The sequence below is a fragment of the Ranitomeya imitator genome, chromosome 9, assembly GCF_032444005.1.
Source record: "Ranitomeya imitator isolate aRanImi1 chromosome 9, aRanImi1.pri, whole genome shotgun sequence".
NCBI lineage: Eukaryota > Metazoa > Chordata > Amphibia > Anura > Dendrobatidae > Ranitomeya > Ranitomeya imitator.
In genome coordinates this window covers 150,697,178-150,768,455 of record NC_091290.1, presented here as the reverse complement: position 1 = coordinate 150,768,455, position 71,278 = coordinate 150,697,178, and the positions used below count along the sequence as shown (strand labels likewise).

Sequence of the window (71,278 nt, the reverse complement as noted above, 5' to 3'; positions counted from 1 at the left end):
TGTAATCTCCCTCTCCCCAGTGCACAGATCCCGGGGTAAGCTCCCTCTTCCCGATGCAGAGATCCCGGGGTAATCTCCCTCTCCCCAGTGCACAGATCCCGGGGTAATCTCCCTCTTCCTGGTGCACAGATCCCGGGGTAATCTCCCTCTCCCCAGTGAACAGATCCCGGGGTAATCTCCCTCTTCCCGATGCAGAGATCCCGGGGTAATCTCCCTCTCCCCAGTGCACAGATCCCGGGGTAATCTCCCTCTCCCCAGTGCACAGATCCCGGGGTAATCTCCCTCTTCCTGATGCACAGATCCCGGGGTAATCTCCCTCTCCCCAGTGCATAGATCCCGGGGTAATCTCCCTCTTTCCGATGCAGAGATCCCGGGGTAATCTCCCTCTCCCCAGTGCACAGATCCCGAGGTAATCTCCCTCTCCCCAGTGCACAGATCCCGGGGTAATCTCCCTCTTCCCGATGCACAGATCCCGGGGTAATCTCCCTCTCCCCGGTACACAGATCCTGGGGTAATCTCCCTCTCACCGGTGCACAGATCCTGGGGTAATCTCCCTCTCCCCGATGCACAGATCCTGGGGTAATCTCCCTCTCCATGGTGCACAGATCCCGGTGTAATCTCCCTCTCCCCGGTGCACAGATCCTAGGGTAATCTCCCTCTCCCCAGTGCACAGATCCCGGTGTAATCTCCCTCTCCCTGATACACAGATCCCGGGGTAATCTCCCTCTCCCCAGTGCACAGATCCCGGGGTAATCTCCCTCTTCCCAATGCACAGATCCCGGGGTAATCTCCCTCTCCCCAGTGCACAGATCCTGGGGTAATCTCCCTCTCCCCAGTGCACAGATCCCGGGGTAATCTCCCTCTCCACAGTGCACAGATCCCGGGGTAATCTCCCTCTCCCCAGTGCACAGATTCTAGGGTAATCTCCCTCTTCCCGCATCCCGGTGTAATCTCCCTCTCCCCAGATCCCGGTGTAATCTCCCTCTCCCTGGATCTCAGTGTAATCTCCCGGGTGCACAGATCCCGGGGTAATCTCCCTCTTCCCAATGCACAGATCCCGGGGTAATCTCCCTCTCCCCGATGCACAGATCCCAGGGTAATCTCCCTTTTCCCAGTGCACAGATCCCGGTGCAATCTCCCTCTCCCTGATGCACAGATCCCGGGGTAATCTCCCTCTCCCCAGTGCACAGATCCCGGGGTAATCTCCCTCTTCCCAATGCACAGATCCCGGGGTAATCTCCCTCTCCCCAGTGCACAGATCCTGGGGTAATCTCCCTCTCCCCAGTGCACAGATCCCGGGGTAATCTCCCTCTCCACAGTGCACAGATCCCGGGGTAATCTCCCTCTCCCCAGTGCACAGATTCTAGGGTAATCTCCCTCTTCCCGGATCCCGGTGTAATCTCCCTCTCCCTGGATCTCAGTGTAATCTCCCGGGTGCACAGATCCCGGGGTAATCTCCCTCTTCCCAATGCACAGATCCCGGGGTAATCTCCCTCTCCCCGATGCACAGATCCCAGGGTAATCTCCCTTTTCCCAGTGCACAGATCCCGGTGCAATCTCCCTCTCCCTGATGCACAGATCCCGGGGTAATCTCCCTCTCCCCAGTGCACAGATCCCGGGGTAATCTCCCTCTTCCCAATGCACAGATCCCGGGGTAATCTCCCTATCCCCAGTGCACAGATCCTGGGGTAATCTCCCTCTCCCCAGTGCACAGATCCCGGGGTAATCTCCCTCTCCCCAGTGCACAGATTCTAGGGTAATCTCCCTCTTCCCGGATCCCGGTGTAATCTCCCTCTCCCCAGATCCCGGTGTAATCTCCCTCTCCCTGGATCTCAGTGTAATCTCCCGGGTGCACAGATCCCGGGGTAATCTCCCTCTTCCCAATGCACAGATCCCGGGGTAATCTCCCTCTCCCCAGTGCACAGATCCCGAGGTAAGCTCCCTCTCCCCAGTGCACAGATCCTAGGGTAATCTCCCTCTCCCCGGATCCCGGTGTAATCTCCCTCTCCCCGGATCCTGGTGTAATCTCCCTTTACCTGGATCTCGGTGTAATCTCCCGGGTGCACAGATCCCGGGGTAATCTCCCTCTCCCCGATGCACAGATCCCGGGGTAATCTCCCTCTCCCCAGTGCACAGATCCCGGGGTAATCTCCCTCTCCCCAAATCCCGGGGTAATCTCCCTCTTTCTGATGCAGGGATCCCGGGGTAATCTCCCCAGTGCACAGATCCCGGGGTAATCTCCCTCTCCCCAGTGCACAGATCCCGGGGTAATCTCCCTCTCCCAGATCCCGGGGTAATCTCCCTCTCCCTCGGTGGCTCCGCCCTCCCCGGGATTCCCCGCCCCCTCGGTGGCTCCGCCCTCCCCGGGTCCCCGCCCCTCCCGGTGCCCGGGCCTCACCCTGCCTGCAGCGTCTCCTCCAGATGGTGTCGGTGCTGAGGATCTGGCGGAACTTGCGGCACACCAGGGCGAGCGGCGGCAGCTCGGTGCCGGGCAGGCAAGAGAAGATCTCCACCAGGATCTCCGGAGGCAGCTGCAGCAAAGTGCGGGGTCCCCGGGGCGCCGGCTGCACCTCCACCCGCAGCACCTCCGCCGCCTCCCCGTCCTCCGTCTCGCTGCCTCCTTCTCCCGGCTGCTGCCTCTGCCGACATCCCCTGGAGTGTACGACCCCGCAGAAGCGGGCACACACCGCCATCCCGGGAGCACTGACAGCCGGGCCGCCCACTCCAGGCCTGGACACGCCCACACCCAACGTAAACACGCCCACACCCAACGTAAACACGCCCACCGCTTGTCTGGACACGTCTACTGCACACTGAGATACGCCCACTTATGACGGGGCACGCCCACTCTGGCCATAGACTCGCCCACCACACATTTGGACACGCCCATTCCAAGTCAGTGACGCCCTCATCTGCTTGAGACCCCTATTCCAGGACACGCCCACTGTGAGTGCGGCCGCTTCCTCCTCTCCGGTGTCCGTAAGTCACAGCCGGAGCGGCGGCGGCGGAGACCGAAGAGAAGACGGAAAGAAAGCAAAAAATACAGAGTAAAACATTCATCGTGCCCCGTGTGAGGATCGAACTCACGACCTTCAGATTATGAGACTGACGCGCTACCTACTGCGCTAACGAGGCGCTCACTGTGAGACCGTGGACTGTGGGAGTGTGGAGAGGAGGCTGGAGGAAGAGGAGGCTGCGGAGCACTGGAGGAGGAGGTGGCTGCGGAGCACTGGAGGAAGAGGAGGCTGTGGAGGAAGAGGAGGCTGCGGAGCACTGGAGGAAAAGGAGGCTGTGGAGCACTGGAGGAAGAGGAGGCTGTGGAGGAAGAGGAGGCTGCGGAGCACTGGAGGAGGAGGCTGCGGAGCACTGGAGGAAGAGGAGGCTGTGGAGGAAGAGGAGGCTGCGGAGCACTGGAGGAAGAGGAGGCTGCGGAGCACTGGAGGAAAAGGAGGCTGTGGAGCACTGGAGGAGGAGGTGGCTGCGGAGCACTGGAGGAAGAGGAGGCTGTGGAGGAAGAGGAGGCTGCGGAGCACTGGAGGAAAAGGAGGCTGTGGAGCACTGGAGGAAGAGGAGGCTGTGGAGCACTGGAGGAAGAGGAGGCTGTGGAGGAAGAGGAGGCTGCGGAGCACTGGAGGAAAAGGAGGCTGTGGAGCACTGGAGGAAGAGGAGGCTGTGGAGGAAGAGGAGGCTGCGGAGCACTGGAGGAGGAGGCTGCGGAGCACTGGAGGAAGAGGAGGCTGTGGAGGAAGAGGAGGCTGCGGAGCACTGGAGGAAGAGGAGGCTGCGGAGCACTGGAGGAAAAGGAGGCTGTGGAGCACTGGAGGAGGAGGTGGCTGCGGAGCACTGGAGGAGGAGGCTGCGGAGCACTGGAGGAAGAGGAGGCTGCGGAGCACTGGAGGAAGAGGAGGCTGCGGAGGAAGAGGAGGCTGCGGAGCACTGGAGGAGGAGGTGGCTGTGGAGGAAGAGGAGGCTGCGGAGCACTGGAGGAAAAGGAAGCAGCGGAGCACTGGAGGAAGAGGAGGCTGTGGAGGAAGAGGAGGCTGCGGAGCACTGGAGGAGGAGGTGGCTGCGGAGCACTGGAGGAAGAGGAGGCTGCGGAGCACTGGAGGAAGAGGAGGCTGCGGAGGAAGAGGAGGCTGCGGAGCACTGGAGGAGGAGGTGGCTGTGGAGGAAGAGGAGGCTGCGGAGCACTGGAGGAAAAGGAGGCAGCGGAGCACTGGAGGAAGAGGAGGCTGTGGAGGAAGAGGAGGCTGCGGAGCACTGGAGGAGGAGGTGGCTGCGGAGCACTGGAGGAGGAGGCTGCGGAGCACTGGAGGAAGAGGAGGCTGCGGAGCACTGGAGGAAAAGGAGGCTGTGGAGCACTGGAGGAGGAGGTGGCTGCGGAGCACTGGAGGAGGAGGCTGCGGAGCACTGGAGGAAGAGGAGGCTGCGGAGCACTGGAGGAAAAGGAGGCAGCGGAGCACTGGAGGAAGAGGAAGCTGTGGAGGAAGAGGAGGCTGCGGAGCACTGGAGGAAAAGGAGGCAGCGGAGCACTGGAGGAAGAGGAGGCTGTGGAGGAAGAGGAGGCTGCGGAGCACTGGAGGAGGAGGTGGCTGCGGAGCACTGGAGGAAGAGGAGGCTGCGGAGCACTGGAGGAAGAGGAGGAGGCTGCGGAGCACTGGAGGAAGAGGAGGAGACTGCGGAGCACTGGAGGAAGAGGAGGCTGTGGAGGAAGAGGAGGCTGCGGAGCACTGGAGGAGGAGGTGGCTGCGGAGCACTGGAGGAAGAGGAGGCTGCGGAGCACTGGAGGAAGAGGAGGCTGTGGAGGAAGAGGAGGCTGCGGAGCACTGGAGGAGGAGGCTGCGGAGCACTGGAGGAAGAGGAGGCTGTGGAGGAAGAGGAGGCTGCGGAGCACTGGAGGAGGAGGCTGCGGAGCACTGGAGGAAGAGGAGGCTGCGGAGCACTGGAGGAAAAGGAGGCAGCGGAGCACTGGAGGAAGAGGAGGCTGTGGAGGAAGAGGAGGCTGCGGAGCACTGGAGGAGGAGGTGGCTGCGGAGCACTGGAGGAAGAGGAGGCTGCGGAGCACTGGAGGAAGAGGAGGCTGCGGAGCACTGGAGGAGGAGGAGGCTGTGGAGGAAGAGGAGGCTGCGGAGCACTGGAGGAAAAGGAGGCTGTGGAGCACTGGAGGAAGAGGAGGCTGTGGAGGAAGAGGAGGCTGCGGAGCACTGGAGGAAAAGGAGGCTGTGGAGCACTGGAGGAAGAGGAGGCTGTGGAGGAAGAGGAGGCTGCGGAGCACTGGAGGAGGAGGCTGCGGAGCACTGGAGGAAGAGGAGGCTGTGGAGGAAGAGGAGGCTGCGGAGCACTGGAGGAAGAGGAGGCTGCGGAGCACTGGAGGAAAAGGAGGCTGTGGAGCACTGGAGGAGGAGGTGGCTGCGGAGCACTGGAGGAGGAGGCTGCGGAGCACTGGAGGAAGAGGAGGCTGCGGAGCACTGGAGGAAGAGGAGGCTGCGGAGGAAGAGGAGGCTGCGGAGCACTGGAGGAGGAGGTGGCTGTGGAGGAAGAGGAGGCTGCGGAGCACTGGAGGAAAAGGAAGCAGCGGAGCACTGGAGGAAGAGGAGGCTGTGGAGGAAGAGGAGGCTGCGGAGCACTGGAGGAGGAGGTGGCTGCGGAGCACTGGAGGAAGAGGAGGCTGCGGAGCACTGGAGGAAGAGGAGGCTGCGGAGGAAGAGGAGGCTGCGGAGCACTGGAGGAGGAGGTGGCTGTGGAGGAAGAGGAGGCTGCGGAGCACTGGAGGAAAAGGAGGCAGCGGAGCACTGGAGGAAGAGGAGGCTGTGGAGGAAGAGGAGGCTGCGGAGCACTGGAGGAGGAGGTGGCTGCGGAGCACTGGAGGAGGAGGCTGCGGAGCACTGGAGGAAGAGGAGGCTGCGGAGCACTGGAGGAAAAGGAGGCTGTGGAGCACTGGAGGAGGAGGTGGCTGCGGAGCACTGGAGGAGGAGGCTGCGGAGCACTGGAGGAAGAGGAGGCTGCGGAGCACTGGAGGAAAAGGAGGCAGCGGAGCACTGGAGGAAGAGGAGGCTGTGGAGGAAGAGGAGGCTGCGGAGCACTGGAGGAAAAGGAGGCAGCGGAGCACTGGAGGAAGAGGAGGCTGTGGAGGAAGAGGAGGCTGCGGAGCACTGGAGGAGGAGGTGGCTGCGGAGCACTGGAGGAAGAGGAGGCTGCGGAGCACTGGAGGAAGAGGAGGAGGCTGCGGAGCACTGGAGGAAGAGGAGGAGACTGCGGAGCACTGGAGGAAGAGGAGGCTGTGGAGGAAGAGGAGGCTGCGGAGCACTGGAGGAGGAGGTGGCTGCGGAGCACTGGAGGAAGAGGAGGCTGCGGAGCACTGGAGGAAGAGGAGGCTGTGGAGGAAGAGGAGGCTGCGGAGCACTGGAGGAGGAGGCTGCGGAGCACTGGAGGAAGAGGAGGCTGTGGAGGAAGAGGAGGCTGCGGAGCACTGGAGGAGGAGGCTGCGGAGCACTGGAGGAAGAGGAGGCTGCGGAGCACTGGAGGAAAAGGAGGCAGCGGAGCACTGGAGGAAGAGGAGGCTGTGGAGGAAGAGGAGGCTGCGGAGCACTGGAGGAGGAGGTGGCTGCGGAGCACTGGAGGAAGAGGAGGCTGCGGAGCACTGGAGGAAGAGGAGGCTGCGGAGCACTGGAGGAGGAGGAGGCTGCGGAGCACTGGAGGAAGAGGAGGCTGCGGAGCACTGGAGGAAGAGGAGGCTGCGGAGCACTGGAGGAGGAGAAGGCTGCGGAGCACTGGAGGAAGAGGAGGCTGCGGAGCACTGGAGGAGGAGAAGGCTGCGGAGCACTGGAGGAAGAGAAGGCTGCGGAGCACTGGAGGAAGAGGAGGCTGTGGAGGAAGAGGAGGCTGCGGAGCACTGGAGGAGGAGGTGGCTGCGTTTTTTTTTCCCTTTTCTGTTTTCTCTATGAGGGGGCTGCATTATACTCTATGAAAAGGCTACATTATACTGTATGAGGGGGGCTGCATTATACTCCACGAGGGGGCTGCATTATACTCTATGAAAAGGCTGCATTATACATTATGAGGGGGCTGCATTATACTCTATGAAGGGGATGCATTATACATTATGAGGGGGCTGCATTATACTCTATGAAAAGGCTGAATTAAATTGTATGAGGGGGCTGCGTTATACTCTATTAAAATTCTGCATTACACTGTATGAGGGGGCTGCATTTTACTCTGAGGGGGGCTGATTTATACATTATGAGGGGGCTGCATTATACTCTATGAAAAGGCTGCATTATACTCTATGAAGGGGATGCATTATACATTATACTCTATGAAAAGGCTGCATTATATTATATGAGGGGGGCTGCATTATACTCTATGAAACTGCTGCATTATACTGTATGAGGAGGGCTGCATTATACATTATGAGGGGGCTGCATTTTACTCTGAGCGGGGCTGATTTATACATTATGACGGGGCTGCATTATACTCTATGAAAAGGCTGCATTATACTCTATGAAGGGGATGCATTATACTCTATGAAAAGGCTGCATTATACTGTATGAGGGGGGCTGCATTATACATTATCAGGGGACTGCATTTTACTCTGTGGGAGGCTGATTTATACATTATGACGGGGCTGCATTATACTCTATGAAAAGGCTGCATTATACTCTATGAAGGAGATTCATTATACATTATGAGGGGGCTGCATTATACTCTATGAAAAGGCTGCATTATACTGTATGAGGGGGGCTGCATTATACATTATGAGGGGGCTGCATTATACTCTGAAAAGGCTGCATTATACTGTATGAGGGGGCAGCATTTTACTCTGAGGGGGGCTGCATTATACATTATGAGGGGGCTGCATTATACTCTATGAAAAGGCTGCATTATATTGTATGAGGGGGCTGCATTATACATTATGAGGGGGCTGCATTATACTCTATGAAAAGGCTGCATTATATTGTATGAGGGGGCTGCATTATACATTATGGGGGGGCTGCATTTTACTCTGAGGGGGGCTGATTTATACATTATGACGGGGCTGCATTATACTCTATGAAAAGGCTGCATTATACTGTATGAGGGGGCTGCATTATACATTATGAGGGGGCTGTATTATACTCTATGAAAAGGCTGCATTATACATTATGAAGGGGCTGCATTATACTCTATGAAAAGGCTACATTATAATCTGAGGGGGTCTGCATTATACTCTGAGGGGGGCTGCATTATATTCTTAAGGGGGATGCCTTATACTCTATTGAGGACTATGGGGAGTGCATTATACTATCTGGAGGACTATGGGGAGTGCATTATACTATCTGGAGGACTATGGGTAATGCATTATACTATCTGGAGGACTATGGGGAGTGCATTATACTATCTGGAGGACTATAGGGGAATGCATTATACTATCTGGAGGACTATGGGGAGTGCATTATACTATCTGGAGGACTATAGGGGAATGCATTATACTATCTGGAGGACTATGGGGTGTATTATACTAAACAAGAAAAATGCTGCCTTATTCATTGAGTGTTTATATTGTTTATTCTGGAACAGAAATCCTTGTTTTCAGCAGCACATCGCCCGATGTACGCTGCCGATGTGCAGCTGATAACCCGATACTGTATGGAGACATATTGATCTATTAGTGATCATTCTGTCCCCATCATTGTTCCTCGGCCAGTGTAAAGAGGTCGAAAACAAGCGTGGAATGACTTCACTATTGTTGATCACTCTCGTTTATTGGCCTGAACTCAGCGCGTGTAAATACAAGCTAAATGTCTGTGATGGAGTAATATGTGAGCATTTCGGGCCCCACTGTAAACTTTTGCCCAGGGCCCCACTTTGCCTAATACCGGCCCTGGGTGAGCGCGCACGATCCTCCGGTCTCCGCCATGATTGCTGCTGTCATGTGTCGTGTTCTGGTCTCGTGTTCGCCGTTGTCTTGTGTTATGTAACATGTCGTCACGTTGTGTCACTGCCGCGTCCCATTCTCTCCCGCTGTGTCATGGTGGATTGTCACATTGTGTCACGTTCTCCTGTGTTGTGTGAGGACATGTGGCAGAGTGTTACCACATGTTACATTGTATTGTGCTGCAGTGTCGTTACTTTGTGTCACTTTGGAGTTCTCTTTTTAGTTCTTGATTCTGGGAACAATTCACCATTTTCTTGGAATTGTTTTCGGAGGGTCCGGCCTCTGGGAGGGGTCGCTCTGTGTTGTGATGTCCTGATTAAGGATTCAGGAAGGACGGTGCTGATTGGCTGCAGCTCTCCGCCTCATGGGGGCGATCACACAGAGAGCGTCCGGCCTCCATCTTGTGTGTGGCAGCTGTCACCCCACCGAATACTGTCTGTCAGTGAGGTGTCAGATGTCTCTTATCCACCAGTATCCTCATCTGTACATGTATAATATGTATGGCGGCCATAATTACACTCAGCGCTGATATAAGAGCAGGCGGCGCGGTCACAGAACGATACGTGGTGGGATGTGAGAGCCCGCAAGAGGCTGTCATGTGTATCTAAGCCTATAAATTGTGATACTGACTGCTGAGCCGTGTATCTAATCCTATCCTGTGTGATACTGTCTGCTGAGCTGTGTATCTAATCCTCTCCTGTGTGATACTGACTGCTGAGCTGTATCTAATCCTCTCCTGTGTGATACTGACTGCTGAGCTGTATCTAATCCTATCCTGTGTGATACTGTCTGCTGAGCTGTGTATCTAATCCTCTCCGGTGTGATACTGACTGCTGAGCTGTGTATCTAATCCTCTCCTGTGTGATACTGACTGCTGAGCTGTGTATCTAATCCTCTCCTGTGTGATACTGACTGCTCAGCTGTGTATCTAATCCTCTCCGGTGTGATACTGACTGCTGAGCTGTGTATCTAATCCTCTCCTGTGTGATACTGACTGCTGAGCTGTGTATCTAATCCTCTCCTGTGTGATACTGACTGCTGAGCTGTGTATCTAATCCTCTCCGGTGTGATACTGACTGCTGAGCTGTGTATCTAATCCTCTCCGGTGTGATACTGACTGCTGAGCCATGTATCTAATCCTATCCTGTGTGATACTGTCTGCTGAGCCGTGTATCTAATCCTATCCTGTGTGATACTGACTGCTGAGCTGTGTATCTAATCCTCTCCGGTGTGATACTGTCTGCTGAGCCGTGTATCTAATCCTATCCTGTGTGATACTGCTGAGCTGTGTATCTAATCCTCTCCGGTGTGATACTGACTGCTGAGCTGTGTATCTAATCCTATCCTGTGTGATACTGTCTGCTGAGCCGTGTATCTAATCCCATCATGTGTGATACTGTCTGCTGAGCCATGTATCTAATCCTTTCCTGTGTGATACTGACTGCTGAGCTGTGTATCTAATCCTATCCTGTGTGATACCGACTGCTGAGCCGTGTATCTAATCCTATCCTGTGTGATACTGACTGCTGAGCCGTGTATCTAATCCTATCCTGTGTGATACTGTCTGCTGAGCCGTGTATCTAATCCTCTCCTGTGTGATACTGACTGCTGAGCTGTGTATCTAATCCTCTCCTGTGTAATACTGTCTGCTGAGCCGTGTATCTAATCCTATCCTGTGTGATACTGTCTGCTGAGCCGTGTATCTAATCCTCTCCTGTGTGATACTGACTGCTGAGCCGTGTATCTAATCCTATCCTGTGTGATACTGTCTGCTGAGCCGTGTATCTAATCCTCTCCTGTGTGATACTGACTGCTGAGCCGTGTATCTAATCCTCTCCTGTGTGATACTGACTGCTGAGCCGTGTATCTAATCCTCTCCTGTGTGATACTGACTGCTGAGCTGTGTATCTAATCCTATCCTGTGTGATACTGACTGCTGAGCCGTGTACCTAATCCTATCCTGTGTGATACTGACTGCTGAGCTGTGTATCTAATCCTCTCCTGTGTGATACTGACTGCTGAGCTGTGTATCTAATCCTATCCTGTGTGATACTGACTGCTGAGCCGTGTATCTAATCCTCTCCTGTGTGATACTGACTGCTGAGCTGTGTATCTAATCCTCTCCTGTGTGATACTGACTGCTGAGCTGTGTATCTAATCCTATCCTGTGTGATACTGACTGCTGAGCTGTGTATCTAATCCTCTCCTGTGTGATACTGTCTGCTGAGTTGTGTATCTAATCCTATCCTGTGTGATACTGTCTGCTGAGCTGTGTATCTAATCCTATCCTGTGTGATACTGACTGCTGAGAAGTGTATCTAATCCTCTCCTGTGTGATACTGACTGCTGAGTTGTGTATCTAATCCTATCCTGTGTGATACTGACTGCTGAGCCGTGTATCTAATCCTATCCTGTGTGATACTGACTGCTGAGCCGTGTATCTAATCCTATCCTGTGTGATACTGACTGCTGAGCCGTGTATCTAATCCTCTCCTGTGTGATACTGACTGCTGAGCCGTGTATCTAATCCTCTCCTGTGTGATACTGTCTGCTGAGTTGTGTATCTAATCCTATCCTGTGTGATACTGACTGCTGAGCTGTGTATCTAATCCTCTCCTGTGTGATACTGTCTCCTGATCCGTGTATCTAATCCTATCATATGTGATACTGTCTGCTGAGCCATGTATCTAATCCTTTCCTGTGTGATACTGACTGCTGAGCCGTGTATCTAATCCTATCCTGTGTGATACTGTCTGCTGAGCCGTGTATCTAATCCTATCCTGTGTGATACTGACTGCTGAGCCGTGTATCTAATCCTATCCTGTGTGATACTGACTGCTGAGCCGTGTATCTAATCCTATCCTGTGTGATACTGACTGCTGAGCTGTATCTAATCCTCTCCTGTGTGATACTGACTGCTGAGCTGTGTATCTAATTCTATCCTGTGTGATACTGACTGCTGAGCCGTGTATCTAATCCTATCCTGTGTGATACTGACTGCTGAGCTGTGTATCTAATCCTCTCCTGTGTGATACTGACTGCTGAGCCGTGTATCTAATCCTATCCTGTGTGATACTGACTGCTGAGCCGTGTATCTAATCCTATCCTGTGTGATACTGTCTGCTGAGCCGTGTATTTAATCCTCTCCTGTGTGATACTGTCTGCTGAGCCGTGTATCTAATCCTATCCTGTGTGATACTGACTGCTGAGCCGTGTATCTAATCCTATCCTGTGTGATACTGACTGCTGAGCCGTGTATCTAATCCTATCCTGTGTGATACTGACTGCTGAGCTGTATCTAATCCTCTCCTGTGTGATACTGACTGCTGAGCTGTGTATCTAATTCTATCCTGTGTGATACTGACTGCTGAGCCGTGTATCTAATCCTATCCTGTGTGATACTGACTGCTGAGCTGTGTATCTAATCCTCTCCTGTGTGATACTGACTGCTGAGCCGTGTATCTAATCCTATCCTGTGTGATACTGACTGCTGAGCCGTGTATCTAATCCTCTCCTGTGTGATACTGACTGCTGAGCCGTGTATCTAATCCTATCCTGTGTGATACTGTCTGCTGAGCCGTGTATTTAATCCTCTCCTGTGTGATACTGTCTGCTGAGCTGTGTATCTAATCCTCTCCTGTGTGATACTGACTGCTGAGCCGTGTATCTAATCCTCTCCTGTGTGATACTGTCTGCTGATCCGTGTATCTAATCCTATCCTGTGTGATACTGTCTGCTGAGCCGTGTATCTAATCCTATCCTGTGTGATACTGTCTGCTGAGCCGTGTATCTAATCCTCTCCTGTGATACTGTCTGCTGAGCCGTGTATCTAATCCTCTCCTGTGTGATGTCTCTGTAACTGTGTATCTAATCCTATCCTGTGTGATACTGACTGCTGAGCTGTGTATCTAATCCTATCCTGTGTGATACTGACTGCTGAGCCGTGTATCTAATCCTCTCCTGTGTGATACTGTCTGCTGAGCAGTGTATCTAATCCTATACTGTGTGATACTGACTGCTGAGCCGTGTATCTAATCCTCTCCTGTGTGATACTGACTGCTGAGCAGTGTATCTAATCCTATCCTGTGTGATACTGACTGCTGAGCAGTGTATCTAATCATATCCTGTGTGATACTGATTTCTGAGCAGTGTATCTAATCCTATACTGTGTGATACTGACTGCTGAGCCGTGTATCTAATCCTCTCCTGTGTGATACTGACTGCTGAGCAGTGTATCTAATCCTATCCTGTGTGATACTGACTGCTGAGCAGTGTATCTAATCATATCCTGTGTGATACTGATTTCTGAGCCGTGTATCTAATCCTCTCCTGTGTGATACTGTCTGCTGAGCAGTGTATCTAATCCTCTCCTGTGTGATACTCTCTGCTGACCCGTGTATCTAATCCTATCCTGTGTGATACTGATTTCTGAGCAGTGTATCTAATCCTATACTGTGTGATACTGACTGCTGAGCCGTGTATCTAATCCTCTCCTGTGTGATACTGACTGCTGAGCTGTGTATCTAATCCTATCCTGTGTGATACTGACTGCTGAGCAGTGTATCTAATCCTATCCTGTGTGATACTGATTTCTGAGCCGTGTATCTAATCCTCTCCTGTGTGATACTGTCTGCTGAGCCGTGTATCTAATCCTCTCCTGTGTGATACTGTCTGCTGAGCTGTGTATCTAATCTTATCCTGTGTGATACTGTCTGCTGAGCTGTGTATCTAATCCTCTCCTGTGTGATACTGTCTGCTGAGCCGTGTATCTAATCCTCTCCTGTGTGATACTGTCTGCTGAGCCGTGTATCTAATCCTCTCCTGTGTGATACTGTCTGCTGAGCTGTGTATCTAATCCTCTCCTGTGTGATACTGACTGCTGAGCCGTGTATCTAATCCTATACTGTGTGATACTGTCTGCTGAGCCGTGTATCTAATCCTACCCTGTGTGATACTGTCTGCTGAGCCGTGTATCTAATCCTCTCCTGTGTGATACTGACTGCTGAGCTGTGTATCTAATCCTCTCCTGTGTGATACCGTCTGCTGAGCCGTGTATCTAATCCTATCCTGTGTGATACTGACTGCTGAGCTGTGTATCTAATCCTATCCTGTGTGATACTGACTGCTGAGCTGTGTATCTAATCCTATCCTGTGTGATACTGACTGCTGAGCTGTGTATCTAATCCTATCCTGTGTGATACTGACTGCTGAGCTGTGTATCTAATCCTATCCTGTGTGATACTGTCTGCTGAGCTGTGTATCTAATCCTATCCTGTGTGATACTGACTGCTGAGCCATGTATCTAATCCTATCCTGTGTGATACTGTCTGCTGAGCCGTATATCTAATCCTCTCCTGTGTGATACTGACTGCTGAGCTGTATCTAATCCTCTCCTGTGTGATACTGTCTGCTGAGCTGTGTATCTAATCCTCTCCTGTGTGATACTGACTGCTGAGCCATGTATCTAATCCTCTCCTGTGTGATACTGACTGCTGAGCTGTGTATCTAATCCTATCCTGTGTGATACTGTCTGCTGAGCTGTGTATCTAATCTTATCCTGTGTGATACTGTCTGCTGAGCTGTGTATCTAATCTTATCCTGTGTGATACTGACTGCTGAGCTGTATCTAATCCTCTCCTGTGTGATACTGACTGCTGAGCTGTGTATCTAATCCTATCCTGTGTGATACTGACTGCTGAGCTGTATCTAATCCTATCCTGTGTGATACTGACTGCTGAGCTGTGTATCTAATCCTCTCCTGTGTGATACTGTCTGCTGAGCCGTGTATCTAATCCTATCCTGTGTGATACTGTCTGCTGAGCTGTGTATCTAATCCTATCCTGTGTGATACTGTCTGCTGAGCTGTGTATCTAATCCTATCCTGTGTGATACTGTCTGCTGAGCTGTGTATCTAATCTTATCCTGTGTGATACTGTCTGCTGAGCTGTATCTAATCCTCTCCTGTGTGATACTGACTGCTGAGCTGTGTATCTAATCCTATCCTGTGTGATACTGTCTGCTGAGCTGTGTATCTAATCTTATCCTGTGTGATACTGTCTGCTGAGCTGTATCTAATCCTCTCCTGTGTGATACTGTCTGCTGAGCTGTGTATCTAATCCTATCCTGTGTGATACTGTCTGCTGAGCTGTGTATCTAATCTTATCCTGTGTGATACTGACTGCTGAGCTGTATCTAATCCTCTCCTGTGTGATACTGACTGCTGAGCTGTGTATCTAATCCTATACTGTGTGATACTGTCTGCTGAGCTGTGTATCTAATCTTATCCTGTGTGATACTGACTGCTGAGCTGTATCTAATCCTCTCCTGTGTGATACTGACGGCTGAGCTGTGTATCTAATCTTATCCTGTGTGATGTCTCTGTAACTGTGTATCTCACCTTTCTAGGGACATTCCTCCGTTTTGTGCGCACTGCGCATGTGCCGGGTCTAGTCTGCAGAGCTGACCCTCTAGCGCTGTGTGCGCATGCTCTGGCCGCTCATTCTCTTTGCTGATCTCCCACAATGCCATGGAGTTATTCCAGGAATGACACGTGACTCCCTGCCTCACTCAACATGGCGGCAGGAGACTGTCGGTGACGTCAGCTGTGACGTCAGCGGCCAGTGTTTTGTTTTGCTGCTCGGGGCAGTCGCTGCAGACAGTGCAGGGAGGAGGCAGCGGCCAGGAGCAGCAGAGACCCGGGGTGTAGCGCTCTCCACACACAGACCGGCGGCCATGCCTTCAGAGAAGAGCTTCAAGCAGAGGAGGACACTGGGTAAGAGTGCTGACATGGTTAATAATGGCGATCCGGCAGCTGAAGGGTTAACGCTCCCCCTGCAGAGGTTTGTGCGGCAGATGGTGTGACGTCACTATGCAGGGGCCTCAGCATAGGGCCACAAGCCGTGGGGGCCGCATATGGCCCCAGCCCGAGAGCTGCGGACAAGATGGCTTCCGGCAGCGAAGGAGTTAAAGGCCCGCATTTCCGGCGCCGGGATACAAAGTGTCCCGTTACCGTCAGACACCGGACTAATGACACCCGTGGAGGGGGGATCAGACACCCCGGGGCCCCCCAGTACAGTAATCCCCGGGGGAGGGGGGATCAGACACCCCGGGGCCCCCCAGTACAGTAATCCCCGGGGGAGGGGGGATCAGACACCTCAGGGCCCCCAGTACAGTAATCCCCGGGGGAGGGGGGATCAGACACCTCAGGGCCCCCAGTACAGTAACACCCGGGGGAGGGGGGATCAGACACCCCGGGGCCCCCCAGTACAGTAACATCCGGGGGAGGGGGGATCAGACACCTCAGGGCTCCCAGTACAGTAATCCCCGGGGGAGGGGGGATCAGACACCTCAGGGCCCCCAGTACAGTAACACCCGGGGGAGGGGGGATCAGACACCCCGGGGCCCCCCAGTACAGTAACATCCGGGGGAGGGGGGATCAGACACCTCAGGGCTCCCAGTACAGTAATCCCCGGGGGAGGGGGGATCAGACACCTCAGGGCCCCCAGTACAGTAATCCCCGGGGGAGGGGGGATCAGACACCTCAGGGCCCCCAGTACAGTAATCCCCGGGGGAGGGGGGATCAGACACCTCAGGGCCCCCAGTACAGTAACACCCGGGGGAGGGGGGATCAGACACCCCGGGGCCCCCCAGTACAGTAACATCCGGGGGAGGGGGGATCAGACACCTCAGGGCTCCCAGTACAGTAATCCCCGGGGGAGGGGGGATCAGACACCTCAGGGCCCCCAGTACAGTAACACCCGGGGGAGGGGCGATCAGACACCCGGGGCCCCCCAGTACAGTAATCCCCGGGGGAGGGGCGATCAGACACCCGGGGCCCCCAGTACAGTAATCCCCGGGGGAGGGGGGATCAGACACCTCAGGGCCCCCAGTACAGTAATCCCCGGGGGAGGGGCGATCAGACACCCCGGGGCCCCCAGTACAGTAATCCCCGGGGGAGGGGCGATCAGACACCCCGGGGCCCCCAGTACAGTAATCCCCGGGGGAGGGGGGATCAGACACCTCAGGGCCCCCAGTACAGTAATCCCCGGGGGAGGGGCGATCAGACACCCCGGGGCCCCCAGTACAGTAATCCCCGGGGGAGGGGGGATCAGACACCTCAGGGCCCCCAGTACAGTAATCCCCGGGGGAGGGGCGATCAGACACCTCAGGGCCCCCAGTACAGTAATCCCCGGGGGAGGGGGGATCAGACACCTCAGGGCCCCCAGTACAGTAATCCCCGGGGGAGGGGGGATCAGACACCTCAGGGCCCCCAGTACAGTAATCCCCGGGGGAGGGGGGATCAGACACCTCAGGGCCCCCAGTACAGTAATCCCCGGGGGAGGGGGGATCAGACACCTCAGGGCCCCCAGTACAGTAATCCCCGGGGGAGGGGGGATCAGACACCTCAGGGCCCCCAGTACAGTAATCCCCGGGGGAGGGGGGATCAGACACCTCAGGGCCCCCAGTACAGTAACCCCGGGGGGAGGGGGGATCAGACACCTCGGGGCCCCCAGTACAGTAACCCCCGGGGGAGGGGTGATCAGACACCCCGGGGCCCCCAGTACAGTAACCCCCGGGGGAGGGGGGATCAGACACCTCGGGGCCCCCAGTACAGTAACCCCCGGGGGAGGGGGGATCAGACACCCCGGGGCCCCCAGTACAGTAACCCCCCGGGGGAGGGGGGATCAGACACCCCAGGCTCCCAGTACAGTAACCCCCGGGGGGAGGGGGGATCAGACACCTCAGGGCCCCCAGTACAGTAACCCCCGGGGGAGGGGCGATCAGACACCCCGGGGCCCCCAGTACAGTAACCCCCGGGGGAGGGGCGATCAGACACCCCGGGGCCCCCAGTACAGTAACCCCCGGGGGAGGGGGGATCAGACACCCGGGGCTCCCAGTACAGTAACCCCCGGGGGAGGGGCGATCAGACACCCCGGGGCCCCCAGTACAGTAACCCCCGGGGGAGGGGCGATCAGACACCTCAGGGCTCCCAGTACAGTAACCCCCGGGGAAAGGGGGGATCAGACACCTCGGGGCCCCCAGTACAGTAACCCCCGGGGAAGGGGGGATCAGACACCCGGGGCTCCCAGTACAGTAATCCCCCGGGGGAGGAGGGATCAGACACCTCAGGGCCCCCAGTACAGTAACCCCCGGGGGAGGGGGGATCAGACACCTCAGGGCCCCCAGTACAGTAACCCCCGGGGGAGGGGGGATCAGACACCCGGGGCCCCCAGTACAGTAACCCCCCGGGGGAGGAGGGATCAGACACCCCGGGCCCCCAGTACAGTAACCCCCGGGGGAGGGGGGATCAGACACCCCAGGCCCCCAGTACAGTAATCCCCGGGGGAGGGGGGATCAGACACCTCAGGGCCCCCAGTACAGTAATCCCCGGGGGAGGGGCGATCAGACACCCCGGGGCCCCCAGTACAGTAATCCCCGGGGGAGGGGCGATCAGACACCCCGGGGCCCCCAGTACAGTAATCCCCGGGGGAGGGGGGATCAGACACCTCAGGGCCCCCAGTACAGTAATCCCCGGGGGAGGGGCGATCAGACACCCCGGGGCCCCCAGTACAGTAATCCCCGGGGGAGGGGGGATCAGACACCTCAGGGCCCCCAGTACAGTAATCCCCGGGGGAGGGGCGATCAGACACCTCAGGGCCCCCAGTACAGTAATCCCCGGGGGAGGGGGGATCAGACACCTCAGGGCCCCCAGTACAGTAATCCCCGGGGGAGGGGGGATCAGACACCTCAGGGCCCCCAGTACAGTAATCCCCGGGGGAGGGGGGATCAGACACCCCGGAGCCCCCAGTACAGTAATCCCCGGGGGAGGGGGGATCAGACACCTCAGGGCCCCCAGTACAGTAATCCCCGGGGGAGGGGGGATCAGACACCTCAGGGCCCCCAGTACAGTAATCCCCGGGGGAGGGGGGATCAGACACCTCAGGGCCCCCAGTACAGTAACCCCGGGGGGAGGGGGGATCAGACACCTCGGGGCCCCCAGTACAGTAACCCCCGGGGGAGGGGTGATCAGACACCCCGGGGCCCCCAGTACAGTAACCCCCGGGGGAGGGGGGATCAGACACCTCGGGGCCCCCAGTACAGTAACCCCCGGGGGAGGGGGGATCAGACACCCCGGGGCCCCCAGTACAGTAACCCCCCGGGGGAGGGGGGATCAGACACCCCAGGCTCCCAGTACAGTAACCCCCGGGGGGAGGGGGGATCAGACACCTCAGGGCCCCCAGTACAGTAACCCCCGGGGGAGGGGCGATCAGACACCCCGGGGCCCCCAGTACAGTAACCCCCGGGGGAGGGGCGATCAGACACCCCGGGGCCCCCAGTACAGTAACCCCCGGGGGAGGGGGGATCAGACACCCGGGGCTCCCAGTACAGTAACCCCCGGGGGAGGGGCGATCAGACACCCCGGGGCCCCCAGTACAGTAACCCCCGGGGGAGGGGCGATCAGACACCTCAGGGCTCCCAGTACAGTAACCCCCGGGGAAAGGGGGGATCAGACACCTCGGGGCCCCCAGTACAGTAACCCCCGGGGAAGGGGGGATCAGACACCCGGGGCTCCCAGTACAGTAATCCCCCGGGGGAGGAGGGATCAGACACCTCAGGGCCCCCAGTACAGTAACCCCCGGGGGAGGGGGGATCAGACACCTCAGGGCCCCCAGTACAGTAACCCCCGGGGGAGGGGGGATCAGACACCCGGGGCCCCCAGTACAGTAACCCCCCGGGGGAGGAGGGATCAGACACCCCGGGCCCCCAGTACAGTAACCCCCGGGGGAGGGGGGATCAGACACCCCAGGCCCCCAGTACAGTAATCCCCGGGGGAGGGGGGATCAGACACCTCAGGGCCCCCAGTACAGTAATCCCCGGGGGAGGGGGGATCAGACACCCGGGGCCCCCAGTACAGTAATCCCCGGGGGAGGAGGGATCAGACACCTCAGGGCCCCCAGTACAGTAATCCCCGGGGGAGGGGGGATCAGACACCTCAGGGCCCCCAGTACAGTAATCCCCGGGGGAGGGGGGATCAGACACCCGGGGCTCCCAGTACAGTAATCCCCGGGGGAGGGGGGATCAGACACCTCAGGGCCCCCAGTACAGTAATCCCCGGGGGAGGGGGGATCAGACACCTCAGGGCCCCCAGTACAGTAATCCCCGGGGGGGGATCAGACACCCGGGGCCCCCAGTACAGTAATCCCCCGGGGGAGGAGGGATCAGACACCCCGGGCCCCCAGTACAGTAACCCCCGGGGGAGGGGGGATCAGACACCTCAGGGCCCCCAGTACAGTAATCCCCGGGGGAGGGGGGATCAGACACCTCAGGGCCCCCAGTACAGTAATCCCCGGGGGGGGGGGGGGGGATCAGACACCCGGGGCCCCCAGTACAGTAATCCCCGGGGGAGGGGGGATCAGACACCTCAGGGCCCCCAGTACAGTAATCCCCGGGGGAGGGGGGATCAGACACCCGGGGCCCCCAGTACAGTAATCCCCGGGGGAGGAGGGATTAGACCCCCCGGGGCCCCCAGTACAGTAACACCTGGGGGAGGGGGGATCAGACCCCCTTGAGCCCCAAGTATAGTAACCCCCGGGGGAGGGGCGATCAGACACCCCGGAGCCCCCAGTACAGTAATCCCCGGGGGAGGGGGGATCAGACACCCGGGGCCCCCAGTACAGTAATCCCCGGGGGAGGGGGGATCAGACACCCGGGGCCCCCAGTACAGTAATCCCCGGGGGAGGAGGGATTAGACCCCCCGGGGCCCCCAGTACAGTAACACCTGGGGGAGGGGGGATCAGACCCCCTTGAGCCCCAAGTATAGTAACCCCCGGGGGAGGGGCGATCAGACACCCCGGAGCCCCCAGTACAGTAACCCCCGGGGGAGGGGCGATCAGACACCCCGGAGCCCCCAGTACAGTAACCCCCGGGGGAGGGGCGATCAGACACCCCGGAGCCCCCAGTACAGTAACCCCCGGGGGAGGAGGGATCAGACCCCCCGGGGCCCCCAGTACAGTAACCCCCGGGGGAGGGGGGATCAGACACCCGGGGCCCCCCAGTACAGTAACACCTGGGGGAGGGGGGGGGATCAGACACCTGCAGCCCCCAGTACAGTAACCCCCGGGGGAGGGGGGGGGGGATCAGACACCCCTGGGCCCCCAGTACAGTAACCCCCGGGGGAGGGGGGATCAGACACCCCGGAACCCCCAGTACAGTAACCCCCGGGGGAGGGGGGATCAGACACCCGGGGCCCCCAGTACAGTAACCCCCGGGGGAGGGGGGATCAGACACCCCGGAGCCCCCAGTACAGTAACCCCCTGGGGGAGGGGGGATCGGACACCCCGGAGCCCCCAGTACAGTAACCCCCTGGGGGAGGGGGGATCGGACACCCCGGAACCCCCAGTACAGTAACCCCCGGGGGAGGGGGGATCAGACACCCGGGGCCCCCAGTACAGTAACCCCCTGGGGGAGGGGCGATCAGACACCCCGGAGCCCCCAGTACAGTAACCCCCCGGGGGAGGGGGAATCAGACACCCGGGGCCCCCAGTACAGTAACCCCCGGGAGAGGGGGGGGATCAGACACCCCGGAGCCCCCAGTACAGTAACCCCCCGGGGGAGGGGGGATCAGACACCCGGGGCCCCCAGTACAGTAACCCCCGGGGGAGGGGGGATCAGACACCCCGGAACCCCCAGTACAGTAACCCCCCGGGGGAGGGGGGATCAGACACCCCGGAGCCCCCAGTACAGTAACCCCCGGGGGAGGGGGGATCAGACACCTGGGGCCCCCAGTACAGTAACCCCCCGGTGGAGGGGGGATCAGACACCCCGGAACCCCCAGTACAGTAACCCCCGGGGGAGGGGGGATCAGACACCCGGGGCTCCCAGTACAGTAACCCCCGGGGGAGGGGGGATCAGACACCCCGGAGCCCCCAGTACAGTAACCCCCGGGGGAGGGGGGATCAGACACCCCGGAGCCCCCAGTACAGTAACCGCCCGGGGGAGGGGGGATCAGAGACCCGGGGCCCCCAGTACAGTAACCCCCGGGAGAGGGGGGGGATCAGACACCTGGAGCCCCCAGTACAGTAACCCCCCGGGGGAGGGGGGATCAGACACCCGGGGCCCCCAGTACAGTAACCCCCGGGGGAGGGGGGATCAGACACCCCGGAACCCCCAGTACAGTAACCCCCCGGGGGAGGGGGGATCAGACACCCGGGGCCCCCAGTACAGTAACCCCCGGGGGAAGGGGGATCAGACACCCGGGGCCCCCAGTACAGTAACCCCCGGGGGAGGGGGGGTCAGACACCCCGGAACCCCCAGTACAGTAACCCCCGGGGGAGGGGGGATCAGACACCCGGGGCCCCCAGTACAGTAACCCCCGGGGGAGGGGGGATCAGACACCCCGGAGCCCCCAGTACAGTAACCCCCTGAGGGAGGGGGGATCAGACACCCCGGAGCCCCCAGTACAGTAACCCCCCGGGGGAGGGGGGATCAGACACCCGGGGCCCCCAGTACAGTAACCCCCGGGAGAGGGGGGGGATCAGACACCCCGGAGCCCCCAGTACAGTAACCCCTGGGGGAGGGGGGATCAGACACCCGGGGCCCCCAGTACAGTAACCCCCGGGAGAGGGGGGGGATCAGACACCCGGAGCCCCCAGTACAGTAACCCCCCGGGGGAGGGGGGATCAGACACCTGGGGCCCCCAGTACAGTAACCCCCGGGGGAGGGGGGATCAGACACCCCGGAACCCCCAGTACAGTAACCCCCGGGGGAGGGGGATCAGACACCCGGGGCCCCCAGTACAGTAACCCCCGGGGGAGGGGGGATCAGACACCCCGGAGCCCCCAGTACAGTAACCCCCCGGGGGAGGGGGGATCAGACACCCGGGGCCCCCAGTACAGTAACCCCCGGGGGAGGGGGGATCAGACACCCCGGAACCCCCAGTACAGTAACCCCCCGGGGGAGGGGGGATCAGACACCCCGGAGCCCCCAGTACAGTAACCCCCGGGGGAGGGGGGATCAGACACCCCGGGGCCCCCAGTACAGTAACCCCCCGGTGGAGGGGGGATCAGACACCCCGGAACCCCCAGTACAGTAACCCCCGGGGGAGGGGGGATCAGACACCCGGGGCTCCCAGTACAGTAACCCCCGGGGGAGGGGGGATCAGACACCCCGGAGCCCCCAGTACAGTAACCCCCGGGGGAGGGGGGATCAGACACCCGGGGCCCCCAGTACAGTAACCGCCCGGGGGAGGGGGGATCAGAGACCCGGGGCCCCCAGTACAGTAACCCCCGGGAGAGGGGGGGGATCAGACACCTGGAGCCCCCAGTACAGTAACCCCCCGGGGGAGGGGGGATCAGACACCCGGGGCCCCCAGTACAGTAACCCCCGGGGGAGGGGGGATCAGACACCCCGGAACCCCCAGTACAGTAACCCCCCGGGGGAGGGGGGATCAGACACCCGGGGCCCCCAGTACAGTAACCCCCGGGAGAGGTGGGGGGGCAATCAGACACCCCTGGTCCCCAGTACAGTAACCCCTGGGGGAGGGGGGGTCAGACACCCCTGGTCCCCAGTACAGTAACCCCTGGGGGAGGGGGGGGGGGGGGTCAGACACCCTTGGGCCCCCAGTACAGTAACCTCCGGGGGAGGGGAAATCAGACACCCGGGGGAGGGGGGGGGGGGTGGTGTCTGATACCCCAGGGCCCCCAGTACAGTAACACCCGGGAGAGGTGGGGGGGGGGGGGGGGCAATTAGACACCCCTGGTCCCCAGTACAGTAACCCCTGGGGGAGGGGGGGGGATCAGACACCCGGGGGCCCCTAGTACAGTACATAGTGATACCTGGGACCCCGGTGGGGGGGTAGGATGAAATCATCTTTACTGGGGGAGACCCTGCAGAGATGGGGGGCTGGTGTAACACAATGTATGGCCAGGCTCCACTCCACCTGTACAGCCGCTCTTCTCTGTGTTAGAGCTCATTCCTCCAGGAGCAGATTTTGGGGAGCTGGTGACATTGTCCGGGGGAGGGGGGAACCAATATTTCGCTGTTTGGGGGTACAGGCTGACCCCCTTCCCAGGGGCTCAGGATTTAGGCTGCTGTATGTTGGCATTTCAGTGACCTGAGCCCCCCTCCTCCTCCCGGTAACGTGATCTGGATTGGTGCTCGCTGGCGTCTGATTCTGCGGTGTACCGGTGGTAGGACGCGGCTGCTCAGGGGTTAATTTGTCATTGCCGCAGGCTCTGGTCCCGCTGTCGCCCCATAAATCAGGAGCTGCCGTGTACAGGCTCTGCCAGGAAGCGAGGGCCCGGTGTCACCCTCCATGTTTGGCTCTGTTCTATAGGGTGATGGTTGTTATTAACGGGGTCCAGGTCACAGACACAATAAAGGGACTCCCTGTCTTTGTGGGCATAATGGGGCCATCGCTTGTCACTGCGGGTATAATGCGGGCACTGCTTGTCGCTGTGGGTATAATGGGGGCACCGCTTGTCGCTGCGGGTATAATGGGGGCACCGCTTGTCGCTGCGGGTATAATGCGGGCACTGCTTGTCGCTGCGGGTATAATGGGGGCACCGCTTGTCGCTGCGGGTATAATGGGGGCACCGCTTGTCGCTGCGGGTATAATGGGGGCACCGCTTGTCGCTGCGGGTATAATGGGGGCACCGCTTGTCGCTGCGGGTATAATGGGGGTCCGCTTGTCGCTGCGGGTATAATGGGGGCACCGCTTGTCGCTGCGGGTATAATGGGGGCACCGCTTGTCGCTGCGGGTATAATGGGAGCACCGCTTGTCGCTGCGGGTATAATGGGGGCACCGCTTGTCGCTGCGGGTATAATGGGGGCACTGCTTGTCGCTGCGGGTATAATGGGGGTCCGCTTGTCGCTGCGGGTATAATGGGGGTCCGCTTGTCGCTGCGGGTATAATGGGGGCACCGCTTGTCGCTGCGGGTATAATGGGGGTCCGCTTGTCGCTGCGGGTATAATGGGAGCACCGCTTGTCGCTGCGGGTATAATGGGGGCACCGCTTGTCGCTGCGGGTATAATGGGGGCACCGCTTGTCGCTGCGGGTATAATGGGGGCACCGCTTGTCGCTGCGGGTATAATGGGGGCACCGCTTGTCGCTGCGGGTATAATGGGGGCACCGCTTGTCGCTGCGGGTATAATGGGGGCACCGCTTGTCGCTGCGGGTATAATGGGGGCACCGCTTGTCGCTGCGGGTATAATGGGGGCACCGCTTGTCGCTGCGGGTATAATGGGGGCGCCCGCAGACAGCTCAGTCGATGCATTCATTGCAGGACACAATGGCCGCAGTGTCCGGGACGTGTCCGCTTATTAGCCTTGTAACAGGGCCATTATCCTTGTCGATCAGCCATGTAATTGTATAATGACAGGACAGCGGAGCGGGCACAGGCGGAGCGCCACCTTGCTCATACATGACATCATCAGCTAAGTCTATGGCTGCTGCCTGCAATATTTAAAGGGGCCTCATGCTAAATCTTATTAGTGCAGTGCAAGTGTCAATCATCATGTGCTGTGCCTGCTCTTAAAGGCAGCGTATAGCCAGGTCATGACCCCTTGAAGTGATGGCATCGGTGCAATCTAGGGTGAAGTGAGGCTCGCCCCACAGATGGGGCCAGGAGAAAAGTGCCCTGTGACCCCCCAGACTGCTGATTGGCCGACGTGGCGAGGGGCTTTCTTTACCCCTTGTTGGGCAGTTCAGGAGTCCAGCATACACGGATCCGCATTCAGTGCGAGGTGTGATCGCACTGGATCCCGTGCCGATCCCTGGGATAACATTGCATTGGGGCGCCGTCCTCTGGTACCAGTTGCTGCAGCTCAGATATTGGGTGGGACATGTCGCCGCGCGGCCCCGGCCTTGTAGGGTTAATGAGGAGCCGCTGTATGGGGGGGCCGATGCCTCATTTATGATGTATGGCGTCTGACATGTCATATAGAAAGTGAAGGGGCCAAGTTACCCGGCAGAGACGCAGCCCTCGCCCCAGGCGCGGCCCCCCATCTGGTATTCCAGGTAATGGAAGGTGGAGAAACAGAATTAACAGGAGTGGGCTGTTTCCCCACATGGGGTGTATACCGCACCCCCCACACAGGGTATATACCCCCACATGGAAGGTATACTGATCTATGGAGGGTACGTACTGCTCACACAGAGGGTATTTGTTACCCTCCCCCACACAAAGGTGTATGCCGGAGACTCTTCTGCCCCCTACAGACTGTATATACTGGGCTATCCAGAGGATGTACTGCTCCCCCCCATCTGGGTTATATACTGCCCCCCTCACAGGTGAAGGATTTCCCCACATCTAAAGGTATTGACAGATCATATCAGGGACATTTTAGTTAATAGTATGGACTGTAAGCGAGGCATACGTTAACCTAAAGGGGGCGCTCAACCAATGACCCCACATTTGTTGGACCTGTTCCTCCTACATGTCCATGTTATAAAGTTGTAGAATTCTTCTTTTACTAAACATTGTAGGACCGTCCCTTTAAGTGCTGCCGCCATATTGGACTAGGCAGGGCTGCGGAGCTCTTTACTGTGGTTCAGCCTTTTCTTCTGTCTCTTGTAATTGCTGTATAGCTGAGGACGGAGACCCCAGGGGAATCCTAACGGCCTGTAAAGTGGCTTAGTCATAATGTGAATGACTGAGAGCAGCCGCCATTATTGTCTGCAGCGACCATTGGGCTCAGAGGCTGGGGCCAGGATAGGCAGGGCTGGGCCTGCAGGGGGCGCTAAGCGAAGAAGAGGGACATTACTTGGTCACGTTATCCTGTATAACCTTCATAGTGCAACTGCCAAACAATGAGCTGTTCCTCCCGAGCCCCCAATACACGGGCACCGTCTGCTCATCCATCCTGGGAGAAGACAGGACCCTGCAACCGGGCTCCTCTATCCTGCTTCTACCCCCGATCCCTATGTCCCTCCCTCCCCAGGATCACTCTGTCCTGTACCCCCCCTCTGGATTCCCTCTGGGCCTCCTTCTCCCCTCTGGATCCCTCTGTCCCCCCTCTCTCCTTCCTCCGAACCTCCTCTCTCCCCACTCTCGGCCTCCGCTCTCCCCCCTCCTCCGGGCCTCTATCCCCCTCTCCCTCCTCCTGGCCTCCTCTCTGTCCTCTCTCCCTCCTCCTTGCCTCCCTCTCCCTCCTCCGGGCCTCCTCTCTATCCCCGCTCTCCCTCCTCCGGGCCTCCCCTCTGTCCTCGCTCTCCCTCCTCTGGGCCTCCCCTCTGTCCTCGCTCTCCCTCCTCTGGGCCTCCCCTCTGTCCTCGCTCTCCCTCCTCTGGGCCTACCCTCTGTCCTCGCTCTCCCTCCTCCGGGCCGCCCGTCTGTCCTCGCTCTCCCTCTTCCGGGCCTCCCCTCTGTCCTCGCTCTCCCTCCTCCGGGCCTCCCCTCTGTCCTCGCTCTCCCTCCTCCGGGCCTCCCCTCTGTCCTCGCTCTCCCTCCTCCGGGCCTCCCCTCTGTCCTCGCTCTCCCTCCTCCGGGCCTCCCCTCTGTCCTCGCTCTCCCTCCTCCGGGCCTCCCCTCTGTCCTCGCTCTCCCTCCTCTGGGCCTCCCCTCTGTCCTCGCTCTCCCTCCTCTGGGCCTCCCCTCTGTCCTCGCTCTCCCTCCTCTGGGCCTCCCCTCTGTCCTCGCTCTCCCTCCTCTGGGCCTCCCCTCTGTCCTCGCTCTCCCTCCTCTGGGCCTCCCCTCTGTCCTCGCTCTCCCTCCTCTGGGCCTCCCCTCTGTCCTCGCTCTCCCTCCTCTGGGCCTCCCCTCTGTCCTCGCTCTCCCTCCTCTGGGCCTCCCCTCTGTCCTCGCTCTCCCTCCTCTGGGCCTCCCCTCTGTCCTCGCTCTCCCTCCTCTGGGCCTCCCCTCTGTCCTCGCTCTCCCTCCTCTGGGCCTCCCCTCTGTCCTCGCTCTCCCTCCTCTGGGCCTCCCCTCTGTCCTCGCTCTCCCTCCTCTGGGCCTCCCCTCTGTCCTCGCTCTCCCTCCTCTGGGCCTCCCCTCTGTCCTCGCTCTCCCTCCTCTGGGCCTCCCCTCTGTCCTCGCTCTCCCTCCTCTGGGCCTCCCCTCTGTCCTCGCTCTCCCTCCTCTGGGCCTCCCCTCTGTCCTCGCTCTCCCTCCTCTGGGCCTCCCCTCTGTCCTCGCTCTCCCTCCTCTGGGCCTCCCCTCTGTCCTCGCTCTCCCTCCTCTGGGCCTCCCCTCTGTCCTCGCTCTCCCTCCTCTGGGCCTCCCCTCTGTCCTCGCTCTCCCTCCTCTGGGCCTCCCCTCTGTCCTCGCTCTCCCTCCTCTGGGCCTCCCCTCTGTCCTCGCTCTCCCTCCTCTGGGCCTCCCCTCTGTCCTCGCTCTCCCTCCTCTGGGCCTCCCCTCTGTCCTCGCTCTCCCTCCTCTGGGCCTCCCCTCTGTCCTCGCTCTCCCTCCTCTGGGCCTCCCCTCTGTCCTCGCTCTCCCTCCTCTGGGCCTCCCCTCTGTCCTCGCTCTCCCTCCTCTGGGCCTCCCCTCTGTCCTCGCTCTCCCTCCTCTGGGCCTCCCCTCTGTCCTCGCTCTCCCTCCTCTGGGCCTCCCCTCTGTCCTCGCTCCCCTCTATCTTCTCCTCTGGGCCTTCCCTCTGTCCTCTCTCTCTCTCCCCTCTATCTTCTCCTCCGGGCCTTCCCTCTGTCCTCTCTCTCTCTCCCCTCTATCTTCTCCTCCGGGCCTTCCCTCTGTCCTCTCTCTCTCCCCTCTATCTCTCCTCCGGGCCTCCCTTCTGTCCCTCCTCCGGGCCTCCCCTCTGTCCCTCCTCCGGGCCTCCCCTCTGTCCCTCCTCCGGGCCTCCCCTCTGTCCCTCCTCCGGGCCTCCCCTCTGTCCCTCCTCCGGGCTTCCCTTCTGTCCCTCCTCCGGGCCTCCCCTCTGTCCCTCCTCCGGGCCTCCCCTCTGTCCCTCCTCCGGGCCTCCCCTCTGTCCCTCCTCCGGGCCTCCCCTCTGTCCCTCCTCCGGGCCTCCCCTCTGTCCCTCCTCCGGGCCTCCCCTCTGTCCCTCCTCCGGGCCTCCCCTCTGTCCCTCCTCCGGGCCTCCCCTCTGTCCCTCCTCCGGGCCTCCCCTCTGTCCCTCCTCCGGGCCTCCCCTCTGTCCCTCCTCCGGGCCTCCCCTCTGTCCCTCCTCCGGGCCTCCCCTCTGTCCCTCCTCTGTCCCTCCTTGTCCCTGACAGCCTTTGTTGTGGGGGATTTGGGACAGCCCCATACTTATTAGTCCCTCTGACTTTGCTGCCATTGAATGAACAGTAAACCTTATTAGGTGCCCCCCGCTGTGCCCCCTGTTGGAGACCAGGTTACAATACTATGGCTGTACAGGGGGCTGAGGACTTGGAGAAATCCAATTATGATGGTGACCTCTATAAAGAAGACTGAGGGCTGCTCATCGCCTCTGAGTCCTCTGTCATCTGCCCCGGGGCAGCTGCGATGACGAGACCAGAGTGTCACCGTCTCTGTACAGCGCTGCAGAATCTGTCGGTGCTTTATGATGAATAGAAGGAAATACAATAAATATCCCCCATGCAGTACTCCATAACTGCCTGTGGGGGAGCCATAACCTCTCGCGGTCCAGAGATGATGGTCTCAAGATCTCCTCTTGCTGCGAGGAAATGGAAAGTCTTGAAAATCTTCAAAAAGTTCATTAATAGATTCTTCTCTGGCTCCGACCAATCGGAATTTTTCCCGAGAGTCACAACTGGTAACATTGTAGCGATACTGGCGGCAGTTACATTTATAGAATTTAATGTGCAATAAACCTCAGCATCCGCCATCTATAGGGAAATGTATTGGTGTCTGACCGGCCAATGCTGCAGATGCAGGGCGGGTGACCCCAGGACGGCGGGTGACCCCAGGTCGGCGGGTGACCCCAGGACAGCAGGTGACCCCAGGTCAGCGGGTGACCCCAGGACAGCGGGTGACCCCAGGTCGGCGGGTGTTACTGGTAGGACGCCCAACCTCTTATCATGGAGCTGTAATGGGGGAGGTGGGAGTATTAAGTGAGTCTACCCCATAATGCCCCGCACCAGGGGTAAACGCCCGCTTCTGCAGGTTATCGCCCTATGTATACACATTATTATCTGATTTATTTTCTAGAGCAGAGAGTGGAAGATGTCCGGGTGATCAGAGAGCAGCATCCGACTAAAATCCCGGTGAGTGATCGCCGCCGCCTCTACCGATCAAACATGGAGACCGCAAGACGGAGCAGGAATCCGTAACATGGAAGGCTAAGAGTAAATCAGGTGTACTGATCCCACATGTCCCTTGTGCGGAGAAACGGGTGTATCGCTAGATGACTAATGCGTCTACTGCTCTCTGTTGTCAGCCCTTCCCACTGTGCACTGTCCACTGTGATGGAAGGTGCAGACGCCTCCCTGCTCCCAATCCCTACTGTCCGCTTATAACCCACCAGCATTATTATGCGCAGCAGACAGTGGGGTCAGTGCCCCTTTAAGAGCGTGGAGGGGTGGGCGCAGGCTGGGGCTTACACAGACAGCTGAGCCCGGGGATCACATTTCAGGGTCTCCAGATGGCTTTTCCTCCAGCAATCCCCTCGCTCGGTCACATGACTGCTTTATGCAATGCTTCCCGCTATTGGCGGCTCCTCCGTGACGTCGGTTGCTCAGGATTCTGGACAGGATGGAAAGTTCCACAAGCAGCCCCATGGAGGCTCATCAGCCATACATCCAGCCCTAAGCCTGCTCCGCTGGTTATCACAGGGGCCGCACGTGTTGGGACCAGTGAGGCTTCATCAGAAAATGATTTTTTTTCCATACATTTTTTTCTGCAGTAGTACTTTCTAACATTTAAGTCACACAGCGCATTTTTTCCCTTGCGTATTTTTGACCTGTGTTTTGCAGTTTTTCCTCATTGAGCTAAAAATATTTTGGTATAAAAAAAAAAACTTGAACCAAAAAACGCATATCAATTCCGCTGCGGATTTCTGGCCATAGCTCGCATTTTTTCATGTAGAATAATAAAAAAAAACACCAGAAAAAGCTACATGTGTATAATACCGTACAGCGACTTGAGGATGAAAATTCCAGTTGTTCTAATTATGAAGCTGCCACAGTAACAAAACATCAGCTCCGCTTTAGTCATAACTGACTGCGACATGAGTCACATATTCGAGTGCCGCTATTAAGTAGTAGAAAGCGCCTGGAGCGCTGCGCACAGATCGCACACTGACGCTCTCATTCTCCCCTACAGGTCATTATTGAGAGGTACAAGGGGGAGAAGCAGCTGCCCGTGCTGGATAAAACCAAATTCTTAGTCCCGGATCACGTGAATATGAGCGAGCTCATCAAAATTATCCGGTAAGATGCACAGACGGCGGGGCAGCCATTCTGGGATTGTGTGGATACAGCTGAGCTCTGGTCTTGTTCATGAGTGATAATAATGTAATGCGAGCTGATCGGTAGAACAATGTCCTCCCTTATACACTGCATGCATCCACAAGTATTACCTCGGCCTGCAGGACTTTCTGCTGGCTCTGTGTCTGGATGCGGCCTTTCAGAGAACCCCACCGATCCTGGAAACGAGGGGAGCCCAAGGTCCCTCTACTACAGTGACTATAGCTGTGGAGAGCGGGCACAGCCACTTCTGCCTATAGACGGCGGGAGTGCGCGGCCACTGCTGCTTATAGATGGCAGGAACGCGCAGTCACCGCTCCCTATAGACAGTGGCCACCTCTCAATACAGATGGCTGGCGGGTGGACGCCGGGCCCGGGCCGCCTCTCCCCATAGACGCCGGGCCCGGGCCGCCTCTCCCCATAGACGGTGGCCACTGTTCTATTCACCAACTCTCCATTGACACATTCGTGTCTCCCACTCTTGAGAGCAATGGTGGTCCCCGTGGTCCTATGGTCTGTGACCATCTATGTAACATAGGCATGTTATAGGGGGCGTCCCACTGATAAAGGGGGCATTGATCTAGATCGCGCCGATGGTCTGTTCTTCCCGGATCTCGACCAGGTTGTGACTTTCCTCCTTTTCCCACTTTTTGCAGGCGGCGTCTCCAGCTGAACGCCAACCAAGCTTTCTTCCTGCTGGTGAACGGCCACAGCATGGTCAGCGTCTCCACGCCTATTTCTGAGGTTTACGAACGGGAAAAGGACGAGGACGGATTTCTGTACATGGTCTACGCGTCACAGGAGACATTCGGGATGAACGTGGCATAAAGACGCCCGTCCCGCAGTCATTATTCTTATTTTTCATTTAATTTAACTTTGTATTCCTCCTCCCCAAGAGTCTTTTGAGAAGAGTGCAGCCGCCTGCTCCTCTCCTCCGTCCTGCAATGTATCCTGCGTCTGGAGAATTAAAGGTCCCTCGTGTAACCAGAGGCCGACTGATCTGTGTACTGCGATCGTTTCCTTCCCTTTGTAGCTGCGAGACAAGATGCATCTCAGCGTCAGGCTGTCTCCGTAAAGGGGGGATGACGTTTTACTGAGCTGTCAGTTCACGTTTTTCATGCTGGGGGCCATCGTCTACCTGTACGTACGCTGCACGTGGTCCGCAGCTTGTAAAGCCTTTTCTTTAGCTGGTTTAGTTTGATGCAGGTGGAGCAGACTGCTGTGCTTCGGTCCGGGATGTAATTCTATAAATTTGGATTTTAGGTAACGGCACAGAATCAAATCCTTGTAGTCCGGAATATTTTTTTTCTTTTGGGGGGGAGATAATGGGGTGATGGTTGCAGATGGAGCGGGATTAGGTGACACGTGCCTGCGGTGTTGTTTATATGTACAGTCTTCACCCTGCGTAGTAATATACAAGCGTTCTGTATGTAAAGCCTTTCTCCACCCTGCGCTAGGCCAATATAATAATCACTCAAGGCCTAGTGCTGCTCGTATAGCCAGGAGCATGCCCGGCGGAGCCCCCTCATTGTACAAAGGCTTAATATTGGCCGACTGTCACCCTGCATGTTCCTGTCACCCAAGTGGAAGGAGACTGCTTTAGTTGGGGTACAGGGATGGGTGCTGGTGACACCCCTGGCCATGTAGCTCCAGCACACTGTGGACAGGTCGTGCGGGTGACACGCCGCCTCATAAACCGAGCGGTGTCCTGCGCGGTGCGGACGGCGACTGCTGCAGGGATCATAACCTGATGCACGTATTTCACTTTATTTTTGTCAGACATAACATCGCTGATTGTGTTCAATAATGAGGCTTTTTTTAAGTTTTGCTTCTGTTCATTTGCCCTTTTCTTGTATAAATAAAGCTTTTGTTTTTATATTTATTCCTGGTTTTATGTGACCTTAGTTGGATTTTGTTGCATTTTATGTTCTTGTCGTTAGTCGTCTCATTAATACAATATTGGGTGGGTTCGATGCTTCGTTCCTGCAGAAAGATAGAGGGGATAAAGCCCCACCAGACACGGGCCGGTAACGTTCTGCGAATGTATAATCTCTATATCTGGGGTCTGGACCTGATGGACAGCGGGTCAGAATCTTCTATACAGGTGCATTTCACAGTCTCCTCTCCTGCAAGATACATTTTTCTCTTACCACCATGACGGCACCGCGGAGAGAGAGGGATCTGCCCTCAGGGACAGGAAACCTACAGGTGAAAAAGGTAGTATCTCTCTCCTACATCAGTTCAGTCCTGTCCTTGACGGGGAACCTGCAGGATGATCGGCGTGTGATGCCGGGGGTCCATCAGTTCGATTACTGGCAGCGGGGGGCCCTGCTTTGGACACAGTGGATATCCCTCCCCAAAGGCCACTATCCCAGGGTCGGTGGGCCTTGTGCGTGAGCGGGGGAGAAGCAGTGAAGAAAGACCCAGTCTGCTTCTCCCTATAAACAATTAGCAGCCGGTAATAGGTGATGGAGGTCACCTGGTGTCTTACCGCCGGTTCTCCTGCTAAGCATCGTGGAGCGGCACTCCCTCCGCTGTGTACCGGCGTGCGCCTGTAATCCCAGGAAGGCTGATGGGGTACGGTGGCCTCCTTCGGCGTGGTCCAGCAGGTGGTGGAATGGCCATGCTCCTTCCAGGAATGAGACGCTAGGAAAATGAGCGTGCGTACTGGCTGCAAAGCATGGTGGTAGTCCCAGAATGCTCGGCGCAGGGGTCACTTCCGGGGTGGCGCACTGCATCTCTGGGTAATGGATCCAGCGGTGCGCTGCCCCGCTTATGCATATTAGAGCAGAAACCAGCATGGCCGGTGCTCAGAAAAAAGTCTCATCATGAGTGAGAAGGAGCAACCAGCCGAAGAAATTATGCAGTCCACATTGAAAAAGCGCCAACGTCAGCAACGGCGACAGCAAATAATACTCCTTCCCAGCGTCGATGCTCAGGATCTCAACGTAGCAGAGGCTCGGGTGGATCCGGAAGACCAGTAATGGTTCAAGTGGAGGAAGCTACTCCTTCGCCAGAACCGGTATCCCCCTTAAATTAGGAGGGTAAGTGATCTTCCTGAATGCTCATTTTCTAAAAAGGGTTTTATTGTGTTTTTCTTAGAAGTGTACAACGAAAACCAGGCACAGAGTATGTCCGATCTGCTCTGTAGAACTGCCCACTACCTGGATAAAAAAAAACAAAAACTGCCATATGCATAGAAAATGCCATTTCTGAAGAGTCCCCAAGATTCACATCTGACTTAAAACAGTTAATTAAATCCCAGGTAGAGGATGCGTTAAAAAGTGCTAAAGGTTTAAAAAGGAAACATAGGTCCAAACATAGATCCACGGAGCCAAGTTCCAGCGAATAAGATAGTGATAGTTATAATTCGGACAGTTCGCTCTCCTCTCTATCATCCTCGGAGGGGGGCCGCATTTGCTTTCCCACTGATGAGACAGACACTTTAGTAAAAGCGGTAAGAACAACCATGGGACTAGTAGAGACCAAAGCCCCCCAAAAAACGCGCAGGGCTTTATGGTTAGCGGTCTAGAACAAAGGAAACGAAGAGCATTTTCAGGAAATGATAAAATACACACCCTAATAAAAAAGAGTGGAAGAGACCAGACAAAAAAAAAAGTCTTCTTAACCCCCGAAAAGGAAATATCCTTTTGACGACCCAGCCTGTTCTTCCTGGAGTAAGGCACCAAAACTAGATGACGCCATTGTAAAAGCATCGAAAAAATTTGCTTTACCTTTTGAAGACATGGGGACCCTATGGATAAGAAGGCTGAAGTATTTCTAAAAGGTTCTTGGGAAGCTGCTGGGGGGGGACTAAAACCAGCTATAGCCGCCACATGTACCGCCGGAGCATTAATGGTGTGGTTAGAATAGATCACTTACAATCACAACTAAAAGATAGATCTCCGAGAGAATCAGTACTAGATTCAATCTCAATGAAAGGAGCAGCTGCGTTTCTGGCAGACACATTTATGGACTCTGAGACTGGCGGCAAGAGCAGCTTCCTTTTCAAATGCAGCAAGGAGGGCTTTATGGCTCAAATGTTGGCCGGGGAAACCTACAAACGAAAGCCAAATTATGTTCCATACCCTGTGAAGGGGAGTTCCTATTTGGCCCTACCTTAGATGATATGCTGGAGAAAGCGGGGGAAAAGAAAAAAGCCTTTCCGGGATTCCCTAACCAATTATATAAACAGTCCTTTCGGAACAGAAAATGTGTAGAAGGCCCCCAAAAAATCAGAAAGAAGGATGGGATAAAAAATTTAATGGAAAAGGCTACTTGTTCACACCAAAAGACAACCCCAATGAAGGTGGTCCCCAGGTGGGAGGAAGACTGGCACACTTTCTTCCAGACTGGGGAGAAATATCAGGGATCCTATGGACACTAAATATAATAATAACGGGGCTGAAACTAATATTCCGTACAATGCCATCTCATCACTTTGTCAGGACACCACAAAGGAAAGCGGAGGCCGAACAACCGGGCCTTCAAAAGGAGATACAAACGCTATTAGCAAAGAATGTCCTACAGGAGGTCCCACACCAGGAGAGAGGCATGGGATTCTACTCTCCTCTGTTTCTTCGGACGAAACCGGATGGAACTTACAGGACGATAATAAATTTAAAAAAGTTGAACCAGTACCTAGTGATGGAGAGTTTCAAGATGGAAACAAAGACATGTGTGAGAACGCTTTATCCGTCTTGTTTTATGACTGTCATCGATCTAAAGGATGCATATTACCATGTGCCCATACACCCAGACTACCAGAAATTTCTCAAGAGTGGCGGTATTAATGCAGGGAGAGTTAAAGCACTACCAATTCAGGGCCCTGCCCTTCGGCCTAGACATAGCCGCGAGGGTATTTACGAAGCTGATTGCTGAGGTCATGGCTCACATAACAGAGCAAAACATATTAATAGTTCCATATTTGGACGACCTCCGGGTAGTTGGCAAAACTCCCCTCCACTGCACTCAACAATTAAACAAAGTAATGACATCGCCTACTAGGTTGGATGTTGAACCTAGCAAAGTCCAGAATCATTCCAACCCAAATACAACAATACTTAGGGTTAATAATAGACTCAAACCGGCAAAAATGCCGCCTTCCAGGGGAAAAATTTTCAAACATGGTCCAACTAGTAGAACTACTCAAGAGAGTCTCCAGTAGTAACCGTACGGAAAGTGATGTCCATACTGGGATCGAAGACAGCCTGTCTTCCAGCGGTCCAATGGGCCCAGAGTCACACCAGAGACCTCCAGTGGGAGATCTTAGAAGCAGATTCTATGTCAAAAGGGGATTTAGAAAAGCACTTAATCTCCTTGAAAACAATATATTCCCTAGCTTGGTGGGTGGATCCACACAATCTAACCAGGAGTGTTCCATGGGTATGGCCAACATCTATAACCCTAACTACCGACGCGAGTCCTTGAGGTTGGGGGCTAATGTAGACAATCGAATTGCTCAAGGGCCATGGTCGGAGGAAGAAAAACTGGGTTCCTCAAACTTGGAAGAACACCTAGCAATAAAATATGCACTCATCCACTTCCTACACTCCCTCCATTCCCATCACGTGAGGGTATTATCGGACAACAGGGTGGTGGTAGCCAACTTAAATCACCAGGTGGGCACGAGAGCTCGTACACTGATGGAAGTGACAAAATCCATTTTATTGTTAGCAGAGACCAATCTGTCTTCACTATCAGCCCTTTACATCAAGGGGTCGGAAAATCGAACTGCAGATTTCCTAAGCCGAACACAACTCAAACAGGGAGAGTGGGAATTGAATCAGGCAGTCTTCAACCACATAGTACAATTGTGGGGTCTCACAGAAATAGATTTATTTGCGAACAACCAAAACCGAAAGACTCGGGCCTTTTGTTCATTCGACCCGTGCGGGAACCCGGTGACCCTAGATGCCTTTTCAATTCCATGGAATTTTCGTCTAGCATATGTGTTTCCCCCAATAGCGCTAATTCCTTAAGTGTTGAGAAAGATCAGGGAGGACGGAGCGAGAGTCATCATGATAGCTCCCCTTTCGCCGAAGAGAGCATGGTTTCCATAGCTAAGGATAATGTCTTTAACAGACCCTTGGGTCCTTCCAGAGATTCTGAACCTGCTGTAACAGGGGCTGGTAAATCACCCGCAAGTAAGGAACTTGCATATGACGGCCTGGAATTTAAAAGGAAGCTTCTAATCAAGAGAGGGTTCTCTTCAAATCTAGTCTCCACTCTTCTGCTAAGTAGAAAGCCAGTGACTACTAGGGCATATGGGAAGGTTTGGCGGAGATTTTTATCAGTATCAGGTGCCAGTTTATCTGAGGAAATCCCAATTCAGAAGGGGCTAGAAAAGGGCTTAGCAACGAGCAAGTCCAGGTAGCAGCGCTGGGGGCCGTTTACAACTGAGACTTGGCGGGGAACCGCTGGGTAAAGAGATTCATTAAGGCCTCGACCAGATCTAGACCAGTAGTACACCATACTACACCTCCCTGGGATTTAAATCTAGTTCTCTCAGCACCAACCAAAGCACCTTTTGAGCCACTGTCCCAAGCCTCTTTAAAAATAATATCTCTCAAAACTTCCCTTCTTGTGGCACTAACGTCAGCATGGAGGATTAGTGACATGCAGGCCCTATCAGCATACCCACCACCTTCGACACGCATACTAGAGGATAAAGTAATCCTTAAAACCGATCCATCCTACCTTCCTAAAGTGGCATCACGTTTCCATAGATCTCAGATCTCGCTACCCTCTTTCTGTCCAAATCCCAGAAATAGGAACATCTACACACACTAGACGTTAAGAGATGTTTAGTCCAATATCTAGCGGCCACAAGGGACTATAAGAAGGATAGGTGTCTGTTTGGGTGTTTTCAAGGTCCAAACAAAGGGCATAAAGCATCAAAGGCCACACTTGCGAGATGGATAAGGGACGCCATCATCCTCTCGTACTCGCCAAGTAATGAAGCCATTTCAGAGGAAGTCAGAGCTCATTCAACCAGATCGGTGGCGACCTCCTGGGCAGAGAGAGCAGGAGCATCAATTGAACAGATATGTAGGGCGGCCAGTTGGGTCGTCTCCTTCCACATGCTTTAAACACTACCAACTAGATCTGACTCCCTCTTCAGACCTCACCTTTGGCAGATGGGTTCTAGAGGCAGTGGTCCCTCCCTAATGTACATCTATGAAATTCTCTCCGTGGTGCCGTCATGGGGGTAAGAGAATATCGTAGTTACTTACCGATAACGGTATTTCTCTGACCCCATGACGGCACCTGTACATTCCCTCCCTTCATGTGAGTTAGTCTTAATACTTAGTCACGCGGTGCCTCTGATAAGTTAAAATTAAAATTTTGTGCGATAACATTTAAGTTACAGTTGAAGTTCTGTTAAGGCTCTGTAAACCAACTGATGTGGGAGAGCGGTACCGCCTTTTTCACCTGTAGGTTTCCTGTCCCCGAGGGCGGATCCCTCTCTCTCCGTGGTGCCGTTATGGGATCAGAGAAATACCGTTGTCGGTAAGTAACTACGATATTTGCTGACATAGTTGGGGTGCAGTGGGAAAGTTTTTTGAGAGCCCGTCCTCAGGTCCATGTGCAGGAAGCTGATCTCCCAGGCTCCATATTGATCCTCCCGAGGCATCTCGTGGCTTTCAGCCATATCCTTAATAATTATTATGGTTGCCCGGTGGCTCTTTCGTCTGGCAGCCGCTTGCCAGGTCACATCACGTTGATAGTGACGGATGCTGGTAGCATCTGATGGATGGGGGTGTCAGACCATGATCCATGAGACAGTGACGTATACCAGAGATCGGTCATTAATGGTGAAGTAGAAACAGAGGATTCCACTCAGTAAAACCTTCAAAACAGCCAAGATGGAAAAGCTCCAACATGGGATAGCTAGTCACTACAAGGAAGTCCAAGATACTGACTACTGCCAGGGACGGCCGGGACACATCTGAGATGGGTGACAACAAAGTGGAAGTTGTCAAAGACTTCCACCTACTCGGTTCAAAGATCAATGAAGATGCAGCAACGATGCCAAAAGTCAATAGGAGAATCGTATGAAGTCACTGGACATAGTCTTCAAAATTGAGGAACATTTCTCTGGCAACGAAGACACGGCTCGTACATAGTCTGGTCTTTTCTATGGACAATAAAGAAACAAGACACAAGAAGAATTGACACCTTGGAAATGTGGTGCTGGAGAAGGATGTTATCAATCCCATGGATGGCAAGAAGAACAAACCAGACCTGGCACTAGGAGCAAGGATCACCAAGATATGACTTGTCTTCTTTGGACACATCATGTGAAGAGACCTATCACTGGAGAAGAACATCATGGTCAGAATGGAAGGAACAAGACGAAGAGGAAGAACCCGATGGCTTCATGATACCATCAAGATAATGCCGGAGGAGACCCTGGTGGACCTATCTAGGCTTCTACAAGATCGATCTTCATACAGAGCATCCATCCGTCAACTCGCCACGACTCGAGATCGAGCCTAAGGCCATTATATATTTGCCAGCACTTCATCTCAATCTGGTTACCCTCCATTTCTACAGCTTCCATGTGCGACCTAAGGAGACGCGCGTCCGGCCACCCTCTGCTCTACGGCTCGGAGGTGCTGGTTACGTGTCAACATTTCACAAACGAATCATATAAAAGGGTTCCCAGTTATGTATTTTTACGTTTGGCCGACTAATAAGCAGAGGTGCCGGCTTCGGACAGGTAGGAGGAGGGTCACATGGCCGCTGGACCCTATAAATATAATTCCTATAACGGGCGCTGACACCCGCCCTATCTGCCCGTATTATCCCCTCGTCTGAACACTCGCAGAATAACCACACACAGACTTCCTCTAAAAAACAAAAAAAATGAAACTTTTTTCTTTATTAATTTGTTTTTTTTTTTTTGTGCATTTCTGTATAAACCATATTTTATCTTCAAGACTTAGATAAAAACGTCATTCTAAAAATGTACAGTTATAATTCTTACCAAAGTATAATAAACGTAAGAAACCCAATAACCAAGTACACAACCATTTACAGACCCGAGGAGCGCACGGACTATGTACAGGAGGAGTGTGCACGCCGCGTAATACTGCCGGGAACCGTCCGCCACCGAGAAGGCCCAAAGAACATAGTGTTTGTCAACGCGGCGGGGTTGTTACTCTCTTTTTTGTATGTCCCTCACCCAAAAGGCCTGTGCTTATTGATTGACTGCAAATAAGGGGTAAAAACTGCAAGAATGACATCACTGTAGGGCGTGGAGTCAAAATAACACCATAAAAGGAAGTTAGCCATTACATCACCGTATGGGGAGGAGTCAAGACGGAATCATTGTATATGGATGACATCTGAAAGGTGAGGGGTCAACATGACATCACCATATGAGGAGTAAATATGACATCACTGCAAGGGGAGGAGTCAACATAACACCACCATATGGGGAACAGTCAAGATGACATTGTACAGGGAGGAGTCATGACATCATCATATGGGGAGGAGTCAATATGACATCACCATAGGAGGAGGAGGAGTCAAAATGACATCACTAAGGTGCCATCAACATGAGGGGAGTTTCGTGCTGCTTTTCTTAATTCCTAACAAGTGCTTTTTTTGGAAAAACAATAAAAATATGTAAAATGCTGGCTGAGCCTTTACTCCGGCAACTCCGCTACACATCCCTGAATATATTTTACCGCTGTGCGCAGTTTTATCTTGACCGCGCAGGATACTAATATGCATTAATGCGCCAAATACCAGCACATCCGGCAGCGTCTGTTACTGCGATGTCTGGAAATAATGCTGCCATACGCTGCACGCACGGGTTTATCTGCTGACCCTCCTGTAGTGTAATGCCGTGAGGGTAATCGGACTGATATAATAAGGGGTGGCCCCATACACGTCCGAGGCGCTGGCTCCCCGCACAGAGAATGATTTATGGCTGCGGTTATATGGGAATCATCCTCTCACCCCAGTACTGTAGTCATCAGCTGCTTATTAGTTCCTGCACATGAAAAGGGGTTTGTTGTAAACTTTCGGTAGGGGGGGTAATTAATAAAACAAAAATGAAAATAATGTTGAACCTAATAGTTAAAAAAAAAAAAACGGTGTAAAAACTGCAATTATTGCGCGGTCCCGTAGTGGTCTATGGACACTGTATGATGGGTCACCATGAACCATGTACAACACCCAACAGTCAGATTTGGACCTGAGCAGCGCCGTAGACTCGTTAAAGCAACCAAGTATTATCGTCCTATTACGTGTAACACCCAGAGTGCGACTTCCGTGATAGAGGGTAAATTAGCAAACAAAAAAAGAAGAGCTGAAGCAAAACAAATGGCGGGAGAAGTGCTTACCTGCTGCCGCGGGCCGGTATGAAGCACCCGCCGTTAATGGCGCCGGCAGAAGCAGGGAAAACATTAAGGTGCAAATTTGATTGACGTAGTGAAATGTGAAGGCTCGACGCGTCTCAGCAAAGTCCTCCTGTGGAGCGGTAACGTATAGGACCACCGCAATTCTCCTCGTAGGCAGCAACAAAAATCAAACATTTATCTTTTTTTTTTTTTAACACCATTTTTGTTCACTGGCCATTTACACATAAGGGTAAAAAATCCACTTTCCTCTTAGTACATCATTATTCCTATGTCATTAAACATTTCAAGTTTCAACTTTAAAAAAAGAAAAGTTTGGCTTTTAGCGCACGAAGAGGTCGCGTGAAAAAAAAAAACAAACAAAAAACCAAACAGGTAAAGATCATGGTGGATCCGCCATAATACAAGAGGTGGGGGATACTTGTACCCCCCCATCCGCCTATCGCCTCATATACTGCGGGGTCGGACGTCATACTCCTGCATCTGTAATGACCTGAACGCCGTTTAACCCTTTACGTCCTGACTATAATTTCTGTATGACGCTGCGTAGTGCTTGCTGACGGGAGGGAGGACATTACAGGATCTGGATGTGACCCGTGATGTCAACTTTTGCAAAGTTTACCCAACATTATATTCACATTATAAAGTGACGTTTGGTGGCTTCATGTCAGTACTGCGCAGTGGCAATATGGCGGCACACGGAGACGCCGCGGTTCCAGATGATAAAACTAGGTGCCGCCGTATCCGCAAGATGAAGAGTCTGCTGGAAAAGGTCACAACGCCATAAATTGGAGTGGATCGGTAATACAAGCATACGCCGGATCCCAGCGGCTCCTCACTCCACATATCAGGCAGGAGAGGAATATTCTGGCTTCTCTGTAGTGTCCGCTCAGGTACGCAGCAAGCGTTTGGGGCGAGAAGCATTGCGGGTCACCTTCTGCAAACGCCTCCATAATCTTTGGTTTTTTGCAGGAGTTGGTGCCGCCGTTCCCGGAGCCGCAGCAGCGATCGAGGACTTTAGTGCTAAATGTCATTTTGGCGACTTCATCAATACTTTATGGCTGTGGGAAATAAAAAAAAATGTCTAGCATTGGAAAAAAAATCAACAATTCCAAGACTGCGACCTGAGCTTCCAAGATCACGGATGGTGGAGAACGTAGTGTTTGCAGCCCTTGGATACAAGTCCTCGGAGAATACTGTCATCTCCCAGTTCCCGGGGTTCCCTAGGCGAGCACGGAGTCTCTGTCCCGCTGATTATCGGTCGTGTGTTGTCCCCCCCATTTGTAACACAGATCCAATGAAATATAAAGATACGTAAAAAAATAAAGTGCAAAAATTCCTCATGGATGAAGTTTGATGGGGTTTACTGCCGACATCAGTCTTATAATAGAAGGTCCACAAGAGAGAAGATAAAATACCCGGTCCGGTCCTCCCCTAGTGCAATCTCCGAGATCCCAGTGATTACATCCCGGCCATGAGCGGACACCAGGCGCCGGACTGATGCCTCCATTTTTTATTTTTTTATTTTTGTAGCTGCCCTAAAAGTCTCAGATAACTTGAGAGATTAATAAAAAGAAAACAAAAATAACCATAAACCAGTTCTTCTCCAGTGAATCCGTTTTTTTTTACGTCGAACCAAAGTCATTGTGACGCCATTAAGATTATTGATATCTGAAGCAGAATTTGGCAACAAAGAAGCGCAGCCCCCGAGGGGAGACCACTTCAGCACCTTTAGATGAGCAGAGACCCAGGCCCGGGCCCTCAGTCCGCAGAGTCCGGGGTCAGTCCGCAGAGTCGGGCCCTCAGTCCGCAGTGTCCGGGGTCAGTCCGCAGAGTCGGGCCCTCAGTCCGCAGAGTCCAGGCCGTCCGGCGGGGGAGCAATCTTAAGACGGTAAGTTCCTGAATGAGAAGGAAAAAAGAAAACTATTAAGTGGTGTCCGCCACTGTACAATAATGTAATGTAGCCATTAATTAGAGAGACGGGGGGGCTTCCTTTATAGGGGTCCATGACTGGCGGTGATAACATGATGCCCAGGACAACCCTCCACTGCACAACCACATAACATCCCTACAAAGAACAAGATTTCCTTTCCAGAGTCGTAACCTTACCTTTTGTATGAAACCATTCAGCTTACCACAAAAATAGAGAAAAAAACCGGAGGAAAAAGTTGAAAAAATAAAAATTCCACCCTTGTCCTTAAAATGACTCGGGAACGCGATTCTCCGGTCAGGACAATGACACTAAACTTTACAGTATTTTTTATTTTTTATTTTTATTATTGCTTAACAAAAAACTAAGACATTTATAAGGAAAAAATAAAATTCCTTGATCCGTAACTTCTTTTTTTTCCCCCAACGTTGGAGCCCTTTTGGGGCTTGTTTTTCCCCCCAACATTGAAGCTGTTTGGGGGCTTGTTTTTCCCCCCTCCACTACTCGGTCTGCAGTTTTGATTGATGCCAATTTGGGGTAACTTCAATGATAGTCTAACATTTTATTGAATTTTTGATCCGCGGCGTAGAAAAAAAAAAAAAAAAAAAAGGAAAAGGCAATTTTGTCATTTCGATTTTCTTTTGTTTCCGTTCCACATTTTGGGATAATTATTTAATAGTTCGTTGAATTCCCGCACAACACAATACCAGGTATGGGAAGTTATTTTTTATTATTTTCTGTTCTTTTTTCTAATATTTGTAATTTTTTTTTTACATTAGTCCCCCTGACCGGGTAATGCTTCATCGCCTGTACAATACGCTGCAATACCATCGTATTCTCAGGGTATGTGCACACGTAGATGGAACCTCTGCAGATTTTCCTGCACCAGTTTTGAAAAATCAGCAGGTAAAAAGCACTACGTTTTACCTGCGGATTAAATGCAGTTTTTGTGCGGATTCCACCTGCGGATTCCTATTATGGAGCAGGTGTAAACCGCTGCAGAATCCGCACAAAGAATGAACATGTTACGTGTCTTTTTTCCGCAGCATGCGCACTGCGGATTTTGTTTTCCATAGGTTTACATGGTACTGTAAACTCATGGAAAACAGCGGCAGATCCGCAGCAAAATCCGCAACGTGTGCACATACCCTCATAGCATGGTGATGGATTGTGAATCCGGCCATCTTTTATGCCGTGGGCTTCATAGATCTAACATGGTAGACATGGGGCCCTGATAACTTCACGCAGGGGCCCGATAGCTGCCTGGTTGGAGCTCACATGCAGGGTGTACCTGTACCGAGGATGACGCGAAGGGTTAACTAGCTTGCACCTAAGACAGAAGTTGCCCCCTGTGAATCGGATAGGGGATAACATCTTGATCACTGGGGGTCCCCCCGCTCGGCTCTGCAGACCCCCGACTGAATGTAGGGGGTGGGGGGGGGGGGGGGGGAAATCGAGCAGTACGTTACCTTGCTGATTGAAATCCATTGACGGCTGTTTACAGTCCTGAGCGCGGTGGCCGCTGACCCCACAGTTGTAGCATGAAATGTTCCCGCTCTTCTTGTGAGTTGCGCCATTAATGGTTCCCATCATGCCCTGAGGCTGGTACAACCCCGCTGTGCCAGTTATAAAGTTCTGCATGGGGGGCAAGGAGAAGCCGGGCTGAGCCGCCAGCATGGAGTCCGGGTTCAGGCTGTTGCTGTACGGCGTGTGCATTACTGGGAAGGAAGCGCTGCTGTTGTATTGCTGGGCGTTAATGTACCCGTTATTGCACACTGGGCTGAAGGGCATGAGGGAGAAGGGGAACAGCGACGGGGTGGAGAACTGATGCTGGAAATAGTTGCCGTAATTGACGGTGACCCCAGCCGACCCGCAGCTGCCACTGCAGCCACACGAGCTGCAGACCGCGCACCCCGCCTGTGGCGGCTGCTGCGGCTGATGGTGGGCATGGTGGTGGCCGGGGGTCTGGCTGGTAATCTGGATGTTCATGGTCGGTGCATTGCCGCTGCCGCTGTAGTAGCTGTTGTCAGACGTGGAGGAGACGGTAGGGCTGGAGCTGGGCACCGGGCAGCTGGGCAAGTTGGTCACATTGCCGTATGACGTGGAGTTGTGGTTGCTGGCGGTGGCATTGCTGTTTGAACAGAAATTGCCGGGCAATTGGGCAATAGGCAAGCCGCTCAAAGCAGAAAAGGCAACTTTGGTATTGGCGGTGTACAGGACACTTCTGGGGTTTATTATTGCAGGAGAGACACTGGTGCCAGTCATCTTTCCAACCACAGAAGAATCCGACGAGGACACAAGAAGCTTCATGGGCGTGCGGGTCAGGTGGAAGACTGGCGTGGATGGCATGGAGGAAGGGGTGCTGCTTTCCACCATTAGGGCCGGCTGGGGAGCTGGCTTCATCGTCCTTTCCCCAGACAGCGTATTTCCCACTTTGGTCCGGACACCGAAGCTTACGGTCTGTTGCATGGGGCTGCTGTCAGGAATAATCGAGAGTACCTGCCCGGGCTGCAGAGGGCCGGAGGAAGCCTTCACATCCAGGAGCATGTTTCCAAAGCTCTTCTCTATTTTCACGCCATTTCTGGATCCGGGCGAAGCTTTACTCCTGTCTTCTGAAGACAAGAGGGAGTGCGGAGAAGACTGAAGGATCTTAATCTCTGTGCTGCCCCGGTCTGATTTGTGCAAAGTGTTCATGAGGTGCAGAGGGCCCATGTGAGGCGGGGCCCCGGCCACGATCTGCAGAGGTGCGGGGTGATGGCTCGAAGTGCTGGAGCCGCAGTCATTCTGCACTGGTAAGACCTGAGCTGTCGGCCGAATGGAACTCGATGTAAAGTGATTCACCAGCAATACAGACTTATCCTTCTCCGAGCCGTCCGAGTGCCGTCCCAGACCTGCAAGACAAGAGCGGTCAGCAGCCGAGTCCACGAGCACCAAAACATGGAAAGGCCACTTATAGGAGAGGGAGACGGGCCACTGCCAAGGCCTCTGCGCCCTCCACCCCCCTGTCCTCTCACAGAGCCCCATGTCCTCTTCTAGAATCCTGTCCTCTTCCTCCAGAGACCTCTGTGCCCTCGACACTTCCCTGTCCTCTTAGAGTCCTATGTCCTCTTATAGACTCCTCTGTCCCCTCCTCCAGAGACCTCTGTGCCCTCGACACTTCCCTGTCCTCTTAGAGTCCTATGTCCTCTTATAGACTCCTCTGTCCCCTCCCTCCTCGGGGCTCCTCTGCCCTCCTCCTCCACTCCTCTACCCTCCTCCAGACTCCTCTGCCCCCTTTCTCCTCCAGACTCCTCTGCCCCCCTTGCTCCTCCAGACTCCTCTGCCCCCCTTGCTCCTCCAGACTCCTCTGCCCCCCTTGCTCCTCCAGACTCCTCTGCCCCCTTGCTCCTCCAGACTCCTCTGCCCCCTTGCTCCTCCAGACTCCTCTGCCCCCTTGCTCCTCCAGACTCCTCTGCCCCCTTGCTCCTCCAGACTCCTCTGCCCCCTTGCTCCTCCAGACTCCTCTGCCCCCTTGCTCCTCCAGACTCCTCTGCCCCCTTGCTCCTCCAGACCCCTCTGCCCCCTTGCTCCTCTGTCCTCTTGCTCCTCCAGACTCCTCTGCCCTCTTGCCCCTCCAGACTCCTCTGCCCTATTGCTCCTCCAGAATATATTGAGATTCAGAATGCCGGATCCTTCTTTCCACCTGACATCTGAGTTCAGGTCAGAGTCAGGAGACCCCATACACATTCGGTGATCGTCCCACCATGTCCTAATAGTTTGTAATGTATCTGATGTGTTTGGGGCCGTCGTCGCTGAATGAACATAACATTTTTAATCTGTTTAAAACAAAATCATTTTGATCAAACGAGGCAGCGTCCCTTTAGGACAAGGACTGCGTTCTCCTTACGTCTGTCCATTTCCTCCGCGCTGTCGGAGCTCTCGTCCCGGGTCTGGAGTCCCATTGGGCTCGATGGTGAGCTGGAATAGTCCGACGACGAGCTGCCCTCCAGGGGCATCTGAGAGGCTGCGGGCTCCACGTCTACGGACAATTCTAGAAGGAAAGTGAGACATTACATTGGAGGAAGGCTGGCGGCCGGAGCACAGTGGCTTCCTGGCACCTGCAGCCTCCGCCAGCACAGGTGCCTTACCTGGAGAATGGGTGCGGTGGGCATTGTGTACGGGCCCCACATGACTGGTTGGGGGAACCCGAGCCACCCCGCTGCTGGTGAACGCACACGATGCTGAATTCAGACACCTTTTTTCAGACTTCTCTCTGATGGAGGGAACACAGAAAACTCCAGTGAGATCTCACATCTACCCAATGTCCATCATGAAGGTGGAGCGTGAACTTTCCAGGATTTCCTACAGACATTGGGGCCGATTCAACTATTAAGGGTTTATTTTAAGTCACTTCTACCTTTATGGGTCAAATTTATAAAAATGCGAGCACAAAGCTTCATAAACTGGTGCAAAATCAAAGATGTTCAGTTTATCTGCGAATCTTTAAGAGTAGAAAGTTGCGTAAAAAAAAATGTTTTTGTGCTGCACTAGGACACCGGGGTGTAATTGTGCACAAATTTAGGAACTTTTGTAAAAAGTTGCAAAGGAGGAGTTGGATGTAAACCACTGACGCTGCCTAACTACGTCCATAATACTGAACAGAAAGTGACAAAAAGTTTTAAAAAGGTGCAACCAAGATAACAAATGGGTGAAGAAAAAAAAAAGGGGGGGGGGGGGGGCAGCAAAAAAAATAAATTCTCACTATTCCACTGCTTCCTTTGGCACAGATATCACAAACAGATCCAGAAAGGAGCGCCAGCTTCCATTTTTCACTAGTTTCCTGGTCGCCTTCATTTCATTATTTCTAATTTCCTATAACTTTCCGAAGGGAACTGATTATAGCTCTCGTGTCAGATAAATGCACGATCCCTTCACTACGATTGTTACTAGTTTACTTCCATAAATAGAGAATAGTGAAGAGTAACTAGTGGAGGGGTTGCATGTTACGTGGGATAACGTGGCGGAGGCGAGGATGCTGGCGCTGCACTCACTTCTCCAGCTCCAGCTGAGTTTTCAGCTTCTTTTTCGCTCCCATCGTGAGGGACTCAAACTTGTTCAAGTCTTCTTCGGTGAGACTCAAGAACTGTGGAGACAGAAGCAGCACATATATAAGTGTGGGATATTATCGGCAGACCCATGTAAATCACGTGAGCATGTCCTTAGCTCCAATGGGCAGGGAGGAGGTGACCATCGAGCAATTAATGGAGACTGACTAGAGATGATCCAGGCATAACTCTCCATGGAATAATGTAATGGTATCGCCAGACCATCCCTTTGTAATCAGTGGAGGTCAGACCTCTTGGACCCCCAGCAATGTGGAGACAGAAGGGGCTGCAGTTCTGTAGAAGTCTTTCCCTGCGGAGCAGAACTCCTGGCCGCTCTCTGCACGGGAAATATGCACGATTGCTCCATGCAAGTGAACATTTTCAGGATTGGCGGGGATCCCATAGGTCAGACACCCCTAATAGTATGTCCATAAAGCAGGGGTGGTCATGTGTGCTACAGCTGGCACATAGGTCATGCTTTCTGGCAAACTAGGTAGAGTGCAAAAAATTGTAAGGCAACAGACATAAGACTGGCACCTGGAGTGGCTGCAGACATAAGACCGGTGCCTGGAGCGGCAGCAGACATAAGACTGGCACCTGGAGCGGCCGCAGACATAAGACCGGTGCCTGGAGCGGCCGCAGACATAAGACCAGTACCTGGAGCGGCAGCAGACATAAGACTGGCACCTGGAGCGGCAGCAGACATAAGACCGGTGCCTGGAGCGGCCGCAGACATAAGACCGGGGTCTGGAGCGGCCGCAGACATAAGACCGGTGCCTGGAGCGGCCGCAGACATAAGACCGGTGCCTGGAGTGGCCGCAGACATAAGACCGGTGCCTGGAGTGGCCGCAGACATAAGACCGGTGCCTGGAGCGGCAGCAGACATAAGACTGGCACCTGGAGCGGCCGCAGACATAAGACCGGGGTCTGGAGCGGCAGCAGACATAAGACCGGTGCCTGGAGCGGCAGCAGACATAAGACTGGCACCTGGAGCGGCCGCAGACATAAGACCGGTGCCTGGAGCGGCAGCAGACATAAGACTGGCACCTGGAGCGGCCGCAGACATAAGACCGGGGTCTGGAGCGGCAGCAGACATAAGACTGGCACCTGGAGTGGCCGCAGACATAAGACCGGTGCCTGGAGGGCAGCAGACATAAGACTGGCACCTGGAGCGGCCGCAGACATAAGACCGGTGCCTGGAGCGGCAGCAGACATAAGACTGGCACCTGGAGTGGCCGTAGACATAAGACTGGCACCTGGAGCGCCGCAGACATAAGACCGGGGTCTGGAGCGGCAGCAGACATAAGACTGGCACCTGGAGTGGCCGTAGACATAAGACTGGCACCTGGAGCGGCCGCAGACATAAGACCGGTGTCTGGAGTGGCCGCAGACATAAGACCGGTGCCTGGAGCGGCCGCAGACATAAGACCGGTGCCTGGAGCGTCTGCAGACATAAGACCGGTGTCTGGAGTGGCCGTAGACATAAGACTGGTGTATGGAGCGGCCGCAGACATAAGACCGGTGTCTGGAGTGGCCGCAGACATAAGACCGGTGCCTGGAGCGGCCGCAGACATAAGACCGGTGTATGGAACGGCTGCAGACATAAGACCGGTGTCTGGAGTGGCCGTAGACATAAGACCGGTGCCTGGAGTGGCTGTAGACATAAGACCGGTGCCTGGAGCGGCCGCAGACATAAGACCGGTGTCTGGAGTGGCCGTAGACATAAGACTGGTGTATGGAGCGGCTGCAGACATAAGACCGGGGTCTGGAGCGGCCACAGACATAAGACCGGTGTATGGAACGGCTGCAGACATAAGACCGGTGTCTGGAGTGGCCGTAGACATAAGACTGGTGTATGGAGTGGCCGTAGACATAAGACCGGCGCCTGGAGCAGCCGCAGACATAAGACCGGTGCCTGGAGCGGCCACAGACATAAGACCGGTGTATGGAGCGGCCGCAGACATAAGACCGGTGTATGGAGTGGCTGTAGACATAAGACTGGTGTATGGAACGGCTGCAGACATAAGACTGGGGTCTGGAGAAGCAGCTGGTTACCTTTTTCATGGAGAGCTGGCTGAATACTGCGTAGTACTTGTGCAGGCGTAGCTTTCGGAGCCACTCCAGTATGTCCTGCTGCTCTTGCGTTTGCGGGCTTGGCACACTGGCAGGTATCCCGGATGTGGGCTCTGCTGGAGGCCGGTATGTCACCGCAGTGGAGCTGGAGCACGGAGACATGCTCATGGTGGCCCCGCTGTGGTGCAAGGCAATGCTGCTGTGGGAAGACTGGACGCCGGCCACGCCACATATCGGTCTGCAATACAAGAGACATCCGTTAATACCAAACGAGTGACGGACAGGAAATAACTTCCAGTCGCTCAGACCTACGTACCGTATAGAGGGTCCCACAGACGGGCCGACTTTCACATGGGATGGGTTGCTGGCACCTGTGGGAAACGAGGCCTCAATATTCAGGGATTTGTACAGTAAGGGACAATAAGGAGATGGCCGCTGACACTCACTCAGGGTCTGGTGCGGTGGATGGTTCGATGTCGTACTGAAGAATTTCTTTATAAGGTCACTCTTTAATACATGGGGGGGCAGAGACCCCAAACACCTGGAACACAATACACAAAAGTTATTGGAGCGTCGCTGAGAGGGAAAATCACAGGAGAAAAACAAGCAGTGAAAGAGCGCACCGGTGATCAAAGTCCAGATCCACAAGGTGTCTGTCCACGGAATAAGAGTCCACGGCCCCACGGTAAGGAATGCATTTCTCCAAATCTTCCGAAAAGACGTGAGAGATCTACGAGGACACAAACAGAAGAGTTAATCAGGGAAGACTCCTACAGCGTGTACACGGCGCTCGCGTGCAGAAGCCATAAGTCAGGGGCCAACGTTGGATCCTATATTACAGTTCATCTCCAGACTGGGGTCTAAGGGGTATCGTTTCTCCTTATGGAGAGTGACATCTGGCTTGTCAAGGTAAGGAGGCTTATTCGCCGTGCAATGCTCCTCTGGGAAATATAATATGCAAATTGCCTCTTCTGAGAATTGCGAATTGAGATATTGATTTGGCTTTTATCCTAAGCCGTATTGCACGACTCGTTAAAGGGTTGATTGGGACTTGTAGGATCGCTACTTCCAACAGGTGGCGCTATAGAGTTTAAGTCCTCTTTTTCTCAGAAGAGGCAATTTGCAGTTCATCTCTATATACTCCGATTATCAGCGACAGGAAGACCCCCAAACATTGTGCAGGTCGTCCTCACACCAACAGAACAGGCCCTGATCCAGCGACAACTCTGCAAGGCCTAAGAAGGAGGGACGGACATCGAGAAAAACGGAAGCTCGTCCTGCAAAATACAGGACGTCATTCAGCTCAGGGATCACAAAAATAACTCACAGAATACTGAGAGAATAACCGGGAACACCCCACAAGACCCGCCGTATACCGGGAACACCCCACAAGACCCGCCGTATACCGGGAACATCCCACAAGACCCGCCGTATACCGGGAACACCCCACAAGACCCTCCGTGCACCAGGAACACCCCACAAGACCTGCCGTATACCAGGAACACCCCACAAGACCCGCCGTATACCAGGAACACCCCACAAGACCCGCCGTATACCGGGAACACCCCACAAGACCCGCCATATACCGGGAACATCCCACAAGACCTGCCGTATACCAGGAACACCCCACAAGACATGTCATATACCGGGAACACCCCACAAGACCTGCCGTATACCAGGAACACCCCACAAGACATGCCGTATACTAGGAATACCCCACAAGACCTGCCGTATACCGGGAACACCCCACAAGACCCACCGTATACCAGGAACACCCCACAAGACCCGCAGTATACCGGGAACACCCCATAAGACCTGCTGTATACCGAGAACATCCCACAAGACCCGCCGTATACCGAGAACATCCCACAAGACCCACCGTATACCGGGAACACCCCACAAGACATGCTATATACTAGGAATACCCCACAAGACCCGCCGTATACCGGGAACACCCCACAAGACCTGCCGTATACCGGGAACATCCCACAAGACCTGCCGTATACCAGGAACACCCCACAAGACCTGCCGTATACCGGGAACACCCCACAAGACCCGCCGTATACTAGGAATACCCCACAAGACCCGCCGTATACCGGGAACATCCCACAAGACCCGCCGTATACCGGGAACACCCCACAAGACCCGCAGTATACCGGGAACACCCCATAAGACCTGCCGTATACCGGGAACACCCCACAAGACCCGCCGTATACCAGGAACACCCCACAAGACCCACCGTATACAGGGAACACCCCACAAGACCCACTGTATACCGCGAACACCCCACAAGACCCGCCGTATACCGGGAACACCCCACAAGACCCACCGTATACCGGGAACAGCCCACAAGACCCTCCGTATACCGGGAACACCCCACAAGACCCGCCGTATACCGGGAACACCCCACAAAGCAGTCCTGCAGGACGGTCGGTGAGCTGTACCCTCACCACACACCCCATGTGCAGCCGCTGGGGCCGCTGTCATTCCCATCATCACTGCTTTCATACCTTAGAAATGAGCTCTGTAACTTCAGAGCAAGATTTGGAGACCAGCGACACCGAGGAATCGGACCAAAATACCTAAAGTAAGTAGACAATGACATGAAACATTCACGTGTAACTTTACTGGAAAATCGAAGTGAAAAAGCAAGAATCGGACACTTCCTGCAATCATCAGAGAGGCGTCATCATATACATCCCCATACTGAGGGACACTGCCCTATGGGCAATGGTCACCCCAACACATTACTACATTGTGTTACCTTAAAAAACATCATCTGCTTTAGTCAAATTCCTTTAAAGGGAAACAGTCAGCAGGTATGTCCCCAACAACTTGCTAATGCCGATATATGAAACAAGTTGAGGGTCAAACGCCATAACTACTATGCAATACCAGGGGGCGCCATAACTAGTATATAACACCAGGGGGCACTATAACTACTGTGTAACACCAGGGGGCACCATAACTACTGTGTAACACCAGGGGGCACTATAACTACTGTGTAACACCAGGGGGCCCCATAACTAGTATATAACACCAGGGGGCACTATAACTACTGTGTAACACCAGGGGGCCCCATAACTAGTATATAACACCAGGGAGCACTATAACTACTGTGTAACACCAGGGGGTCCCATAACTAGTATATAACACCAGGGGGCACTATAACTACTGTGTAACACCAGGGGGCACCATAACTACTGTGTAACACCAGGGGGCACTATAACTACTGTGTAACACCAGGGGGCCCCATAACTAGTATATAACACCAGGGGGCACTATAACTACTGTGTAACACCAGGGGGCCCCATAACTAGTATATAACACTAGGGGGCACTATAACTACTGCGTAACACCAGGGGGCACTATAACTACTGTGTAACACCAGGGGGCACTATAACTACTGTGTAACACCAGGGGGCACCATAACTACTGTGTAACACCAGGGAGCACTATAACTACTGTGTAACACCAGGGGGCACCATAACTAGTATATAACACCAGGGGGCACCATAACTACTGTGTAACACCAGGGGGCACTATAACTACTGTGTAACACCAGGGGGCACCATAACTACTGTGTAACACCAGGGAGCACTATAACTACTGTGTAACACCAGGGGGCACCATAACTAGTATATAACACCAGGGGGCGCCATAACTAGTATATAACACCAGGGGGCACTATAACTACTGTGTAACACCAGGGGGCCCCATAACTACTGTGTAACACCAGGGGGCACCATAACTACTGTGTAACACCAGGGGGCCCCATAACTACTGTGTAACACCAGGGGGCCCCATAACTAGTATATAACACCAGGGGGCACTATAACTACTGCGTAACACCAGGGGGCACTATAACTACTGCGTAACACCAGGGGGCCCCATAACTACTGTGTAACACCAGGGAGCACTATAACTACTGTGTAACACCAGGGGGCCCCATAACTACTGTGTAACACCAGGGAGCACTATAACTACTGTGTAACACCAGGGGGCCCCATAACTAGTATATAACACCAGGGGGCACTATAACTACTGTGTAACACCAGGGGGCACTATAACTACTGCGTAACACCAGGGGGCACTATAACTACTGTGTAACACCAGGGAGCACTATAACTACTGCGTAACACCAGGGGGCACTATAACTACTGTGTAACACCAGGGGGCACTATAACTACTGCGTAACACCAGGGGGCACTATAACTACTGTGTAACACCAGGGGGCACTATAACTACTGCGTAACACCAGGGGGCACTATAACTACTGTGTAACACCAGGGGGCCCCATAACTACTGTGTAACACCAGGGAGCACTATAACTAGTATATAACACCAGGGGGCACTATAACTACTGTGTAACACCAGGGGGCCCCATAACTAGTATATAACACCAGGGGGCACTATAACTACTGTGTAACACCAGGGGGCACTATAACTACTGCGTAACACCAGGGGGCACTATAACTACTGTGTAACACCAGGGGGCCCCATAACTACTGTGTAACACCAGGGAGCACTATAACTACTGTGTAACACCAGGGAGCACTATAACTAGTATATAACACCAGGGGGAACTATAACTACTGTGTAACACCAGGGGGCACCATAACTAGTATATAACACCAGGGGGAACTATAACTACTGTGTAACACCAGGGGGCCCCATAACTACTGTGTAACACCAGGGGGCACTATAACTACTGTGTAACACCAGGGGGCCCCATAACTAGTATATAACACCAGGGGGCACTATAACTACTGTGTAACACCAGGGGGCACCATAACTAGTATATAACACCAGGGGGCACTATAACTACTGTGTAACACCAGGGAGCACTATAACTACTGTGTAACACCAGGGGGCACCATAACTAGTATATAACACCAGGGGGCACTATAACTACTGCGTAACACCAGGGGGCACTATAACTACTGTGTAACACCAGGGGGCCCCATAACTACTGTGTAACACCAGGGAGCACTATAACTACTGTGTAACACCAGGGGGCACCATAACTACTGTGTAACACCAGGGGGCACTATAACTACTGCGTAACACCAGGGGGCACTATAACTACTGTGTAACACCAGGGGGCCCCATAACTACTGTGTAACACCAGGGGGCCCCATAACTACTGTGTAACACCAGGGGGCACCATAACTAGTATATAACACCAGGGGGCACTATAACTACTGCGTAACACCAGGGGGCACTATAACTACTGTGTAACACCAGGGGGCCCCATAACTACTGTGTAACACCAGGGAGCACTATAACTACTGTGTAACACCAGGGGGCCCCATAACTAGTATATAACACCAGGGGGCACTATAACTACTGCGTAACACCAGAGGGGGGCGCTTTAACAACTTTTTTGCACTTCTTAATACATGCGATTTAACCCTTCGGGCTCGGCCTTCACCACTTACCTCAAAGCAGCAGTTTGCGTTTTTGTCCTTCTTGTGCGGCAAACCTTTAAGTTCAATTTTTTCAACATTCACTAAAATAAAATAAATAAAAAAAATGACTCCAAGAGACAAGCTCTTATAGGTGATTTACACTGCATTGGTCACAAAAGTCCTGGCCCCCGCGGCCCCTCGCAGTCAGGGTTATGGGGGTCTTAGCTGCACTGAATACGTAATATCAGGTTTCGCCCCGTAACCTCTCAGGTCCCCCGGATTCAGCGCACAATCATCCACCACAGACTGATCCTTCTCGGATGTGGCGGACGCCTTTGAGGGTCCTGGGTGACGGCAGAACACTCGCCCTCTGCTCAACTGTGAATAGTCGCTGAGATGACGGCGCCACAAGCAGTGAACAGGGCGGACGTGGATTAGGGGCTCTGCACCCCCCATGAAGTGCGTAGGAACAGACATCACTAGCCATGAATACAGCGAGAGTCCAGCAATCTGGAGCACCCTACCGTTCCCTGCTATCAGCCACCAGACCCAATACTGTCAGGATAGTCCATCGTACGTCTGCTAGGTGCCATCTGGCTTTCAGGAGTCTGGGAAAGCTGGGTGGCTGTTACCATAGGGACGCAGTGATTGGCAGCTCGCCCTCCGGCCACACACTAGACATTTGCCGCATTCGCACTTTTCATTGTCGGGAGTTTTTTTCTAGATGGAAAGAACCAGTGATCCAGACACAATGGTGATGGTGACTCCGGCAGAGGAGCAGAGACCCTGCACGTGAGCGCCCCCCCGGGCACGCAGCTCCGCCGGCAGAGCGCAGCGGCCGCAGAGAACAGCCGACGTCAGCAAATGCAGATCAAAGAAAGTGTCCACTGTGCCGGCACATGGTTTCCGTACAGAACTCGGGGAGGGAAACGCTTCCATCTGCTGCAGCGCCAGCCATGAATCATCCCCGGGACGGAGGCCGCGCCGCCAGATGTGATGATCCATAGAAATTCCACTCCGCCATCGTCTAGACCTCAGAGAAGCGGCGCCCTGCCGTCCACACTGCTGATCTCACACGCCAGCAAAAAGCCATGCAACTATGGCGGTGTCCCCATCTCCAGCTCCTACGGCCACGCATCACACCCCGCAGTACGCACATACAGTTGTGCTCAAAAGTCTACATACCCCGGCAGAATTTTTGCTTTCTTGACTTTTTTTCAGAGAATAAGAATGAAAACACCAAAACTTTTTCTCCACTCATGGTCAGTAGTTGGGTGAAGCCATTTATTGTCAGACTACTGTGTCTCTCTTTTTAATCATAATGACAACCCAAATCATCAAAATGACCCTGATCAAAAGTTGACATCTCCTGGTGATTTTGGCCTGATAACATTCACAGAAGTTGACACAAAAGGGAGTGAATGGCGACTAAAGGTAACATCCTCACCTGTGACCTGTGTACCTGTAATCAGTGTGTGCATAAAAGCCGAGTCCGTTTCTGGGATCCAGACAGACTCTTGCATCTTTCATCCAGCCACTGATGTTTCTGGATTATGAGTCATGGGGAAAGCAAAAGAATGGTCATCGGATCTACAGGAAAAAGGTAGTTGAACTGCACAAAACAGGAAAGGGATTCAAAAAAATATCCAAGGAATTGATAATGCCAATCAGCAGCGTTCACACTGTGATTAACAAATGGAAAATCAGGGGCTCTGTAAAAACAAAACCACGGTCAGGTAGAAAAACAAAAAGGTCGTCCACAACTGCCAGGAAAATTGTTCGGGATGCAAAGAAAAACCCACAAATAACATCAGCTGAAACACTGGACTGTCTGAAAACTGGCGGTGTGGATGTTTCAAGATGTACAATAAGAAGGCACTTGAAGAAAAATGGGCTGCATGGTCGAGTCACCAGAAGAAAGCCATTACTGTGCAAATGCCACAAAGTATCTTGCCTACAATATGCAAAACATTACAGACACAAGCCTCAAAACTTCTGGAACAAGGTCTTTTGGAGAGAGGAGACCAAAATTGAACATTTTGGCCACAACCAAAAGCGTTACAATTGGAGAGAGGTCAACAAGGCTTATGATGAAAAGAACACCATTCCTACTGTAAAGCATGGAGGTGGATCGCTGATGTTTTGAGGATGTGTGAGCTACAAAAACACAGGAAACTTGGTCAAAGTTGAAGAAAAGTTAATGAAGTGCATTATCAGCAAATACTGGAGGCAAATTTGCACTCATCAGCCCGGAAGCTGCGCATGGGACGTACTTGGACGTTCCAAAATGACAACAATCCAAAACACAAGGTCAAGTCGTCCTGTCATTGGCTACAGCAGAACAAAGTGAAGGTTCTGGAGTGGCCATCTCAGTCTCCTGACCTCAATATCACTCTGGGGAGATCTCAAGCGCAGAGTTAATGCTAGACAGACCAGGAATTTACAGGAACTGGGGGCTTCATGCCAAGAAGAGTGGGCAGCTTTACCATCTGAGAAAATAAAGAACCTCATCCACAACTACCACAAAAGACTTCAAACTGTCATTAATGTTAGAGGGGGCAATACACGGCATTAAAAAATGGGGGATGTGAACTTTTGCTCAGGGTCATTTGGATGTTTTGGGTTGTCATTATGATTTAAAAAGAGAAAACAATAAATGGCTTCACCCAACCACTCACCATGAATGGAGAAAAAGTTTTGGTGTTGTTATTCATATTCTCTGAAAAAAGGCCAAGAAAGCAAAATTCTGTAAACTTTTGAGCACAAATGTGCGTCACACCCCGTAGGACGGCCGCGCGTCACACCCCGTAGGACGGCCGCGCGTCACACCCCGTAGGACGGCCGCGCGTCACACCCCGTAGGACGGCCGCGCGTCACACCCCGTAGGACGGCCGCGCGTCGCACCCCATAGTACGGCCGTGGTCACATCTCGTCGCCGTACTTCCTGTTGAGTTTTTGTGCTGCGGCATAGAAGGAATCCCCCCAGCCCCAGAGCACAGCTGTAATTTCTTTTAATGCTAAATCAGCATAATGTCGGACAAATAACCAGGACGAGGCGGGAGTCGGCCGCGGGAACGGCACAAAATAAGCATTTCCAGCAGAAATTGGATGGAAGCAAGTCTGCTCAATTGGCCGCCTCAGAGCTCAGCATTACACTGCTCGTGGGGGAGGGTCGGGGGGGTCTACAGGCTCGACAAAAAAATGTCAACTTTCAGCTTCATTCTGTACAGGCAGAAGCTTCTTCTCCCACCATAATGGTACGCAGCGGGGATGTCTGGAGCCCCTTCATACAGATCCACCGCTCGCTCCGTACAGCAGCTGCTGCGGAAACATTCGGGGCAATGGCGGCCGTCCGACAACCTGATCATACAGAATACTACTCCTCTTTCCTCCATCATCATGGTGGCGCAGAGCTCCCTCCAGCAGTAAGAGAGTTAACCTGTCCACATAGCAGATTAAGGGTCCGCGCAGCTGTCGGGGCCGCATGCCTTGGCTTGAATCTGCGATCTACGATAACGCTCTGCGGAGATCAGATAACAGAGAACCCAAGATCAGAAGTAAGACACGGCGACGTCCATGTGCCGAGGCGGGGGCGTCACAGAGAGGGACCCCCGGCCCACACAGAAGAACTCCAAAATCTGAGAGTAAATGGGTGACCCCAATATTCACTTCCAGTTGGGCCTATGATTAGAGGTCTATATCTCCCCCATACACAATAGCGTGTCGCTCACTTTCTATGATGACTGGAGACCCCTGATGCCACGCGAGCGTCCACAGTAGGCGACACACGGCGGCACCGTATACTCCACGTCCAGGGTAAAACCTGTCATCAGGACGTCTCCATGGGTGTGAACATCGCAGCACAACAAAACTAACAAAACCACCAAGAAAGAAATGTCCCGAGGCAAAAAGAGAGCTGGAAAGAGGAAAAACTATAGCAGCAAGTCCAGACACAAGCGCTACATGGCGGTGTTATCAGTGCGGGAGAACGACACGTTCCCACTGTCCTCGCCCCGATCAGAGGAGTTCATACCCTAAAATGTATCAGGACACCGGGGAGGCCGGTATGTAAAGTATGGTGGATAGAAGGGTCCACAGACCCACTACACACCCTACATTGTATCAGGACACCGGGGCGGCAGGTATGTAAAGTATGGTGGATAGAAGGGTCCACAGACCCACTACACACCCTACAATGTATCAGGACACCGGGGAGGCCGGTATGTAAAGCATGGTGGATAGAAGGGTCCACAGACCCACTACACACCCTACAATGTATCAGGACACCGGGGCGGCAGGTATGTAAAGCATGGTGGATAGAAGGGTCCACAGACCCACTACACACCCTACAATGTATCAGGACACCGGGGCGGCCAGTATGTAAAGCATGGTGGATAGAAGGGTCCACAGACCCACTACACACCCTACAATGTATCAGGACACCGGGGCGGCCGGTATGTAAAGCATGGTGGATAGAAGGGTCCACAGACCCACTACACACCCTACAATGTATCAGGACACCGGGGAGGCCGGTATGTAAAGCATGGTGAATAGAAGGGTCCACAGACCCACTACACACCCTACAATGTATCAGGACACCGGGGTGGCAGGTATGTAAAGCATGGTGGATAGAAGGGTCCACAGACCCACTACACACCCTACAATGTATCAGGACACCGGGGAGGCCGGTATGTAAAGTATGGTGGATAGAAGGGTCCACAGACCCACTACACACCCTACAATGTATCAGGACACCGGGGCGGCAGGTATGTAAAGCATGGTGGATAGAAGGGTCCACAGACCCACTACACACCCTACAATGTATCAGGACACCGGGGCGGCAGGTATGTAAAGCATGGTGGATAGAAGGGTCCACAGACCCACTACACACCCTACAATGTATCAGGACACCGGGGCGGCAGGTATGTAAAGCATGGTGGATAGAAGGGTCCACAGACCCACTACATACCCTACAATGTATCAGGACACCGGGGAGGCCGGTATGTAAAGCATGGTGGATAGAAGGGTCCACAGACCCACTACACACCCTACAATGTATCAGGACACCGGGGTGGCAGGTATGTAAAGCATGGTGGATAGAAGGGTCCACAGACCCACTACATACCCTACAATGTATCAGGACACCGGGGCGGCCGGTATGTAAAGCATGGTGGATAGAAGGGTCCACAGACCCACTACACACCCTACAATGTATCAGGACACCGGGGAGGCCGGTATGTAAAGCATGGTGGATAGAAGGGTCCACAGACCCACTACACACCCTACAATGTATCAGGACACCGGGGAGGCCGGTATGTAAAGTATGGTGGATAGAAGGGTCCACAGACCCACTACACACCCTACAATGTATCAGGACACCGGGGCGGCCGGTATGTAAAGCATGGTGGATAGAAGGGTCCACAGACCCACTACACACCCTACAATGTATCAGGACACCGGGGCGGCAGGTATGTAAAGCATGGTGGATAGAAGGGTCCACAGACCCACTACACACCCTACAATGTATCAGGACACCGGGGCGGCAGGTATGTAAAGCATGGTGGATAGAAGGGTCCACAGACCCACTACATACCCTACAATGTATCAGGACACCGGGGCGGCCCGTATGTAAAGCATGGTGGATAGAAGGGTCCACAGACCCACTACACACCCTACAATGTATCAGGACACCGGGGCGGCCGGTATGTAAAGCATGGTGGATAGAAGGGACCACAGACCCACTACACACCCTACAATGTATCAGGACACCGGGGCGGCCGGTATGTAAAGCATGGTGGATAGAAGGGTCCACAGACCCACTACACACCCTACAATGTATCAGGACACCGGGGCGGCAGGTATGTAAAGTATGGTGGATAGAAGGGACCACAGACCCACTACACACCCTACAATGTATCAGGACACCGGGGTGGCAGGTATGTAAAGCATGGTGGATAGAAGGGACCACAGACCCACTACATACCCTACAATGTATCAGGACACCGGGGCGGCAGGTATGTAAAGCATGGTGGATAGAAGGGACCACAGACCCACTACACACCCTACAATGTATCAGGACACCGGGGAGGCCGGTATGTAAAGCATGGTGGATAGAAGGGACCACAGACCCACTACATACCCTACAATGTATCAGGACACCGGGGCGGCAGGTATGTAAAGCATGGTGGATAGAAGGGTCCACAGACCCACTACACACCCTACAATGTATCAGGACACCAGGGCGGCTGGTATGTAAAGCATGGTGAATAGAAGGGTCCACAGACCCACTACACACCCTACAATGTATCAGGACACCGGGGTGGCAGGTATGTAAAGCATGGTGGATAGAAGGGTCCACAGACCCACTACACACCCTACAATGTATCAGGACACCGGGGCGGCTGGTATGTAAAGCATGGTGAATAGAAGGGTCCACAGACCCACTACACACCCTACAATGTATCAGGACACCGGGGCGGCTGGTATGTAAAGCATGGTGGATAGAAGGGACCACAGACCCACTACACACCCTACAATGTATCAGGACACCAGGGCGGTATGTAAAGCATGGTGGATAGAAGGGACCACAGACCCACTACATACCCTACAATGTATCAGGACACCGGGGCGGCAGGTATGTAAAGCATGGTGGATAGAAGGGACCACAGACCCACTACACACCCTACAATGTATCAGGACACCGGGGTGGCAGGTATGTAAAGCATGGTGGATAGAAGGGTCCACAGACCCACTACACACCCTACAATGTATCAGGACACCGGGGCGGCTGGTATGTAAAGCATGGTGAATAGAAGGGTCCACAGACCCACTACACACCCTACAATGTATCAGGACACCGGGGCGGCTGGTATGTAAAGCATGGTGGATAGAAGGGTCCACAGACCCACTACACACCCTACAATGTATCAGGACACCAGGGCGGTATGTAAAGCATGGTGGATAGAAGGGACCACAGACCCACTACACACCCTACAATGTATCAGGACACCAGGGCGGCTGGTATGTAAAGCATGGTGGATAGAAGGGACCACAGACCCACTACACACCCTACAATGTATCAGGACACCGGGGCGGCAGGTATGTAAAGCATGGTGGATAGAAGGGACCACAGACCCACTACACACCCTACAATGTATCAGGACACCGGGGTGGCAGGTATGTAAAGCATGGTGGATAGAAGGGTCCACAGACCCACTACACACCCTACAATGTATCAGGACACCGGGGCGGCTGGTATGTAAAGCATGGTGAATAGAAGGGTCCACAGACCCACTACACACCCTACAATGTATCAGGACACCGGGGCGGCTGGTATGTAAAGCATGGTGGATAGAAGGGTCCACAGACCCACTACACACCCTACAATGTATCAGGACACCAGGGCGGTATGTAAAGCATGGTGGATAGAAGGGACCACAGACCCACTACACACCCTACAATGTATCAGGACACCAGGGCGGCTGGTATGTAAAGCATGGTGGATAGAAGGGACCACAGACCCACTACACACCCTACAATGTATCAGGACACCGGGGCGGCCGGTATGTAAAGCATGGTGGATAGAAGGGTCCACAGACCCACTACACACCCTACAATGTATCAGGACACCGGGGCGGCCGGTATGTAAAGCATGGTGGATAGAAGGGACCACAGACCCACTACACACCCTACAATGTATCAGGACACCAGGGCGGCAGGTATGTAAAGTATGGTGGATAGAAGGGTCCACAGACCCACTACACACCCTACAATGTATCAGGACACCGGGGTGGCAGGTATGTAAAGCATGGTGGATAGAAGGGTCCACAGACCCACTACACACCCTACAATGTATCAGGACACCGGGGCGGCTGGTATGTAAAGCATGGTGGATAGAAGGGTCCACAAACAGGATTCCCCAAGTATAATAATAATAATCTTTATTTTTATATAGCGCTAACATATTACGCAGCGCTTTACAGTTTGCACACATTTTCATCCCTGTCCCCGTTGGGGCTCACAATCTAGGTTCCCTATCAGTATGTCTTTGGAATGTGGGAGGAAACCGGAGTACCCGGAGGAAACCCACGCAAACACGGAGAGAACATACAAACTCTTTGCAGATGTTGTCCTTCGTGGGGCTTGAACCCAGGACTCCAGCGCTGCAAGGCTGCTGTGCTAACCACTGCGCCACCGTGCTGCCCCAAGTATATAAGTGCCTGGCGTGGAGGCTGCTGCCAGTCTCACACGACGCCGTCTTACCTTTGGAGTGCTTTCCGGAAGGCCTCTTGGGTATGGGGTCGTCTATGGAATGTGCGGAGGTGTGCAGTGCATTTGCTAGGCTGTTCCCAATGCTGCTGGTCGGGGTCTCTGTTCTTGGGGTCATCTGTAAGACAAAGCAGATACAGAACATCACCCAGGACAATCCACTGTAAACCGTCGCTGGCATTAGGCGGCTGCAGAGCAGTTCATGGCGACAACTAGAAAGATAAAACATCGCCGTTTAGGTTCTCCTATTGGAATGCTTAAAGGAATTGTCCAATAAATAACATTCCAATATATATGGGTTGTCTCGTCACAGTGCCACGTAGTTCAGTCACGTTTACTGAACAAGTTCAGTCAATGCGGTGTACAATAATATTTTTGGGTTGATATTGTTAATATATTATAGTGTCCACGTACTTCTTTCGTCCGATGATTTATGTAAATACAGTTAGATATTCATGTAATGGTTTATATATTTTGATGATGTGTTTAATAATTTCGTTCAGTTGTATTAAGTTCTATGAGCAATAAAATGTAATGATAATGAATATATTTTACCGGGAAAATCCTGAGTATTCATTGCATTATTCTTAAATCTTCATAAATAAACTACATACATATTCTAGAATACCTGATGCGTTAGAATCGGGCCTCCATCTAGTCTTCAATAATGGGCAAAAGTGCTTGTAAAAATAAGCAACTATGCAATTACCGGTTATTAAACGTCTTCCATGTTCTATAGAATTGAGGGACTTATAAATTCGTTGTCAAGGTTACCAGCCACCGCTGCAGTCTGAGAGCAGCCGGGTAACTAGCTGAAACCCTCACTTTTTTTTTCTTTTTAAAGAGGACGACATAGATCACCATCCGCTATGATCTGTTTCCCACTGATCCAGTTGAAATCACTTTTTACGGCTGGACCGAAAAGTTATGCAGATAATTTGGGTCCATTTAAAAACAGGGATTGCAGCCAAACATTAGACACTATAAGACGTTTCTGTTCTCTTATGAATGATCCTGCACGGAGTCATTATGTTTCTGCCTGTGTCATCCCTAAGCGAATACCGCAGGTGTGAACAGAGCCTGTATAGGACGTACACTGGATCGGGCCACTGAGACTGGAAACAATTGGAACAAGTGGAAAACTGACACTTTACTAGAAAGTTGTGAAAACTTTGATTACACCCTGAATAAACTTTATTTATATGAACCTTCAGAACACCAGGCGGTGGGGGGCTTATATATATACGTGTCCCGATAAGCCCCGGTAGTCCTAGCAGTGACTGGCTCTGCAGGAGCTCGGGCTCGACACACATGCAATCAATCTTTACACTCACATGTCAAGCAAGGGAAAAAAAAAACCTTTAAAAGGGGACTCTCCCGTATTGTTGGTCGGCCATTATTCCTTCATACCTGCTGGCACATCCCCCAATGCTATGTATAGAAGGCAGCGTCTGATTGCCAAGGCAGTGACATTTCCCTGAAAAGCCGGGCACACAGGGATCGTGGCCTCCTCCTTCACCAAGGCAAGCAGGTGGCACACAAGTGACCATCGCACAGGAATCCACTGAAGGTAACGCCAATGACAGGCCCTGTCCTCACACGACATCTGGGCTCATGCTGAACCCCTGTAAATAAGGCCACTGCCTAGGAGGAGGCCGGCAAAAGCCTGACTGGGCCAAGGGGCCAGGGAACAGAGCAGCCCGGGGGCAAACATATGGCCTAAGAGACAGCGGAGAGGAAGAGGAGGCCAGGCAGGATAAAGCAGCCATAGGGACAAAGCAGCAGGCAGCCAAACGGTGGCCAAGGGGACTGCTAGGCAGAAACAGTGCCAGGAGGGCAGAGACAGGAGGCCAGGATGGCACGTACCTTGATGCAGCCCTTGCTGCTGCTGACAGTGGTGGTGGTAGTGGTGGGCACAGTCGGGGGTCCTGCACCGGTACCGTGCCTCCCCTGGATGTGGGCCAGCTCTTTGCGCAGCAGCTGCTTTTGATGGAAGCTGAAGGCCGGATGGTTGGTGGCCATGGTAAAGAGCAGCAGGAACTCATCCCCCGTGCGGCCCTCGTTGAGCTGCAGGCCCAGGTTATTAATGATGGAGTCGATGTGGGTGAGGGTCCGGCACAGCACGCCTGCTGCCTCTCGGTTGTCAGAGGCCAGCAGCGCCAGGGACACCAGTAGTTTGCTGCGCACCACCTCATCCGCCAGATTGGTGAGGCCGCCCAGGTCGGCTGGGTTGTTAGCCTTGATCTCAGAGTCCCGCAGTGAGTGATAGTCTTTGCGGGCAAGGTCCTCCAAGCAAGAGCCCAAGAAGCGCAGCTCCAGAGGGAGACAAAGATCCAGAAGGCCACACAGAAACTCCATGCGCTGGGAGGAGGAGAGCTCGGAGAACCAGCGGTACACGCCATCCCTCTGCAAGGGGCAGCGCTGCTTCTCCACCATGGTGTCCCCGTCACACTTGGCGTCTGAGCCTGCGCTCTCCGAGATACACGTAGATAACGCCTCCTACTCTGGGGCGGCCCACCTCCGCCTTCTCCGCCGGGGCCGGGAGCTGCTGCCAGGAGGAGCTCTCACCGGGACGGCTCCATCTGATGGGTCCGGTGCTCACCAAGCCGCGATCATGACATCTGTGGAGACAAAGAATGGTGTGAGGGCCAAGGGCAGCCGCTGGGTGATGGGGGCAAACAGCGGGGACAAGGGGTATCCCAGAAAAATATCACTGGGATATGGGGACCAGAAATAACACGACACACGAAGAAGATGGAAATCACAGAAGAGAGGGGATACTGGTGGGCTACATAGAAGAGAGGAGATACTGAGGGGAAAAAGAGAACAGAGGGGATACGGGGGGGAACACAGAAGAGAGGGGATAATGGGAGGAAAGAGAAGAGAGGGGATACTGGGGGGAACACAGAAGAGAGGGGATACTGGGGGGAAACAGAACAGAGGGGATACTGGGGGGAAACAAGAAAACAGAGGGGATACTGGTGGGCTACATAGAAGAGAGGAGATACTGAGGGGAAACAGAAGAGAGGGGATACTGGGGGAACACAGAAGAGAGGGGATACTGGGGGGAAACAGAACAGAGGGGATACTGGGGGAAACAGAAGAGAGGGGATACTGGGGGAACACAGAAGAGAGGGGATAATGGGAGGAAAGAGAAGAGAGGGGATACTGGGGGAACACAGAAGAGAGGGGATAATGGGAGGAAAGAGAAGAGAGGGGATACTGGGGGGAACACAGAAGAGAGGGGATACTGGGGGGAAACAGAACAGAGGGGATACTGGGGGGAAACAAGAAAACAGAGGGGATACTGGGGGAAACAGAAGAGAGGATACTGGGGGAAAACAGAAGAGAGGGGATACTGGGGGAACACAGAAGAGAGGATACTGGGGGAAAACAGAAGAGAGGGGATACTGGGGGGCTACATAGAAGAGAGGGGATACAGGGGGGACACCGAAGAGAGCGGATAATGGGGGGAAACAGAAGAGAGGGGATACTGGGGGGGAAAACAGAGAAGAGGGGGGGATACTGGAAGAAACAGAGAAGAGAGGGGATATACAGTACATCCATCACCGTGCACACTACACCGTATATATCCATCACACTGCACATCCATCCATCACACTGCACATCCATCCATCACACTGCACATCCATCACACTGCACATCCATCACACTGTACACTACACCGTATATCTATCACACTGTACACTACACTGTATATCCGTCACACTGTACACTACATCGTATATCAATCACACTGTACCTTACACTGTATATTCGTCACACTGTACATCTGTCACACTACACCGTATATCTATCACACTGTACACTACACTGCATATCTATCACACTGTACACTACACCGTATATCTATCACACTGTACACTACACTGCATATCTATCACACTGTACACTACACCGTATATCTATCACACTGTACACTACACTGCATATCTATCACACTGTACACTACACTGCATATCTATCACACTGTACACTACACTGCATATCTATCACACTGTACACTACACATCTATCACACTGTACATCAGTCACACTGTACATCTGTCACACTGTACATCTGTCACACTGTACATCTGTCACACTGTACATCTGTCACACTGTACATCTGTCACACTACACCGTATATCACACTGTACATTACACCGTATATCTATTACACTGTACACTACACCGTATATCACACTGTACACAACACCGTATAGCACTCTGTACATTACACTGTATATCTATCACACTGTACACTACACTGCATATCTATCACACTGTACACTAGTCACACTGTACACTAGTCACACTGTACATCTGTCACACTGTACATCTGTCACACTGTACATCTGTCACACTGTACATCTGTCACACTGTACATCTGTCACACTACACCGTATATCACACTGTACATTACACCATATATCTATTACACTGTACACTACACCGTATATCACACTGTACACTACACCGTATAGCACTCTGTACATTACACTGTATATCTATCACACTGTACACTACACTGTATATCTATCACTGTACATTACACTGTATATCTTTCACACTGTAAACTACACTGTATATCCATCACACTGTACATTACACTGTATATCCGTCACACTGTACATTACACTGTATATCCGTCACACCGTACAATACACTGTACATCTGTCACACTATATCTGTCACATTGTACACTACACTGTATATCACACTGTACATTACACCGTATATCTATCACACTGTACACTACACCGTATATCACACTGTACATTACAACATATATCTATCACACTGTATATCAATCACACTGTACACTACACCATATATCAATCACACTGTACACTACACCGTATATCACACTGTACACTACACCGTATATCACACTGTACACTACACCGTATATCCATCACACTGTACACTACACCATATATCAATCACACTGTACACTACACCGTATATCACACTGTACACTACACCGTATATCACACTGTACACTACACCGTATATCCATCACACTGTACACTACACCGTATATCAATCACACTGTACACTACACCGTATATCAATCACACTGTACACTACACCGTATATCACACTGCACATTACACTGTATATCCATCACACTGCACATTACACTGTATATCCATCACACTGCACATTACACTGTATATCCATCACACTGCACATTACACTGTATATCCATCACACTGCACATTACACAGCACTGCACATTATAGACAGCACTGCACATTATATACTACTGTACATTATACAAAGCACTGTACATGATAGCACTATATACTGTTATAGACCCTTATATCCTGCTATACATTTATACATCGCTACAGACCTCTACACATCGCTACAGACCTCTTTATACCTCTACTTACCGCTATAGACCCGTACATTCCGCTACAGACCTCTATGTACTCTTATATGCCGCTATACACCGCTACAGACCTCTATATACCCTTATATTCCGCTATATACCACTACAGACCTCTATACATCGCTACAGACCTCTATATACCCTTATATTCCGCTATATACCACTACAGACCTCTATACATCGCTACAGACCTCTATATACCCTTATATTCCGCTATATACCACTACAGACCTCTATACATCGCTATAGACCCTTACATTCCGCTACAGACCTCTATACATCGCTACAGACCTCTATATACCCTTATATTCCGCTACAGACCTCTATATACCCTTATATTCCGCTACAGACCTCTATATACCCTTATATTCCTCTATATACCGATACAGACCTCTATATACCGCGGTGACAGGCTCTCAGCTGTCGCCGATGGGGAAAGGTGCCGTGTCTATCACTCACCAGGAGCCTCCGGGGCGGGGCCTATCGTGACAAGAACGTAATAGGTCAGGAGCTATCGCGACAGTCCCGGCCTCCCCGTGCTCGGACGCTCCTCCCGGCTGCGGGTGAGCCGCTGCCGCCCTCTCCCGGCGGGTGTCCGTCTGGATGACCGTGTGAGGGAGACACAAACAGCACCGACGGTGGCAGACTAGACGGCTCCCCAGGAACACGAGGCGCGGCCTTCCGTCCGTCCCCCCGTCCGGGCTCCGGTGTCCCCGGGGCTTCCGTTTCTCGCCGTTATGTCACCGTCACACACAAACCGTTACAAGTGATCGGCTGGCGCCCCAGCGCTGACACGATGACCCGCCCGCGGCCCGCTATGCCAAGCCACGCCATTGGCTGGCTGCTAAGTGAGGACCGCCCACATAGTGAAAGTGGCCGCTCTGATTGGTCAATATTCCCTGTCACTCTTTTCATCACTGACAAGAAGGAGAGCAAAAAAAGCGCTGTCGTGGATGGTGGAGGCTGCCTGTCACTCACAGTGGGCGGGCTCTGCCGGGACCCCGCCCCTCTACTCAACATCTAGTGGTTTAGCGGGCTGCCAATCAAATGCAAGGCAGGCGGCGAGGATGGAACCATTCATCGTCCAGGGGGGGCTGCGTGGTCGTAGGAAACGTAGTGAATGAGAGAACAAGAGCAAAACGGATCTCATCAGCGACCAGGAATGATTACTGTGCCGAGAGCTGACGTGGGTGTGAGGCCGCCTCAGTAATGGTGGTCGTCCCCCAAGTCACCTGACATGGACTCGTCCCACCTCAGCAGCTGGAGGTTTCCTGGGGGCTCCAGATGTGGATGTGCAGCTCTCCCAGCATGCACTGGGGGTCAGGGCATGAGTGGACTTGTAGTCCTCCAGGGCTCTGGGGAGGGTGTGGTCTTGTGCTCTGTTTGCTGTCAGTGGCTGAGATTAATAATAATAATTTTATTTATATAGCGCCAACATATTCCACGGCTCTGTACAATTAGCGGGGACATGTACAGACT

The 71,278-nt window shown here is 53.6% G+C and overlaps 3 protein-coding genes and 1 non-coding gene across 8 annotated transcripts in view; 1 reads left to right on the top strand and 3 right to left on the bottom strand.

The window, feature by feature from the left end:
- FBXO31 (F-box protein 31) overlaps positions 1-2,742 on the bottom strand; it is a 24,165-nt gene extending 21,423 nt beyond the window's left edge. Inside the window, exon 1 of one of the 2 annotated variants that reach the window (XM_069739415.1) lies at positions 2,399-2,742. In XM_069739415.1, the coding sequence (XP_069595516.1) occupies positions 2,399-2,693 (295 nt within the window). In that variant the 5' untranslated portion in view covers positions 2,694-2,742. The remainder of the gene's footprint in view (positions 1-2,398) is intronic. The other variant, XM_069739414.1, reaches the window with a different exon arrangement.
- A 320-nt stretch (positions 2,743-3,062) lies between these two features.
- Positions 3,063-3,135, bottom strand: TRNAM-CAU (transfer RNA methionine (anticodon CAU)). Its single transcript has one exon. It is a non-coding gene; the product is annotated as a tRNA-Met (tRNA).
- Positions 3,136-15,526: 12,391 nt separating this feature from the next.
- MAP1LC3B (microtubule associated protein 1 light chain 3 beta) lies at positions 15,527-33,141 on the top strand. Its single transcript, XM_069739413.1, has 4 exons — positions 15,527-15,686; positions 30,004-30,059; positions 31,117-31,223; positions 31,916-33,141. The coding sequence occupies exons 1-4, from the start codon at positions 15,647-15,649 to the stop codon at positions 32,085-32,087; spliced, it is 375 nt and encodes a 124-aa protein (XP_069595514.1). The 5' UTR covers positions 15,527-15,646; the 3' UTR covers positions 32,088-33,141.
- A 6,968-nt stretch (positions 33,142-40,109) lies between these two features.
- Positions 40,110-70,613, bottom strand: ZCCHC14 (zinc finger CCHC-type containing 14). 4 transcript variants are annotated; one of them, XR_011315270.1, is made up of 16 exons: positions 70,259-70,613; positions 66,265-67,019; positions 64,393-64,516; positions 56,161-56,231; positions 53,230-53,301; positions 51,343-51,449; positions 51,166-51,260; positions 51,036-51,090; positions 50,702-50,957; positions 48,593-48,684; positions 47,690-47,814; positions 47,449-47,592; positions 45,032-46,453; positions 43,487-43,531; positions 43,362-43,445; positions 40,110-42,693 (listed from the first exon to the last, which is right to left on the bottom strand). XR_011315270.1 is itself a non-coding variant. In XM_069739412.1 (15 exons), the coding sequence occupies exons 2-15, from the start codon at positions 66,832-66,834 to the stop codon at positions 43,435-43,437; spliced, it is 3,189 nt and encodes a 1,062-aa protein (XP_069595513.1). In that variant the 5' UTR covers positions 66,835-67,019; positions 70,259-70,613; the 3' UTR covers positions 40,110-43,434. The 4 variants fall into 4 exon arrangements, 2 of the variants coding, with proteins under 2 accessions (XP_069595513.1, XP_069595511.1); XR_011315269.1 differs by having other exon boundaries at positions 43,362-43,531; XM_069739412.1 differs by having other exon boundaries at positions 40,110-43,445.
- Positions 70,614-71,278: the final 665 nt, after the last annotated feature.

Excerpts from the sequence above, each read along its gene's own strand:
- MAP1LC3B (XM_069739413.1), top strand. The coding sequence starts at position 15,647 with ATGCCTTCAGAGAAGAGCTTCAAGCAGAGGAGGACACTGG. Across the intron at positions 15,687-30,003 it reads CAAGCAGAGGAGGACACTGG|AGCAGAGAGTGGAAGATGTC; the intron begins GTAAGAGTGCTG and ends TTTATTTTCTAG. Across the intron at positions 30,060-31,116 it reads AGCATCCGACTAAAATCCCG|GTCATTATTGAGAGGTACAA; the intron begins GTGAGTGATCGC and ends TCTCCCCTACAG.
- ZCCHC14 (XM_069739410.1), bottom strand. The coding sequence starts at position 66,834 with ATGGTGGAGAAGCAGCGCTGCCCCTTGCAGAGGGATGGCGTGTACCGC. Across the intron at positions 51,450-53,229 it reads TTACAGAGCTCATTTCTAAG|ATCTCTCACGTCTTTTCGGA; the intron begins GTATGAAAGCAG and ends GTGTCCTCGTAG. Across the intron at positions 47,815-48,592 it reads ACTCAGCTGGAGCTGGAGAA|AGAGAAGTCTGAAAAAAGGT; the intron begins GTGAGTGCAGCG and ends TCCCTCCATCAG.